This window comes from Brienomyrus brachyistius, chromosome 12 (genome assembly GCF_023856365.1).
Source record: "Brienomyrus brachyistius isolate T26 chromosome 12, BBRACH_0.4, whole genome shotgun sequence".
NCBI classification, from domain to species: domain Eukaryota; kingdom Metazoa; phylum Chordata; class Actinopteri; order Osteoglossiformes; family Mormyridae; genus Brienomyrus; species Brienomyrus brachyistius.
The window spans coordinates 22,467,099-22,524,198 of record NC_064544.1 but is presented as its reverse complement, the minus strand read 5'-3'; the positions used below and the strand labels follow the sequence as shown (position 1 = coordinate 22,524,198).

Genomic DNA, 57,100 nt, shown 5'->3' with positions numbered 1-57,100 from the left:
ATAAATATGAACAATAGATATAGATGTGAAGGCCTGTCAAATTATCACTAATACATGAATCAAGGAAGGGAGTCGCCAGTCTGGACCCCAGCTGACCACCATGATTTCCATGTTAGTCTGTGCTGGTTAGTGCTGGTCTGGCTGGTGGACCAGTATAGCTGGTCTATGCTGTTTTTTTCAGGAGGGACGTTGTGGGTCATATGAATAAAATATAAATAAAAGACTGTCCTGTTTTGATAGCGATCGCTCACCCCAAAACAAACATATCACAAAACAACTTGTTCATCCTCCATTATTTTGGGGTGGCCGTGTAGTTTTGAATAGTGTGTGAAATTCAACTTGTGAGCTTTTTACATCCCCCATGTTTATTTAGCATAAAGGTCTCTGTTTTGTTGTGTGGTGTGAAAGTGACACATGAAAGTGGCCCGCAGCTACAAAAGTACCCGGTCGAGTAACCAGGGATGTAATTTCACAGTTTTCTCATTTGGTTTCAAAACAGAAAAACAAAACATAAAGCCTAATTCTTTTCTTTACCGTTCTGATTTTAAAATAACACAAAAAAATGCCAATTTTTTTATTTTTACAATTTGATTTTGAAATGGAAATTCAAAGAATGTATGATACACCAATTATTCCATTGCTCTCCCCCTCACCTCCTCACACCCGGATGGAAAGGAGAGCTGTGTCAGAATGATGTTCATTGGCTTCAATTCAGCATTCAACACAATCATCTACCCCCCCCCACCCCCACCCATGAAAGCTACATGCAAACAGCACTGAGGCAGACCCCTCCCACCCATCCCACGGACTGTTCATCCAATGTCACCTGGCAGAAGGTTCCGGAGCATCCGATCCATCACTGCTAGACACTGCTAGAGCTTCTTCCCCCAGGCAGTCAGACTTCTCACTACCCTGCTGTCTCAACGGCCTCCGTATTTAAAGGGAAGGAGGAAGAGCACAAGGGCCACAGATCTGCTACAGACGCAATAATTGGGGAAGATGGTGGCGCAGGAGGTAGTGCTATCGTTTGGCAACTGGAGGGTTGCAGGTCGGAACCGTAGTTCCTCCTGACCCCATAAAAGTGTCCTTGAGCAAGACACTGAACCCCAAATTGCTCCGGGTGAGCAGGTTGGCGCCTTGTACGGCAGCCTTCGCCACCGGTGTATGAATAGGTGTGTGGATGGGTGAATGTGAGGCATAAGATGTAAAGTGCTTTGAGTACTCGTAGGAGTAGAAAAGCACTATATAAATGCAGTACATTTTCCATTTACAATTATGTATAATAATCTGAAGATGAAGATGGTCAGACACCAGCCAGAGGAGCAGATGCATCTTAGGCATCTACCAGTTCCAGCTCGGCATCTTGGAGTCTCTCAAACAAGCCCAGCTGTCTTTTTATTCTAAGAAAAAACATAAAGTTATTACAACAGAGTTCAGAGGCCTGACTATCGCATTTTAAGTAAAATAATGCTGTTTTTATGTGCATATTACTGATGCCCAATATCACCATAAATTTAGCCAATTCCAGCAATTACATAAAGTAACAGAATTAATAAATGACGGTTCCCATACGCTTTAATAGTAACACATGGTGACACTCATCTGTAACATTTTTGTACAGTAACTGCTCAGTGGGTAACACTGACACCTCACACCCCCCGGCTTGGGCTCTGTGTTGTTTACATGGTGACTCAGTGGGTAACACTGGCACCTCACACCCCCCGGCTTGGGCTCTGTGTTGTTTACATGGTGACTCAGTGGGTAACACTGGCACCTCACACCCCCCGGCTTGGGCTCTGTGTAGTTTACATGGTGACTCAGTGGGTAACACTGGCACCTCACACCCCCCGGCTTGGGCTCTGTGTAGTTTACATGGTGACTCAGTGGGTAACACTGGCACCTCACACCCCCCGGCTTGGGCTCTGTGTAGTTTACATGGTGACTCAGTGGGTAACACTGACACCTCACACCCCCCGGCTTGGGCTCTGTGTAGTTTGCATGGTTACTCAGTGGGTAACACTGACACCTCACACCCCCCGGCTTGGGCTCTGTGTAGTTTACATGGTGACTCAGTGGGTAACACTGACACCTCACACCCCCCGGCTTGGGCTCAGTGTAGTTTGCATGGTTACTCAGTGGGTAACACTGACACCTCACACCCCCCGGCTTGGGCTCTGTGTAGTTTACATGGTGACTCAGTGGGTAACACTGACACCTCACACCCACCGGCTTGGGCTCTGTGTAGTTTACATGGTGACTCAGTGGGTAACACTGATACCTCACACCCCCCGGCTTGGGCTCTGTGTAGTTTACATGGTGACTCAGTGGGTAACACTGGCACCTCACACCCCCCGGCTTGGGCTCGGTGTAGTTTGCATGGTGACTCAGTGGGTAACACTGGCACCTCACACCTCCCGGCTTGGGCTCTGTGTAGTTTACATGGTGACTCAGTGAGTAACACTGACACCTCACACCCCCCGGCTTGGGCTCTGTGTGGTTTACATGGTGACTCAGTGGGTAACACTGACACCTCACACCCCCTGGCTTGGGCTCTGTGTGATTTACATGGTGACTCAGTGGGTAACACTGACACCTCACACCCCCCGGCTTGGGCTCTGTGTGGTTTACATGGTGACTCAGTGGGTAACACTGACACCTCACACCTCCCGGCTTGGGCTCTGTGTAGTTTACATGGTGACTCAGTGGGTAACACTGACACCTCACACCCCCCGGCTTGGGCTCTGTGTGGTTTACATGGTGACTCAGTGGGTAACACTGACACCTCACACCCACCGGCTTGGGCTCTGTGTAGTTTACATGGTGACTCAGTGGGTAACACTGACTCCTCACACCTCCCGGCTTGGGCTCTGTGTAGTTTACATGGTGACTCAGTGAGTAACACTGACACCTCACACCCCCCGGCTTGGGCTCTGTGTAGTTTACATGGTGACTCAGTGAGTAACACTGACACCTCACACCTCCCGGCTTGGGCTCTTTGTAGTTTACATGGTGACTCAGTGAGTAACACTGACACCTCACACCCCCCGGCTTGGGCTCTGTGTAGTTTACATGGTGACTCAGTGAGTAACACTGACACCTCACACCTCCCGGCTTGGGCTCTGTGTAGTTTACATGGTGACTCAGTGGGTAACACTGACACCTCACACCCCCCGGCTTGGGCTCTGTGTGGTTTACATGGTGACTCAGTGGGTAACACTGGCACCTCACACCCCCCGACTTGGGCTCTGTGTAGTTTGCATGGTGACTCAGTGGGTAACACTGACACCTCACACCTCCCGGCTTGGGCTCTGTGTAGTTTACATGGTGACTCAGTGGGTAACACTGACACCTCACACCTCCCGGCTTGGGCTCTGTGTAGTTTACATGGTGACTCAGTGGGTAACACTGACACCTCACACCTCCCGGCTTGGGCTCTGTGTAGTTTGCATGGTGACTCAATGGGTAACACTGGTACCTCACACCTCCTGACTTGGGCTCTGTGTAGTTTACTTGCTCTCCCCATGTTTCCCCAGATACTCCATTTTTCTCCCAGTCCCAAAACATAAGGTTAGGCCAACTGGCATCTAGAAATGTCCCATCGTATGTGAATGTGTGTGTTCTCTGCGATGGACTGGCATCCTGCCCAGGGTGTGCCATGTGCTTCCTTTAACAGGTGTCAGGCTCACCAATGCATCAATGGATCAGCATCAATAGATGTATGAATTCTTTTGTACATTCATATCACTTTATCAGAAAAAATTACTTGCACATATACTATGTAGAAAAAAAGTCTACTTACTTTTCATTTTTGGCCATCCCTATAATTAAAAAGATTCAATTAACAGTGTTGGAGCTCAAAATACTAAGACAATAGGAGCTTTTTGTACCTGCCAGCTTGTAAGTAATGAGCGATGATACTGTGTAATGAGAACTAATGATTATGTGCATTTTTATAATTAGTATTTAATAATGATTAATGACCATTAAGGTTTTCTGTATTACACAGACACATGGGTTGCATCACTAAGGATGTGTTAATATTATCTCCCTTCCTTAGTCAGGGTCCCCATTTCAGTCTCAGTGCCCCCTGCTGGCCAGGAGGCCATTACAATCCTACAGCACTGAAACAGCATCATAAAGAACCAAAAAGCTCAAAACAATTATAGCAAAAATGTCTGTAATGAAATGTTACATCATGAGCCACATTATATAGTGAATAAATAACATTAAGTTGTTACAGATGTAATATTCATCCAGACAGAGAAGCCTCTTCCCCGGTAGACATAGCAGCATGAAGTGCTCCACTAAAAGCCCCAGGAAACCCTTCCTCCTCACAGCCATCAGACTCTATAACTCCTCCCAACCTTCCTCTTCCACAAAATAAGCTGTTTCCCTCCCTCCCTGCCCCTCCATTTGCTGTCTATTGGTATGTGTTCTTACATGCTTCTAAGTTGTGCAATAACTGGCCAGTTGCCACTAATTTGTGCAGTCTTGCTGATTGTGAAATACTGTGACACAATGTGCAATATCATCATGTTATAATCCTAGGTGAGAGACTACCTCAGGTTTATTTGATACCTGTTTTGTCTTTTATATTTTAGATTTAATTTAATTCTGTAACTTCTGTTTATGATATTACGTTTCCTTCCCACTATATAGTGTTCAATGTGTATAATAGTGTCTGTCTGTTCAGTTGTAGCAATTTCCTTATGGAATCAATAAAGATTTTTATGATTCTGATTCTGATTAAGTGCTGAGTATGGAAAAGCTGCAGTACCAGCATGCTGGAAAAGTCCCAGTACACATATTCAACATTTATGGGAAGTTATTCATGTATCTGTTATACTTACAGTATGCTGACATCTCTATAACAAAGCAGCCAAAGAGGAAGACAGACCCAGATATCAGGACAATCAGCCGAAGATCAAGTGGCTGTTTTCCTGTGTCTGAAATGACATGATCACAAAAATCACTGAGGGCTGAGATCAGTGAATGAGCAGTAAGTGACAGATATTAAACCACGGGAATCCATATATTTCCTGAATGGTTTGTACGATTTATCTGTATGGTTAAGTTTACAGTAAAAGTAAAATTGCAGGAAAAACATCTCAAAGTTCTAGTGTATTTACCTGCTTTGATTTTTAATGCTACAGCCAGGGCAACAGAATTCAGGAGAGGGAGACCAAAAGTCCCTGAGAAATATATATATTTACGGGGTTCGGCTGAAAGGTACAAAGAACACGCATTAGTTATACAGCTACTGACTACTATACTATGATAAAGTATTTGCCCCAACTCCCACTATGTTTGCTTATCCATAACACTTAATTGCTACCCTCACTGTGGATACTCTTCTCCACAGAATTGTTTAAATTCAGCCATGTTGGAGGGTTTTCAGGTATAAACTGCCCATTTAAGGTCCTGCCATAATACTGTATGTCAAAGGGATTCCAGTAAGGACTTTGACTAGGCCACTCCAAAACCTTAATGTATTTTTTTGGTCAGCCATTCAGAGGTGGACTTGCTTTTATGCTTTGGATTATTGTCTTGTTTCATGAACCAGTTGCACATGAGCTTCAGGATCACAGAGTGATGGACGTTCTCCTTCAGTACTTTCTGAAGGCCGAGCAGCAGCAAAGCCTCCCCACAGCATCACTCTGTCATCATGTCTGACTGTGGCCATGATGTTCTGTGTGTGGAAGCTGTGTTAGCTTCACGCCAGATGTAGCAGGACCCATGTCTTCCAAATAGCTCCACTTTTGATTCATCAGCCCACAGAACATTCTCCCAAAAGTGTTGGGGGTAATCAAGGTGTTTTTAGTGAATATTAGATGAGTCTTCATGTTCTTCTTATTTAGCTGTAGTTTCTGCCTTGCATCTCTCCCATAGACACCTTAATTGCACAGTGTCTTTCTAATCATGGAATCTGACGTTAACTGATCTGAGAGAGACCTGTTGTACCTTAAATCTTCGTCTGGGGTCTGTTGTACCTTCCCTGATGAGGTTTCTATGCACCCGTGGAGTAACTCTGCTAGTCCTTCTGGACAGATTTGCCATGTTTCCAAGTTTTTTCTATCTGCAGATGACGGCTCTGACAGTGACTCACTGGAGTCGAAGGGCTTAAGGGAGTGTTTTGTATGTCTTTCCTGACTGATGTATTTCAATAACTTTCTTTTTCAAAGCCTGGAGGAAGTTTTGATCATAGAGTCAACCTTACTGCCGTGTTTCTATTTAAGTGTTGTGCAAGCTCAAAGGGGCTGGTAGCAATCAAACATGGATGTGTTTTGTTCAATTTAATCCATTATCAGTAACAGTTGGTTCCTTGGTTGATTGAGCGACTAAGAAGGTAAATACTTTGTCACATAGGTGAAATGCATGTTGGGGATTTTTTTTCCTTCAATGAATGGTCATTTAAAATCAGTGTGTTGTGTTTATGTAGGTTTTCCTTAGTATTATGCTAAATTTGCTTGGGGATCAGAAACTATTAAGTGTTATAAACAAGAAAAAGCAGAGGGAATCAAGATCAGAATACTTAGTCAAGGCACTTTTGCATACCTTCGAACAGCTGTACATCTGTCATTGGATGCTCTCATTAATGCAAACATTTTTAATGCTCTGTTTATAAAATATATAATCACAATATTAAATCACAAAATTAAAAAATAAAACAAATTTGTACCAAGAAAATCTTGCCGAATCCAGAATCGAAAGAGAAATGTGACACTCAGGATGTAGATGAACACAAGCTCGCAGATTTTTACAGGTCGTCCTGTGGTCAGAATTAGTTGCAGTTAATTGCAGCTTTTAATACAACAAAGGTTATTAATTAAATAAACAGCTTCCTGTTCCTCTAAAATCAGTAAATACGTCTCTGAAGACACGCAGAACAAATTAAATATCAAAACCGCTCCATCACGGGAAGTGTCCTTTTTACAGCTCACATAGAATGTATTACTATCTGTTTCGTATTGATTAACATATATCAAAATACATGCCTTTATTAGTAAGGAGTAATTCAAGGATGACTTGATACTAGGAGTTACATTGCATTATTGTTTACTACACTAAAAAAATCAAGTTTATAAAATTCTACAAATATTTTACAGGTTTCAAAACATTTTACAATTCACTACTGTTAAGAGGTTTCCTTACCTTTGTCATTTTCTAGAATCACATTTAGATACAGGCAGCATAATATTAGGTGAAGCATAAAGAAAATCCCCAAAAGGACTTTCTGAGCAAAATCTGAAAACAAATAAAACATGTAAAACAACAGATTAAATAAACAGATTATAAAATAGGCCTACATTAAATATATTGTCTACATTTACGTTTTGCTATTATACACTATATTTCCGAAAGTATTTGGAGCAACTGCTGCTTTAATACTGCACTGCTAAACATACTCTGAAATACTGCCCTACAATAAATGGTGTCCATCCTTTGTCATCAAAAATATGATCGAGGAATATTGATGCATGTTCTAGCTATTTGCAATGGAAAGTTTAGCTCTGCCTGTGTATTTTGTGCAATATGGAGGAACTGGGACAGTTTGGTTTGTTGAAGAGCCTGAGCGAAACTGAAAATAAAATTAACAGAAAATAACGAGTGGGTCGGAGCACTCATAAATCCATGAATGAAATAATGAATTACTTTAGTGTTGGATCTCTCATGCACACACACATACACACACGCACACTCAAGGCAACTCAAATAACAAGGCAAAGGAAGGCCAGAATTCCAACTTGTATGGCTCAGAGATTTAGAACCCTTTAGATTTAGAATAACCTGGCCTTGAATTAAGGGCCTGAGCTTACAGCAATAATAAGTTGTAAGTTGTAAGACAAAGAGGCCACACTATTGACCGTTAAATGTCAGGGGGGTTAATAATTTTGGCCTTGTCATTTTTTAATTTTCTTGTTAAAATTCAGCACATCAATAGAATATCTTAATCAAACTTTGTGGAGATTTTGTCTTTGCTATTTTAAGAGCAATACAAGTGTCACGCTCGATCGCGGGCAGAGCGGCGATCGTGCGGGCGAGCAGGCAGAAACGGGCAAACACGCCGTAATCAGGGCAAACAAGGGGTTTATTCCGAAAGACGGGGCAGGGAACAGAAGACGCCAACTAACATCAATGACAGACACGGGTTAGTACAAATCAGGCACTTAAATACATGAAACAAGGCAGCAGGAAACAAGACACGACTGGGCACGATCAGGAAATCACACGTGGGTAATTAGGGGGCGTGGCACACACGAGGAGCGGACGGAGCGGGCGTCACAGAACCCCCCCCCAAAGGCGCGCTACACCGGGCGCGCCCAGGAAGGGGGCGACGAACGGGACGAGGGAGAACAGGACCTGAAAGACAAGAGCAAAAATCAATGGGGAACCGGGAACAAGACAGACAGGCAAAACTGACACAGAGGCAGGAGCCAGGACAGGACACTACACAAGACAGGAAAGGCCGACAGACAGACCAGGAAGGGAGAAACAGCGGGAACAGGAGGAACAAAAGGAGCGGGAGTGACGGGAGGGAACGACGGGAAACCAGGAACAGAGCGGGGCGGAACAAAGGGACCAGGAACAGAGGACGGCGGGACAAAGGCAGGAGGAGGAACAAAGACAGGCGGGACAGGGACAGGAAAGAAGGGAGAGAAGGAGGAGGAAGGAAGGGGAGCCCGAGGGAGCCCCAGCGGGCGACGGGAGGCAGCCGGAGGGGCCGCAGGCGGCCGGGAGGCCGGAGCCGGAGGGGACCTCGGAGGGGCCGAGGAGGCAGGGCGAGGGACCCGCGGAGGGGCCAGGGAGGAAGCAGGAGGGAGCACCGGGGAAGGGGACGAGGGAGCAGGAGGGGCCCACGGCGAAGGTCCGGAGGAGGGGGGAGCCGCAGCAGGCGGCGACGTCCGGTGGAGGGCCGGAGGTAGGGGCCCCGCAGGCAACCGAGGAGCCGCCGTCGGGGAGCCCGCAGGCGACCGACCAGGCACCGGAGGGGGGAGCGAGGCAGGGTGACGAGGCATCGGAGGGGGACCCGTAGGCGACAGCCGACCCGGAGGGCCAGGACCTGCAGGCGCCAACCGAGCCAGAGCGCAGGCGAGGGAGGGCGAGCCAGGGGGCAGGGCGGGAGGGACCCCAGTCCGACGTCTGTGTCCCCTCCCTCTGCGGGACACAGACATACCGACCCCCGGTCGGGGTCGATGTCGCCGGGGTGAGGGTGAAGGAGTCACAGGAGCGGGGCCAGGGACAGGAGCGGGGCCAGGGACAGGAACCGGGTCAGCAGGCGGAGGGGGCGCCTCGGGAGCTGCTGCAGCGCGGTCAGGGGGCGCCTCGGGAGCTGCTGCAGCGCGGTCAGGGGGCGCCTCGGGAGCTGCTGCAGCGCGGTCAGGGGGCGCCTCGGGAGCTGCTGCAGCGCGGTCAGGGGGCGCCTCGGGAGCTGCTGCAGCGCGGTCAGGGGGCGCCGGGTCAGGAACAGGAGCGCGGTCAGGAACAGGAGCTGGCTGCAGTGGGGGCGCCTGCCCGGGAGCTGCAGCAGGCGGCTGCAGAGGGGGCGCCTCTGCAGGAACAGGAGCGCGGTCAGGAACAGGAGCTGACTGCAGTGGGGGCGCCTGCCCGGGAGCTGCAGCAGGCGGCTGCAGTGGGGGCGCCTGCCCGGGAACTGCAGCAGGCGGCTGCAGAGGGGGCGCCTGCCCGGGAACTGCAGCAGGCGGCTGCAGAGGGGGCGCCTGCCCGGGAGCTGCAGCAGGCGGCTGCAGAGGGGGCGCCTCTGCAGGAACAGGAGCACGGTCAGGAACAGGAGCTGGCTGCAGTGGGGGCGCCTGCCCGGGAGCTGCAGCAGGTGGCTGCAGTGGGGGCGCCTGCCCGGGAGCTGCAGCAGGCGGCTGCAGAGGGGGCGCCTCTGCAGGAACAGGAGCACGGTCAGGAACAGGAGCTGGCTGCAGTGGGGGCGCCTGCCCGGGAGCTGCAGCAGGTGGCTGCAGTGGGGGCGCCTGCCCGGGAGCTGCAGCAGGCGGTTGCAGAGGGGGCGCCTCTGCAGGAACAGGAGCACGGTCAGGAACAGGAGCTGGCTGCAGTGGGGGCGCCTGCCCGGGAGCTGCAGCAGGTGGCTGCAGTGGGGGCACCTGCCCGGGAGCTGCAGCAGGCGGCTGCAGAGGGGGCGCCTCTGCAGGAACAGGAGCGCGGTCAGGAACAGGAGCTGGCTGCAGTGGGGGCGCCTGCCCGGGAGCTGCAGCAGGTGGCTGCAGTGGGGGCGCCTGCCCTGGAGCTGCAGCAGGTGGCTGCAGTGGGGGCGCCTGCCCTGGAGCTGCAGCAGGTGGCTGCAGTGGGGGCGCCTGCCCTGGAGCTGCAGCAGGTGGCTGCAGTGGGGGCGCCTGCCCTGGAGCTGCAGCAGGCGAAGGCGGCTGCGCAGGCAGCGAAGGCCGCACGGGATAGGGATCCGCGGGCGAAGGCGGCTGCGCAGGCAGCGGCGACCGCACGGGAGCGGGGTCCGCCGGTAATGGCGGCTGCACGGGAGCGGGGTCCGCCGGTAATGGCGGCTGCACGGGAGCGGGGTCCGCGGGCGGCGGCGGCCGTTCCGACGGCGTAGCCGGGACCGGTGCTCTCCGGACAGGAAAGGCTGCCTGGGGAGACAGCCTAGCAGAGCTAGGGACCATCCGGGCGATTGGGGAGATATCCCGATCCTCCTCCGGGAGGGCCGCCGGGATGAGGGCACATGCCCTTAAGGCGATCGTCGGGGCGATCGCCGGTTCCTTCCGTCTCCTCCTCCGGCTCTTGATAGCGGCGGGAGGTGGAGCTACGTCCGCCAATGCGGACGGCGGAAGGACTGGTCCCCGCTCGCTGGGAGCGACGGAGCGCTTGGTCCGGAGCTGAGCTATCCGCAGGAGACCCTCGTGCAGCTCCTCGGCCAAGCGGGCTTCTAGGTCGAGGGCTAGCTGGCCGAGGGTCTTCTCACACCCGCGGACGAGGCTCCACGCTGGACGATCCTCAGTGATACCGGGTTGGGATCTCCAGTACGCTACCTGTTCTCCGAGGCGGAAGTACTCCTCCTCGGAGATGTATGCAGCCTTGTTGTGGTCTGTCATTCTGTCACACTGGATCGCGGGCAGAGCGGCGATCGTGCGGGCGAGCAGGCAGAAACGGGCAAACACGCCGTAATCAGGGCAAACAAGGGGTTTATTCCGAAAGACGGGGCAGGGAACAGAAGACGCCAACTAACATCAATGACAGACACGGGTTAGTACAAATCAGGCACTTAAATACATGAAACAAGGCAGCAGGAAACAAGACACGACTGGGCACGATCAGGAAATCACACGTGGGTAATTAGGGGGCGTGGCACACACGAGGAGCGGACGGAGCGGGCGTCACAACAAGTATTAACAGTTTTTTTTTGTTATGGTCATTTCCATGGAAATATTAAAGGTTTTGTGTGATTTCATTACGATGGCATTTTAAATTATGAATTTAATTTCATAATTTCATAAAATGAATTTAATTCAGACCATAAGATTTGTAAACCTCCAGATGGCATGTTTGCTATCAAACTGACGGATAAATTCTCATAAATCCGAATCTGATCATGGATCTTCACGTAGTTGCATGTATCTAAAGTTAAATACTTTTATTGAAATTAGGTATAAAGTTGCTTCATTATATGGTCGTAAATCCATTGGACTGATATAAAGGCCCCTAGACCAGGACTCCGGTCGGATGTTCCAGATCATTCCAGATCATTGGTCCAAATGTTGAATTCCCAATGATCAATATTCATGGACTTTAGACTTTAAAATCACACACCTCGGATTCCTCTGGGGCTGAAGCAGAACCAAAAGACTGAAGATACCTGCGTATAAACCAGCTGCAGAAAAGAAAGGGCGGAGAAGGAAGAAACCGCAAAGTACGCAGAGAGCTGCTCCAGACCCGAGCGCTCTCTGTCATCTCATCACCTCCACAACAAGCTTCCAAAGACTCCATCCGCAACCACGTAGACTCCTTTTCATCCATTTGCTAATCTCATATTTCATCCCTGCTCATTGATTTTATTGTCTAGTCCTGTTATTTTGTCTTTCTTTCATGTTAAGTGTAATGTATGTCGTGTGTTAGTTGTAGTGTTATGAATAAATGCCTGCCTTTTATACATTTTGAATCACCAGCTGAATGACTGGCTCATAATTGTCACTTCACTACTAAGTGCGAAATCACTACTAAGATTCTGAAGTTCCAAGCTTATCCTAAAGTATTGTGAGACTCTTTCTACGGCCGTGAATAGAGTTTTGTTATAGAGTTGCTACATCACTGGTGAGAGTTATGTTTGCGGGACAAACTTTTGAACCCAGGTCAGTAGTTATACTGTAATTAATGGATTCCATTTATATCCTGAAACAAAATCTTCCAGTAACTGAACATCCATCCATCCATTTTCCAAACCGTTTATCCTATTGGGTCACGGGGGGTCCGGAGCCTATCCCGGAAGCAATGGGCACGAGGCAGGAAACAACCCAGGATGGGGGGCCAGCCCATCGCAGGGCACACTCACACACCATTCACTCACACATGCACACCTATGGGGAATTTAGCGATTCCAATTAGCCTCAGCATGTTTTTGGACTGTGGGGGGAAACCGGAGTACCCGGAGAAAACCCCACGACGACATGGGGAGAACATGCAAACTCCACACACATGTGACACAGGCGGAGACTCGAACCCGGGTCCCAGAGGTGTGAGGCAACAGTGCTAACCACTGCACCACCATGCCGCCCCCCAGTAACTGAACAATTCAAGCATAATAATTTTTCCTACATTAGTTATGAAGGCTTTCTGGAAACGCATGCTAATAAGCAATCAAGCAATCTTTAGTACGCGATGACAAACTTAAAACATTTACAGAGCTACAGCTTCCCATGACCATCATATAAACATCCAAGAATACGTTGAGAAGCTTATTAACAGAGGTTCATATACACTATCGAAAACCTGGAATGCAGCCTTCAGATCTGACGACAAGGTTGCTCTCCACTCAGGAAGGGCTGATCTATCGTTCATCAAAAATATCAGAAAGACAAACAGCCAGGGAATCCAGGTCATAGGTTATAAAAGCTGGCTACAGATTGATGACTGTGACACTACACTTCTGAACAGGCTCAATGAAGTCTTTGCATGCTTTGAGGCACCAGAAATCACATTAGGGGTGAGACCTCCATGACTATCTCGGGACCTCATCTTTACTATCACCACAGCTGACATGCAGAAGACCCTGGCTAAGGTCAATCCAAGGGAAGTAGCATGACCTGGGAACATGTGCTTAGTAACTGTGCTGATAAACTGATAGATGTTTCAGCAAACATCTTTAATGTCTTCTTGAGCCAGGCCACAGTCCCTAAGTGCTTCAAAACCATTAGTCATTCCAGTAGCAAAGAAAACAGCTGCAACGTGCTTGAATGACTTCAGGCCTGTTGCCTTGATGCCAGTCATAATGAAATGCTGAGAATGGCTTGTTAATTGTCACTGCAAACCTTCCCATTTAATTGGATTCACTCCAGTTTGCTTATCATCCTAACTAGTTTATAGAAGAGGCCGTATCTTCCACACTCCATATAGTACTGCCTCCCTTGGACAATAAAAATACATATGTCAAAACGGACGGACCCTCCTCTTCAGTACTCCAGCATAGATCTTCCCAGGGAGACTGAGGAGTGTGATCTCCCTAAAGTTCCTCCGGTCCCCTTTCTTAAAGATTGGGACCACCAGCCCAGTCTGCCAATCCAAAGGCACTGTCCACGTAATGTTGAAGAAGCATGTCAGCCAAGACAGCTCAATAACATCAAGAGCGTTCAAGAACTCATTCACCCCTAGATCCCTACCACCAAGCAGTTGTTTCACTACTGACCTCAACCAGTCAATTCCTCTTCTGAGTCTTCCAGCTCTACTTCCTCTGAGGAAGGTGTATCAGTGGGATTTAGGAGATCGTCGAAACATTCCTTCCACTGCCTGACTATGTCCTCAGTTGAGGTCAGCAGCTCCCCAGGCCTGCCATAAAAAGCATTAGTGAAGCTCTGCTTCCCCTTCCTGAGTTGCCTGATGGTTTGCCAGAACCTTTGAGGCCGACTGAAAGTCCTTCTCCATAGCCTCACCAAACTCCTCCCACACTCGATTGTTTTCTTCAGCAACCGGCAGAGCCACATCCCACTTGGACTGCCAGTACCTGTCCTCTAATTGCACCTTGTTGGTTTTGGAGAATCCAAAGAAGTTCCATATTACCAAAATCGAACTCCTCCATGTTATTCATACCGCTATGCTGCCAGACAGGAATGTGTTGTATGTTAACAAAACACATTGTCTCATGTATTCTGAGATTTTTTTACACACAAACATATATACACAACTGCTCAATTTAAACAGGCATGATACTCTTCTGCTCTACGTGGGAGTTGCTCTGCTGCAACCACCCACAGGAAGTCTGCACGCACCATGTAGGGGATGGGGGAAAACCTTCGGTAGCCTCATCCCAGATGAGTCAAAACTGTCGGAGAGCTAATAGGGTGAAACCTGTTGGGGATCGAGGATGGCATGGTGCTGAGGTGTCGGCTCCCAGTTTGGCGCATCCGGATAGGCACGTGGAACGTCTGGTCTCTCCAGCAAGATGACCATCTTCTTCTGCTGTCAGGGGAGCTTCGTAAACTGTGCATTTTTGTGGCAGCACTCTCTGAAGTATGTAGACTGGAGATTGGCCAGATCCCAGTAGGTGGGTATACGTACTTTTGGTCTGGTCGGTCTGATGGCTGCCATACTCAGGGAGTAGCTGTTGCTGTAGCAGAATGGTTCCTCTCGATGGTGTCATGAGGTGAAAGGACATGGTTATTGCCTGGATTGCAGGAACTTCAGGGGGATAATATTGCTTTCAGTGCCGGGTAAGGCCCTTGGTAGAGTTATCCTTAACAGGATCCGTGATCACTTACTTGCCTGTCAGAGACTGGAGCAGATTGGTTTTACGCCTAAGAAGTTTACCATTGACCTTATCCTGGCAATGAGGGTTATCATCGAGCTCAACCGCAAATATTGGCATAGGTTCTTTGCAGCCTTGTCGATTTTCGTAAAGTGAATTGACTGAATTGATTGAGTTGGCCTGTGGGACATCCTGAGACTTCACCGGATCTCCCCAAAGTTGCTGGACATCATGGCTGGCTTGTACACTGGTACTGTGACTGCTGTGCAGATTGGAGAAAGCACCCCAGTTGACTCTGGGGTTCACCACAGGTGTGTTCTTGCTCCTACTCCGTTCAATGCTTATATGGACTGCGTCTTGGGCAGGGTTGTGGGGTCCAGTAGCTGTGGGGTGTCTGTTGGTGAAGATTTATTGATCTTGACTTTGCCAACGATGCTGTGATCTTAGCAGAGTCAATGGAGGGTCTGATCGGGGCTCTCGAGAGACTGAGCCAGGAGTTGGATTGTCTGGGATTGCAGGTGTCCTGGGTCCAGACCAAGATCCAGGCATTTAATGACTTCTTCGACATAGTCCTCAGTAGTGTGTCTGTTTGGGGGGAGAATGTCAACCTTGTTGAGAGATTTATCTACGTCGACCACAACATTTATGTCTCTGGTGACTCTTTCTATGAAGTCAACAAACGGATTGGATGAGCATGGGTGATGAGGTTGCTGGAAAATGGTGCGTTGCATGGTGTGTGTGGCATTCCCGATATCTTTGCAAGAGGACAAAGGTCCAAGGCTTTAGAGTCCTGTTGCTCCCTGTCTTGCTGTGAGATATGGACACTATCCAGTAAGCAGAGGCTAAGACTGGACTCCTTCGGTACTGTTTTTCTTTGCAGAAGTCTTAGGTACTGCTGGTTTGATTTTGTGTCGAATGAGCGGTTGTTAGAGGAGTCCCGAATGAGGCACATTACGTGCATTTGGAGTGACTGGACCAGGCCAAGGGGATGCTCACATAACACATGGCTGCGGCAGATGGATGGCCATTTCTGGAGGGTGGAACTAAAATGTGTGTCTTTCTGGGGAATTGCTGGCTGGGATCCTGAGGAGTTTCGCCGTGTGGTGGGTGCGGCAACCCACTGCTTCAACGCATGCTCCCCAACCTGACCTAACCTGAATATGATTTGTAATCATAATTTATAATCATTACAGTCTTACAGAATACAGCTTTAAGTCTCAAATGTTTTGTTTCAGGATCTGATAACCCTATGAGCATCTTGATCGGTACTGAAGGAAAGCCCCTGAGTGACAGCATAGCTGTTATTGTTATGATGGATGGACACTAAATGATGATGGACAATGGAGAGACAGACATTTCTTTGTCCATTGGTGTTTGGTTGCCTCTGTATCATGTCTACAACATTGCATATTCTTATCAGCTAAACAAAACAATTTTATTTTTTGAGGCGTTTATTTTGAAGCTTGACATACTCCAACAACATCCAAAAACCACTGCACCACCATGCCGCCTCCCACCCCTTGTATGTCTTAATGAAAATATTCAGTAAAAATTGGGGAGCAGGTTTGAAATTGTTCAAATTTATTGAACAAACAGATACTTTGTTGCTTGTGCTATACTTTGTGTAAAATCCAGACCTAATCCATTGGCCTGTATGACAGCAGTTTATACAACTACTGCTTCCAACACCACTGAAATTAGAGTTTTTTTTACTTAACTTGGAGACAAATAGAGGTTTGTAGACCTTTAGATAGTAACTTGTTTTTAGATAAGTATACATTTATTTTGCTATTAAAATGATTTTGCATGATGCCTTTTTGCATTGTAATATAGTATATAAAGGGAGGAAAACAGCATGAAAGCTAACAGTAAAACAGGTAATCAAACTGAATCCAGATCACTGTACATCATACTGTATATTATCATCACTTAAAGCTGAACTGTGCCGCACACACAGAACTCTAATATATCCACTCTGACATTATGCACTGTTTGTACTGCTGTCTAAACAGGGGGAATCACCGTCTGGACAGAAGGAAGGTATTTACTGATGGATCCTAGCACTACATAAATATTTGTCCGGACACCAGCTTTTCAGTCTAACCTGGTCATCTACTTACACCCAAAATTACATGCAATGTTTAAATTTGGCATTACCTTATGTTTATTGAATTTGGTTAGCGGAACACACAACAAACTGCTGTTTTGGTAAATCATGAAAGCCATAAGCACTGAAGTGGCGGTGAAGAAAGGGACAGCTCAGCAGCCATTTTTTAAAATAGGAGATATTGTGTACGAACAAGATAATGAGGCAGTAGTATGGTGGTACTTTTTGAAGTTTAAAGTCTGACATGTTTATTAAAAATAAGGATACCCTGAATTTGCACAGATTATTAAGTTTTGGGGGTCACGATACTGTCATGACCCGGCTCGTCGGCTCCTCGTGTGTGCCACGCCCCCTGATTACCCGCGTGTGCGTCCCTGATTGTCTCCAGCCTTGTCTGATTACTTTGCTTAGTCTTGTCCTGTTTTAAGTCCTGGTCTTGCCTGTTACCCTTGTCCGTCATTGTGGATGTTTGCTAGTCCCTGTCCGATGTTCCCTAGTCCCCGTTACTCCAATAAAACCCCGTTATTCCCCGTACCTGGTTTCCCTTGCCTGTTTCCCGCACGATCGCCGTCTCCAGTATTTCCGGATCGTGACAGAATGACGGACCCAAAGAAGAAGCAGAGAGAAAGGAAGAGGCTCCCTCAAGAGCCGATCTCTCTCGGCGCCTGCTCGCTCTCCAGGCTTTGGCTTCCGGCGGAGGACGAGAGGGAGGTACCTGCCCTACCTCCAGCCCGGGGGCCGACCACACGCGTCCCCGATCCTGCGTGGAAGTACTGGCTCTCAAGTGAGGACGAGGACGAGGAGCCCTTCCACTACCCGGAGCCAGAAGCCTTTTTTCCACCGTCCGTTTTTACGGACATCGCGCCGCCTCCCGCAACCGCCAGGCGCCTGCGAGGGAGACGGAGGAGAACGGCGATCGCCCGTACGGAGGACCTCCCTCCGTCATTGCCGGCGGACCCCGCTCCCGTGCGGCCGCCATTGCCGGCGGACCCCGCTCCCGTGCGGCCGCCATTGCCGGCGGACACCGCTCCCGTGCGGCCTCCATTGCCGGCGGACACCGTTCCAGTGCGGCCGCCATTGCCGGCGGACCCCGTTCCCGTGCGGCCGCCGCCGCCTGCGCAGCCGTCTTCGCTGCCGCCGCCACCCATGATCCTCGCTGACAGGTACTTCACCCTCCAAGGACTGTATTGGAGGGTGATGGGAGAACCGGCCCCACAGGGCCCTCCGGAGGGGGAAAAGCTCGCAGTGCAACTAGGGCAGGATTTCGCCTCTTTCACTCCAGAATCCCCGTATTCAGATCTGGAGAGGATGGCTGAAGACCTCCGGAGGCTGATCAAGCTCCGGAGAGCTCCGGAAGCGCCCCCTCCGCCTGCAGCTCCAGGGCAGGCGCCCCCACTGCAGCAGCCTGCAGCTCCAGGGCAGGCGCCCCCACTGCCTCCAGTTCCTGACCGTGCTCCAGTTCCTGCAGAGGCACCCCCTCTGCAGCCGCCTGCTGCAGCTCCCGGGCAGGCGCCCCCACTGCAGCCACCTGCTGCAGCTCCCGGGCAGGCGCCCCCCACTGCAGCCACCTGCTGCAGCTCCAGGGCAGGTGCCCCCACTGCAGCCACCTGCAGCTCCAGGGCAGGCGCCCCCTCTGCAGCCGCCTGCTGCAGCTCCCGGGCCGGCGCCCCCACTGCAGCTACCTCCAGTTCCTGACCGTGCTCCAGTTCCTGCAGAGGCACCCCCTCTGCAGCCGCCTGCTGCAGCTCCCGGGCAGGCGCCCCCTCTGCAGCCACCTGCTGCAGCTCCCGGGCCGGCGCCCCCACTGCAGCCACCTCCAGTTCCTGACCGCGCTCCAGTTCCTGACCGCGCTCCAGTTCCTGACCGTGCTCCAGTTCCTGCAGAGGCACCCCCTCTGCAGCCGCCTGCTGCAGCTCCCGGGCAGGCGCCCCCACTGCAGCCGCCTGCTGCAGCTCCAGGGCAGGTGCCCCCACTGCAGCCACCTGCAGCTCCAGGGCAGGCGCCCCCTCTGCAGCCGCCTGCTGCAGCTCCCGGGCCGGCGCCCCCACTGCAGCCACCTCCAGTTCCTGACCGCGCTCCAGTTCCTGACCGCGCTCCAGTTCCTGACCGCGCTCCAGTTCCTGACCGCGCTCCAGTTCCTGACAGTGCTCCAGTTCCTGCAGAGGCACCCCCTCTGCAGCCGCCTGCTGCAGCTCCCGGGCAGGCGCCCCCTCTGCAGCCACCTGCTGCAGCTCCCGGGCCGGCGCCCCCACTGCAGCCACCTCCAGTTCCTGACCGCGCTCCAGTTCCTGACCGCGCTCCAGTTCCTGACCGCGCTCCAGTTCCTGACCGCGCTCCAGTTCCTGACCGCGCTCCAGTTCCCGGGCAGGCGCCCCCCCCCGCGGCCTGACCGTGTTCCTGTCCCGGCGCCCCGGCGACCTGACCGTGTTCCTGTCCCGGCGCCCCGGCGACCTGACCGTGTTCCTGTCCCGGCGCCCCGGCGGCATGCAGCAGCTCCAGAGGCGCCCCCTCCGCCTGCAGCAGCTCCAGAGGCGCCCCCTCCGCCTGCAGCAGCTCCAGAGGCGCCCCCTCCGCCTGCAGCAGCTCCAGAGGCGCCCCCTCCGCCTGCAGCAGCTCCAGAGGCGCCCCCTCCGCCTGCAGCAGCTCCAGAGGCGCCCCCTCCGCCTGCAGCAGCTCCAGAGGCGCCCCCTCCGCCTGCAGCAGCTCCAGTCCCTGTCCTAGTCCCCGAGGTGGTCCTGGACAACTCCATCTTGGCTCCTCCCTCTTCGGAGGTGGAGGAGCTGGAATGGGACCCCTCGGGGACAGAACTCGTAACCCCTTGTCCTTCGCCCCGGCGAGATCGACCCCGAACTAGGGTCGGCTTGTCTGTGTCCCGCAGGGGAAGGGGACACAGACGCAGGGCTGGGGTCCCGCCCGCCCTGCCCCCTGGCTCGCCCTCCCTCGCCTGCGCTGGGGCTCGGTTGGCGCCTGCGGGTCCTGGCCCTCCGCGTCGGCTGTCGCCTGCAGGTCCCTCTCCGGTGCCTCGTCGCCCTGCCTCGCTCCCCTCTCTGGGTCCTGGTCGGTCGCCTGGGGGTTCCCCGACGGCGGCTCCTCGGTCGCCTGCGGGGCCCTTACCTCCGGCCCTTTCCCGGACGTCGCCGCCTGCTGCGGCTCCCCCCTCCTCCGGGCCTTCGCCCTGGCCCCTTCCTACTCCCTCGTCCCCTTCCCCGGTGCTCCCTCCTGCTCCCTCCCTGGCCCCTCCGCGGGTCCCTCGCCCTGTCTCCTCGGCCCCTCCGGGGTCCCCTCCGGCTCCGGCCTCCCGGCCGCCTGCGGCCCCTCCGGCTGCCTCCCGTCGCCCGCTGGGGCTCCCTCGGGCTCCCCTTGGTACCCCCTCCTTCTCGCCCTATGCCTCTGCCTTCGTACCTCATGTCTTTGCCCCGTCTGCTTTTGTTCCTCGCCCGTCTGTTCCGCCCTTTCCTGCTCCTCGTTTCCCGATGTTCCCTCCTTGCACTCCCGCTCCTAGTGTCCCGCCTGTCCCTCCTATCTCTCCCTTCCTGGTCTGTCTCTCCGCTTTCCCGGTCCTGTGTCGAGTCGTGTCTTACGTTCTGTCTCTCGCTATGTTTTGTGCCTCTGTCCTGTTTCCGGTCTCTCGTTAGTTTTGTTCTTTTCTCGGTCCCGGTTCCTGTGTCCCGTTCGTCGCCTCCTCCCTGGCGCGCCCGGTGAAGCGCGCCTTTGGGGGGGGGTTCTGTCATGACCCGGCTCGTCGGCTCCTCGTGTGTGCCACGCCCCCTGATTACCCGCGTGTGCGTCCCTGATTGTCTCCAGCCTTGTCTGATTACTTTGCTTAGTCTTGTCCTGTTTTAAGTCCTGGTCTTGCCTGTTACCCTTGTCCGTCATTGTGGATGTTTGCTAGTCCCTGTCCGATGTTCCCTAGTCCCCGTTACTCCAATAAAACCCCGTTATTCCCCGTACCTGGTTTCCCTTGCCTGTTTCCCGCACGATCGCCGTCTCCAGTATTTCCGGATCGTGACAGATACACCTCTCATAAATATTTTAGGCATACTACTGATGTGCTTACCAAATCGTGGGGGTAAGTAAACATCCATATTGTGCTGGAAAGCAAATGTTTGGACAATTTTTATGCCCATCATCTAAAGCCCTTTCAATTATTGTGATGCTCCACATAATCGCAATGTGATATAATGCAGCCCTAGACCTTTCCAAGGGTTCACTCAGGATGCCCGACTCTGTGACACCCCAGAAGTTATGGTGTATAATGTTGATTTATCATTCAGAGCTGTACTTTCCGACTGTTTTATATTGAGTCTGACTGAAATACTAAGATTTAGCAAAGGAATGCAAACAATAGGACATATTATAGGACAATTATGAGGAGACGAGGCCAAGAGGCAGCAGGATGATGAGGAGAAAGGCTGATGTGAGGCTGTAAGGCAGCTCAGGGGAGAGAAGTGAGGAGAAACGACACTTAGGAGAGGCTGCAGTCTCAGCCGCATGGGGAACATCTGGCTCATCATGGCGTCTCCAAAGAACCAGGAATAATACAGACGCTCCTCTATTTATGAACTTTCAGACATACGAACGAAGAGTCCAAATTGCGTTCTTTAGGCTCCCGTTTCCTGTCCGCAATATCAAAGTTTGTTCTGTGCGCCAATTACGCCTAGTAAGAATTCTGGCCGCTACTCTCGCCGCACGGCGGTGTAGCGTGCGTACTCCCAGCATCCCAGTTCTTTGTACTTGCGTATCAGTAAGATCTGCTCTCTTAAGATTAAAGTTTACATGTACAGACGATCCTCTACTTACTAACGAGATTTGTTCCAAACAGCCGTTCGTAATTTGAAATGTCCGTAAGTCGTTATTCAACATCATTTCAAGGGCACTCAAATCTACATGCATAAGTATTTGTCATGCCCTACTGGTGCTGATCCTCCAGTGTGCCACGCCTCCCTCGCTACCTCGTGTGGAATCTCCGTGTCATCAGCTGTTGTTTAGTCATGTTAATTAGTCTTGTGCATTTAAGTCCATGTAAGAGAATGTTTCCCGAGTCTGGTCATTCTGTCACACATTCGGCGCGGGGAAGGAGCCGGCGAAACACAGGGTTTATTTCGGGGAAACACACTCAGGAACATGAAAACTACCTCAAGACATTGATGACTAGATTGGGGAAACATACTCTCACACTGACTTAAATACACAAAACTAATTAACAGAACTAGAAACAGGATTCCATTCGAGGTAGCGAGGGGGACGTGGCTCACAGGAGGATCAGCACGAGCAGGGAATGACACATACAGTACTGTGCGTGCTTATGTATGTAGATATGAGTGCCCTTAAAATGATGCTGAATAACGGCATATGATTCAAATTATGAACGGCCATTCGGAACGTAACTCATTCATGAGTAGAGGAGCATCTGTACCAGAACAACATTTATTATGATAAACATTAATCAACCGAAGTGTTTATGCACAATGCAGGTCAATTTGTATGTAGGAGGAAAAGGGAATCTTGAAAATACTTAAATTTTGCTCAAAAATAATCATAAAATGTATTTTTAAATAAACATCATTGTAAGCATCATTTTTAACTACACATAAAATTGAACTTTGAGAATGGATTTTAATTGTACTCTGGTGACTCATGTAAGTTATCAGTGACAAACAGGCTGAAAATGGTTCAGTACAGAATTTCATGCTTACAGTAAAATCCCTCCAAGCGCGTTTCTTCACGATACAATAAATAATCCTTGATAATTATGCAGGCACACATTCCCAAAGCAGCTACTGCAATCGGAATTGAATACTCTGAAAAGAGAAAGATTACATTAGTCTGTGGTGTATAATTATCCATACTTGTATCACATTCTATCACTATTATGAATATAAATGTAACATCATAGACAGATAGATAGACTTTATTGCCATTTGTACAGGTATCTGACATATTTATAATTTACATTAAAATTAAGATGAGTGTAATGCCAAAAGAAATATATAACAAATTCCGCTGGAATATTTGTGCATAGCTCAAAGAGTTAGCTTTCAAGATAGAATAGAAAATATAAAATGTATAATAAAATATATAATAATTCCCTACTAAAAAACTCCTTTGGCTCACTTTATAATGGTGCAATTCACACATTCCCAGTCACGTACAAAATGTGTATTCTGTATTCAGCTCACATTATGTTTACAACAGTATTAGAGAATACAAAAACTTAATGAATGCTGAATACTTTTAAAACACATCTTCTTAAGCCTACATTAGTCTAATTCATAAAGCAGCAGAACTGTCCCTGCCTGAACATTATGCTTTCTTTCTGCCTGCATTACTTCCTTTCTTAATGTCTGTGCGGTGGCTTAACAATTAGAGCACGTTACTAAACAGGACAGCGATGTCTGGCTCCGTGCATTTGGCTTTTGGTAAGATTATCATTATAAATCCAACATAGTAAAAGATGGCAAAGGTTTCATTTGTGGAATGCCAGCTGCACTTACCAGCTTGAATAAAACCTGTCTGCATCAAGAGATTAAGAATAAGATAAACTTATTCCATGGGCAAATCCTTAGGCATAGAGCAGTAAATGGGACGAGCACAAATGGAATTACATGTAGTACAAAACGGACAAAGTGCAAAGACAGTGAAAAAAACCCTCAACCCTGACATTTACACAGACGAGTAACAATAACAAAAGAGAGACAGTGTCATAAACTAACTTTTCACCGTGAACACAGACGTGTTTTGATCCGTCCGTCCCCCTGCTGTCCAGACCTACACATAAGTCAAATTTAACCTCACCTCTCTGCAGTACTCAGCTCGCCAGACTGGTTCCACCGGTTCCTATCAGTGCATCAGCCTCTAGTTCCCTCCTTTCCCCTCTGCCTGTTTAAGCTCCAGCAACCCAGCAGTCCTCGTTTGAACCTTGAACCCCTGGCCTGTGTTTCCCTACCTGTGCTAGTCCTTGCTCTCTGTGTTTGCACCTGGTTCTGCTGTATCCGTTACTCTGTCTCTGCTGTTCCTCTCCCATACCCTGATGTTACCATATTAAACCCTGTTCTCATCCTTCCTCACCTCTGGATCTCTGCTTCCTTTTCTGCTCCCCCGCCCCCCCCCCCCCCCCCTACACCCGGTCGTGACACACTGAGCCTCCACACAGCAGAAGTTATTAAATGTATTAGAAACACCCACCTCCATTTACACACATAATAAGTATGAAAATGCAGGGAGACTCACCTAGTTTGAATGTGTTGCTAATCCAAGTAAAAAGTTGGGAATAGATAATAAGGAACAGCATGTTAAACAGTTTGTGATTATCTGTAAGGCAAACAGAGCAAATCAGACACCTTCATTCCCTCATCAGTCTATACAGATATAACATGATATTAAATAACAAAGTGTCCTTGGGCTTTTCTTCCCCTGAGATTAATCCTGCCGTCCCCAGGGCCCGGCTGCACTGTGAGGTCATGCACAGTAAGGCCCATGATCCGGAGGCAGCAGGGGCCAAAACACAGGCGAAGGAGTCTAATGCCCCTGCAACTGAGAGGATCCTTCGAAACACTGTGGCGTGATGAAGGTGAGGCCTGTGTGAACAAATAAATCCAGAAATATATACTTACACATGAAATCAAACATGATTACTAGAATGCCTCTAAGTTGTACTGGTCTTTCCATCCTTCTGGAGTGTATTACCCAAAGCACACCTAGACCAAATGAAATAAAGGAAAGAAGAGTTTCAGTCACCAAACACAAAGAAAAAACCAGATATGTTCAGTGGTCCTGTGTTTAAAACCCTGCAGAGCACAGAGTTCTGTGTTTAAAACCATGCAGAGCACAGAGTTCTGTGTTTAAAACCCTGCAGAGCACAGAGTTCTGTGTTTAAAACCCTGCACAGCACCGTCACCTGGGGGTTCTGAGCCTGAATCCTATATCGGACGCTGAGGGGCCCAAGCCCTTTTTCAAATGTGTTTGAAAAATGCAATTATTTACACATAATTGCATTAGAGAAATGTGTTTGAGGCTGACTAGTTTCATCTTCTGGATAAATTATACTTGCTTTATTTGTCTTTTGTGTTTTTTCCCCAGTTTATTTTGACTCCATGTGGCCTCTTTATTTTGGTGGTTTATCCCTTTTGGTTCATTTTTTTGTGTTCATAATGTCCACCGCATTGCTGTGACCCGCTGCCATAGATTGTCCCTCCTTTCCATCACCATGCTCTGTCATAACAGGCCTTCATTGCAATTTTAAACTACATATAAGCATGATTGAATTTTGAGAACTACACAGATTATAATGTACTCTAATGACTTAGTTTAGAGGGTGACTTCATAATAAAATAAATAATCTATATCTAATTCATTAAATGTGTCGATAAATAATGAAATATAAATTGAAATATGTTTTGCAATAATAAATTGAATGATTTATTGACAGATTGCTGTTTTCCTTCAATTCTCACAACAGCAGGTAGGCAGGCACTCAGAACTAGGGATGGGCACTCGTGGACTGGTTTTACAGTCAATAGAGCACTCTGGGGGTACCGGTAGCCTATGTGCAAGACGCGGGGCGGCCTGCGTGTGAGAGGCGGGGCACGGGGAGCCGGCGTGTGAGAGGCGGGGCACGGGGCGGCCTGCGTTTGAGAGGCGGGGCACGGGGCGGCCTGCGTGTGAGAGGCGGGGCACGGGGCGGCCTGCGTGTGAGAGGCGGGGCACGGGGCGGCCTGCGTGTGAGAGGCGGGGCACGGGGAGCCAGCGTGTGAGAGGCGGGGCACGGGGCCGCCTGCGTGTGGGAGGCGGGGCACGGGGCGGCCTGCGTGTGAGAGGCGGGGCACGGGGCGGCCTGCGTGTGAGAGTCGGGGCACGGGGCGGCCTGCGTGTGAGAGTCGGGGCACGGGGCGGCCTGCGTTTGAGAGGCGGGGCACGGGGAGCCGGCGTGTGAGAGGCGGGGCACGGGGCGGCCTGCGTGTGAGAGTCGGGGCACGGGGCGGCCTGCGTGTGAGAGTCGGGGCACGGGGCGGCCTGCGTTTGAGAGGCGGGGCACGGGGAGCCGGCGTGTGAGAGGCGGGGCACGGGGCGGCCTGCGTGTGAGAGTCGGGGCACGGGGCGGCCTGCGTTTGACAGGCGGGGCACGGGGAGCCGGCGTGTGAGAGGCGGGGCATGGGGCAGCCTGCGTGTGAGAGGCGGGGCACGGGGAGCCGGCGTGTGAGAGGCGGGGCACGGGGCGGCCTGCGTGTGAGAGGCGGGGCACGGGGCGGCCTGCGTTTGAGAGGCGGGGCACGGGGCGGCCTGCGTGTGAGAGTCGGGGCACGGGGCGGCCTGCGTGTGAGAGTCGGGGCACGGGGCGGCCTGCGTTTGAGAGGCGGGGCACGGGGAGCCGGCGTGTGAGAGGCGGGGCATGGGGCGGCCTGCGTGTGAGAGGCGGGGCATGGGGCGGCCTGCGTGTGAGAGGCGGGGCACGGGGCGGCCTGCGTGTGAGAGGCGGGGCACTGGGCGGCCTGCGTGTGAGAGGCGGGGCACTGGGCGGCCTGCGTTTGAGAGGCGGGGCACGGGGAACCGGCGTGTGAGAGGCGGGGCATGGGGCGGCCTGCGTGTGAGAGGCGGGGCACGGGGAGCCGGCGTGTGAGAGGCGGGGCACGGGGCGGCCTGCGTGTGGGAGGCGGGGCACGGGGCGGCCTGCGTGTGAGAGGCGGGGCACGGGGCGGCCTGCGTTTGAGAGGCGGGGCACGGGGCGGCCTGCGTGTGAGAGTCGGGGCACGGGGCGGCCTGCGTGTGAGAGTCGGGGCACGGGGCGGCCTGCGTTTGAGAGGCGGGGCACGGGGAGCCGGCGTGTGAGAGGCGGGGCACGGGGCGGCCTGCGTGTGAGAGTCGGGGCACGAGGCCGCCTGCGTGTGGGAGGCGGGGCACGAGGCGGCCTGCGTGTGAGAGGCGGGGCACGGGGCGGCCTGCGTGTGAGAGGCGGGGCACGGGGCGGCCTGCGTGTGAGAGTCGGGGCACGGGGCGGCCTGCGTGTGAGAGTCGGGGCACGGGGCGGCCTGCGTTTGAGAGGCGGGGCACGGGGCGGCCTGCGTTTGAGAGGCGGGGCACGGGGCGGCCTGCGTTTGAGAGGCGGGGCACGGGGCGGCCTGCGTGTGAGAGGCGGGGCACTGGGCGGCCTGCGTGTGAGAGGCGGGGCACTGGGCGGCCTGCGTTTGAGAGGCGGGGCACGGGGAACCGGCGTGTGAGAGGCGGGGCACGGGGCGGCCTGCGTGTGAGAGGCGGGGCACGGGCCGCCTGCGTGAGAGGCGGGGCACGGGGCGGCCTTCGTGTGAAGGGTGGAGGAATGGGGCCGCCTGCGTGTGAGAGGCGGGGCAGAGGGCAGCGTACATGTTACTTGATGATAATTGCCTGTGTGTAAGGGGGGGGGGGGGGGTGTAAGATTCACACCTGGCTTGCAGGTAAAGGAGGGCTTGAACATCAGCAGTGCTTGGACCTTGAGGACCATGATTTGAATAGACCTGGCATTCTATTCCCTGCTTGTGTAGCTTGCATTAAGTGACATTAGCATTATAGCTAAACAGTCATGCTGGCCACTGTAAGGATTAAATGCTGACTCAGACGTTGAAGCAAAGTTGAGGGCTGTTTTACTTGTTAGTCTTTATCAACTCTTTCTTACATTGTTTCTGTGGTTACAAACATTCTTTCACGTTCTTGTGAAACTAAATACACAAAAATGCCTCAATGTCGAATAAACCCTTAATAGTGTAACAGTTGCTTAATTGTACATACTCAGCCACATTACACATATCAAATAAGGTTTGGATAATCATCCATAAATTTTCTCAAATATAAAACAATATCACAAATATACATTAATCCTTAATCGTTAACAAGAGACATATGAATATAACTTACAAAGGTTTTCCAAGTCTCAACACAGGTTGATGCAAAGGATCAGACAGTGTGCCTTGCTGTGTGAAAACTTCCAACAAACTGTCCTGTCTGAACTATAACCTTACCCATGTGATTACAAATAACCAACAGGAGGTAACATTACAATATACCAAACTGGCTGCAGATTTTTTAGGCAGCCACTAGGGGGCACCTAATGCAATTATCATCAAGTAACACAACACCTGGCCTAGATCATAGTTTATCTGCTGTTGCCACAGGTATGTTATACATGCTAACAGCATGGAGTCTACATATGGAGTTAATCAAAATATAGGAATATTTATTAATGATTAAAAGTAACCACTAGCCAGCACATCATTATAGGAGTGTTTATAAATTCAATCTGAAATGGTCAAAGCATCATCTGTTGTTCAGAAATTCACGATTTCAGATCACAGATTTAGTGATTTGAACAAACTTAGGTTACCACACAGTAAAATTACTGTCAAATAAAGTTCTGCATTCAGTCTGAACATTGTTTAATGCATTTGTTTTACATTTCCATCATCACAAAATCAGTCTATAATGGTGAATTTCTCAAAACATTGTGGTTTCTTTTGCTGTACCAGCTAAATTTAGCCATCCCTCAATCCGAATGCTTAGCCTTCTGGCCTGCTAGCTAGTCGTGACCTGTAATAGCATAGCATCCTATTTAACATTATTGAAGGAGAGCCCTGGGAATATCACGACAATGAGCTGAAAGCTTTTAACGCCACAGGTTACATTCGTTATATCCAGGTCAAGATGCAGAGAAACAATTTCAGCACTGAAGACACTGAAGAAAATGACAGAAAACCCAAGTCCTGTCAAATTATAGAAACTAATCTAATTGTGAACCACAGAATTCTGGCATGCATAAAAGTACATCCCAATCTTAAAAGCAGATTAAAATTGGTTATGGAAGGTTAAATAAGGGTGTTTCAGTTGACTATTGCATCATAATACCCTAATTGTGTTTATATTAAATATGGAAAGCACACCTTTAAATATCTATGTCATTCAAAGGATTAAGTTTAACGTTTGTGTGTTTAATTCACTACAGTGTAGCAACTAAATACCTCAATACCGAATTCTGCTCCAGTGTTCTTGATGTTCCAAAGTCTAAATCAAAAATTTAAATAAATACATTAACCTGAAAACATACTTACCTGGGAATAAAATCATGAAGATTGGAAACACTAACAAAATGAAAAATGTTCCAAGTTGTTCTTTCCAAGCTGCAGCTGAGAATTTTGCCAGGAAAACACTGACCGCAACTAAAATAATGTAAGAGCAGAGTCAGTCACCATGGAATTCATGTCAGACAGAATACATACACAGATATCTTCACTGGTCCTGCACTGGTCTGTCACCTGGGGGTTCTGGTTTTGAATCCCTTATTTAACATTCTCGTATGAAAAGTACATCCCAGAGTGCTTGGGTTGGCCATTTCATCATACATCCCTAAATGTACATATCAAACGTGAAAACGCATTTTAACAATCCATTTTGTACATTTCTGAAATCCCAGTGACATTTTCCATCCATCATAACCCCTTCTCAAGTACAGTTCCATGGTGAGTCTTTCCCTAAAAAGCCCAGAGCAGGGTACACCGTGGTCGGGTGCCAGTCCATCACAGGGCACATCCAGTCACACACAACGGGCCATTTTAGACCCCATTTTACCTAAATGCATGTTTTTTTTGGAGGGGGGGGGGGAACCGGAGCACCTGCAGGCAGAGGCGTCATGCTGATAGAGACTGAAGGGGCTCAGGGCCGCTCAGGGTTTTAGATTTAGGCTCCAGATTGTTTAGCCTGTTTCACACTGAAGAGCAGAATTCATGCCACCTTGAACTGCAAATACGACTTCAGCATGTACGGGAAAACAATCGACGTGACATTTTGTTTTGCAGTGTGCAGCAGGCAGAAACCGTGCCATGTGGAAATGCAATGCAGAAGAAGCACTGCTTTTCAATGAATGTCATGACACAATGAACAGCAAAACCATCATTCCACTGCTATGCATCTTATTTAACTACCATCCAGAAAAACAATTAGAAAGGTTTACATTACACACAATTAAATGAAGAAATCCAAATCACACAGAATTGTACTGGCCTTCCTTGGTCTGCTGCATCGGCTCATTTTTGAAAAGTACATGCTGAAATGCAATAACTGTCCAATCACAGCTTTTTAGCAAGCTGGGGATGTGGCCGTGGAAACCGGGCTGGGACAGTCGCTTAAGATCTAATGGATGAGGTGACAGCCGCTATACGACAGGCTACGGCCACAACCGCTACAGCCCAGCTGTGTCCGGCTGCCTCACTTCAGAAAGTCTATTACAGAAATAATTAGGCAAGAAACATCCTCCCTGCTCCAGCAGGTAGAAACTGATGCTGTGAGCGAGGATTTTGTCACTTATAAAGTAGAGTGGCTCCTGGAACACTTGCAAAAGGATGAGCATGAGCCCCCCCCCCCCCCCCTTTATTTATGAGTATCTGTCAGACAAACAGAGAGACAAACAGATTGGACTCAAAACAAAGGAAAGACAAAAGCAGCAAAGATACAAAGCTTTGCTTAGTTTAGCACAGTCTGGAGTCGTGGAAATTAATCTCACTGCTGGTGTAGCAGGACATTCATGCAAGTGACAAATAAAAATCTGAATGTTCACCTCATTCATCGCACAAAGTGATACTAGCTGCTTGCAGAAAGGCACTAGGGACACATTTTGGTCCAGGTGTGTATGCAGTGTGTCATCATATCTTACTGATGCTGTGATTTCTCTATTGCAACTTTGTTCATGCGTTTGTTCTGTATTTGGTGATTTTCCCCGAATAAACCCCCTTTTCCCCGACTTCACGGTGTCTGTGCTGTTTCCCTGCCCAAAGCCAGAACAATTTCCATCTCAGCCAGCAGTGTTTGGATGATCTGTTTATACAAAATCTTGCACCGGAACGCGACTCTGTGCTCCTTCAATAATGAGTTATGCGTCTGCGGGAAACTTCACACCTCCTCACACAGCTACTTACCGAAAGTGTCTGTAACTACAACTACACCAATTTTTCTTCTTCTCCTTCTACCTCCTACTGTCAATTTCATTGCACATGTGCAACTGACGTGCACTGGTGTACAACATGTCCGCTGGACACCTCTCATGACTAAATTTACATCACTCACACTTTGCATGGACAGTACGTATGAATCGGCCCTTACAAACAGGATCAGGCGCCTAATTTTTTTATATGATAACAATATTAAAAGACAAGAGTGTTTTCTTGATTTAGTGCATGTAAAGGACACAGCTGGAGCTGCTCTTGCCAAATGTCTTAGCCAGACATTATAAACCAACAATATAAGAGGCAGGGCTACACTGGCTGCTTTACAGAGGTGTGCAAGCTGTCATAAAGGAGAACAATGAGGAGGCCTGATTAGTGCTGTTCTTTGCTCAGAGACTGACCCTTGTTGTTTTGGACATCTGCAACAAAAATATATCAAGACTGACAACAGCCATGAAGCCTAGTAGGATGGCTGAACTAATGTTAAAAGAAGCTGAGGCAGAGAGGTTACAGTCAGCTGGCCTGGGGAAAGTGAGGAATGCCTTTTGGAGGCTTGATAACTGCTGTTAAGGTCAGCAGCCTTTAGTAACAGTTAGCGGTGTAGTTTTGGTGTACTTGTCAGAGAAAAGAAACTGAATTTGACCAAAACAGGACAGGGACAGGACAGTAATATATTAATTTACAGTAGATTTAATCAGGAGATTGGAGAAAATGTCAGAAGATACAGTATTTCACAGTTTGACTTAAAATACTGTATCTTCAGCTGTTTAAAGATATAAATTTACCATCAACAACCATGGTCACCAAAGTTGTTGTCATGGAAACATGGCAAGGTAAAGGCGGGAAAAGGAAGGTGACACTCTATTTTATGGCTCCATAAAACTAAAAAGTTTATTACAGATAAAACACTGGGAACACTACAAGCAAAACACACCACAAGGGATAAAAACTAAACAGGGGAATGATGTAACAAACAGAACAAAAAATGATCTACAAGGGGAAACTGGAAACACAGAGAACAAGCAGCGAAGCAAACCAAGCACACAGCTAATCAGAATAAGCAACATCACAGGCACAAGTACTTAAATACAGAGGGCAAACAAGATAATGCAGGACAGGTGGGAACAATCAACAACAATTGGCACAAGAAAATGGGCAACAGGAAGAATGAATAGTAATTAAATGCAGAAGATAGAGAGCTAAAGAAAACATTAACAGGGAATTAAACACTAGGAACAGAACACAAGGATAATTAAACAGAACAAGACAAGAAAACTAATAAAAAAGAAACACTAGGGAACAATATCTAATGAACACAAAATGTGACTGGCTTGAACACATGACTAACAGGTTAGTAGCTGCAGGCTCAGTCCATAGCACCACACAGCAATCTATGGAGCAAGGGAAACACGCAAAGGACTTGGGCACAGGGAGAACAGAATGGCCAGCGACCCCTGCTGGCCAAATGGGGTGGAGACATGAAAGGTTGGAGCAGATGAGTGCAGCTGTATGATATGTAGTGTTACAATCTAATTGCTACAAACAGGCTTACATTACAGATGAACCACATTTGGGATGTGTGATTATGTTTTGGGAAATGTTCTGCTCATCAGGCATATTATGTAACTCAATCTGACTGTCCTAGCTCAGTCTGCAAGTGAATTTCATGTTTTGGCAATTATACATTTTGCATATGAAGCTGTGAACTCTCAAAAAAATAAGGTGCATGACGCCCCTGCATGGAGGGAACCAGTGCAAACACGGGGAGAACATGCTAACAGCACATATGGGAACTTATACAGACTTACTGATGGATGAAGCCAAGACGAACAGAAATATAACTCCAGTTATTCCTGCTATGTAGGCAAGTATTTTCTCATATTTTTCTTTGGGATATATTCTCCAAACCACCATGTCAACGACTGAAAATGGGGGTGAGAATAGAGTCAGTCACCATAATAAAATTTAAGTCAGAACAGATAACAAGGAGGATAAAAAAACAATAAAATCTGCAGACATAAATGGGGTATTAAAAGGTAACAAAGGATGCCTGGGGGGCAGGGGCGCTCTAATGCACAGGCTTACAGTATCACAACACTGATCGTTGCCACCCACCCAAAAATACAGCTTTGAAGAAAATAGCAATTAATGTGCCTGTGCTTGGGGAGATGTTACAGTATATCACAAATTGTGTAACACATTAATATGCATCCACCCATCCTGCACAGGGTCACAGGGGGCCTGGAGCCCATGCCAAGCAGCACAGGGCAGAGGTACACCTTGGAGGGGAGGCCATACACACAGTCGCATGCTATGGGCTATTTACAGACACCAGTTAACTTGAGAGTGAGGCTTTGGGCTTCTGGAGGAAACTGAAGTAACTGATAGAAACCCACATGACATGGGGAGAACATGCAGACTGTATACAGACACAAAGGAGGGGGGCTCAAACCCACAAGATATGGGGAGCACATGCAAACTGTATACAGACACAGAGGAGGGGGGCTCAAACCCACAAGACATGGGGAGCACATGCAGACTGTATACAGACACAGACGAGGGGGGCTCAAACCCACAAAATATGGGGAGCACATGCAGACTGTATAGAGACACAGAGGAGGGGGACTCAAACCTACAAGACATGAGGAGCACATGCAGACTCACACTCACACCTCTGGGACCCAGGTTCAAGTCTGCCCCTGGGTTACATGTGTGCGGAGTTTGCATGTTCTCCCCATGTCGTCGTAGGGTCCAAAAATCCAAAAACATGCTGAGGCTAATTGCAGTTGCTAAATTGCCCGTAGGTGTGCATGTGTGAGTGAATGGTGTGTGAGTGTGCCCTGCGATGGGCTGGCCCCCCATGCTGGGTTATTCCCTGCCTCGTGCCCGTAGCTTCCAGGATAGGCTCCAGACCCCCTGTGAGCCAGTAGGATTAGCGGTTTGGAAAATGGATGGATGGATGAAACTATGTAACTCAAAACACATTTTTGTGTTTAAATACAAAGCAAAAAAGAAATTTGTAACTCCAATATTCCAGAAATCCATTTATAAACATACTCACTTCGGAATATAAGAAAAAGGACAAACATAAATATCATTCCACTAAAAAATCCTCCAAATGTTGCTTTCTCAGCTGGAAATGGGGAATATTTTGCTGAAAACTCAATGAAAGAACCTGAAATGATGTAAAAATAGTGAGTCACTATGCAATTAATGTCAGACACAGGAAAACATACAGAGCTGTGGAGCAGCTACTTCATGCTACTTTTCCTCTGCTTATTATTATTTTAAATAAACCTCAATACTTAGCTATTTAAAACCGTCCCCTTTCAGACAGCTGGGCACTGGAGCAGTTCAGGTTAAGCAGCTGTCTAAAGGTAAACAGGCCGAGTTTCACCCAGGACCTGGGCTGGGAAACTTCAGGTTACATACAGGTCCTTGTCTTACCCACCATGCTAAGACCCATCCCTCTTAACTGGGTCACTGTATGGGGGAATAACCTGGGGATTCAGGTGGGAATCAAGTTCTGATTTAGGGGTATTTTACAACCAGAGTGACAAAATCACAAGAAACTCTGTACAGTAATGTACAGAAAATGAGCAGCATGTGCTAAAACACTGAAGTATGTTTGCCATCTTCAAAGATGCACCACAGTGTGTTTAATGTTTTACCAGAAGATGCTACTTTATCCTGTGTTACTTTAATGATTCATATCTATTAATTACACTTAAACTTACCTGTTAGGGCACCCACCAGAATGATGGGAAATGCAGTTCTCAAGGTGATGCATATAATTAATTGCCCTGTATCTGCAAAATGAAAAGAAGAGTTAATTTTAAAATGAAATAAAAATGGAATAATTTAATAGATGTTGCATTCAGCCCATCACACATCACAACAGCTACGTCTAATTATAGGAAAAATATGTAGCAATGTCAGACCATTAATGACCATTCATTCAATGAGAACAAATTACATTCAAATTCATCATCCCTGATCATGAGCTGTTAGTTTATAATTTTACACACATAAGCCGCAGAAGACTAAGAGAATAAGATCCTTATTCAAAGTAAAAGCCTCTGTGACCCACATTACAGTGTAAGAGCTGGACAGTACACTGATAAAACTGTAATACCAAATACCATGTCATATATACCAAACCCAGCAGCGCACTCGTCAGGGTTCATTATTTCACTAAATCACTCCAACACAGACCTATTCTGCCCTTCCTTTCTTGTTTGAATTCTGTTTCTTTGATTTTCACTTGAATCTTTTTTGCTTCAGTTGCTGCTAAAGACAAGTCTAGTCTGTTAATTTGTACCTGATGTAAAATGAAGCTTGAAATATGTTTACATTTTTGAGAATGTAATTATTATTTTCCTCATTTATTATATATCACTGACCCACAACTCATACACAATTAATCAGAATATTAATTTTATGACCCGATCCACAGAATAAACACGGTGCCTGTAGATATGCAATCCACGCATCACTAGTCACCAAACCGGCATGCTCCAGGCATACGGCCATTCCTGAAAGGTCTTCTTTCTGAAATTATGTATTTTAACTGTTCTTCACAAGAATGGTGAACTGCAGGTTAGAAACAGCACTAAAGATGATTTTTGCTTCAACACACAGAGAAATGAGGCAGAACTGGTCCATTCGCCTTGAGTTCTCCTCCTTTGGGATCCAAACCTCCACTGGTCAGGAATACTCTTCTCTTCTCCAGACGACTCAGAGAAGCTTCAGGAAGAATTTCAGCCAATTCTTATACCCTTTGTATGGGTGCCACTCGGGCCTGGTCTGTCTCCTCCTGTGAACAGGCCATCTTGCTGCTATGCTTTTGCTCTAACAGTTCTTTCATGAACTTGAAGGGCTTGGTGATGAATGCAGTGCTTTCAGGCTCTTACACAGCGTCATCCACAATGCCACTCTGCCCAGCAGAGGACCCTGATCTTCTTGTGTAGGATGTACATCAGCTGAGCCAAACCTCTGCGCTCCTCTTCTTTTGCCTGTTTGCTTTGGGACCTGAGGGTCTCCATCTCCTGCCTGATAATATGGATCTTCACTGCTCTTTGGTTCTTCACATACAGTATGGTCCTTTGGAAGTTCTAGGCTGCTCCTCTCCAAATCGCTCTCACGCAATGCTGAGAATGATTGATGTCTAATACTGGTTAATTCTAAAATCCAGTTTTTTTTTCAGCATTTCTTTGCAAACACTTGTTTTTCTAAACAGTGACAACCGCATGTAATATTAAATGTCGGAAAAAGGACAGAAAATATGTAAACATACCTTTAAATAAGTTCCGATATGGAGCCATATTAATCAACACCAGGATATACAGCAGATTGACGGCAGTACCAGTAACAGCCTCTCCTTTGGATCCTGGGCAACAGTGAACATTATGTTATATTTATTTAGCCGAGTCAGAAAATACCTGAAGTAATTGATTGTTAAAGTCTTTACTCAAAGGCCCAGGGGTGAAATCACTCTGTCTGTCATACCCCACATCCCTTCTATCTGGTCCTCTCTGTTGTGTGGTTCTAACAAGCCACACCTGTTACTTGTTTAATCTTGCCCCTCGTCTGCTCTGTTGTCTTGATCTCCTCAGTCCAGTCATTGATGTTGCTGCCTACATGTGCTTCCCAGTATGACCTGTGCTCTCGCCTGATCCTCTCAACCCTGTTTTGATCACTCATGGTCTGGTTTCTTTTTGCCTTGCCTGTAATTTCATTTAATAAAACCCACTTTGGTTTTCCCCACGCCTGCCTTCGCCTCCATCTTTGCCCGTGACGTGATACTGTCGAATTTGGGATTTGAATAAGTGACCCTTCAATCACAGACAAACTGCCCTAACCTGCCGAGCTGTACACCGTGCTGGGGAGTTGCAGAACTCTCTACTCTGATGAACTCTGTGTGGCCCGAGAAATAACACTCAGAAACACAAACACTCTTTTTGGGTCTAATTTATTCCATAGATCTAATTGAATAGATGTTTTTGTTGGAAGATAAGAAGATTTACGTAAACAGTTTCACTTTACAATCTTCCCTTACAGGTGATTCTCAAACGGGGAAAATAAAACTCCACACTCGGGTGGGACTGGCACAGTGTAAAAGCAAAATTAAATACACAAAACCACTTGAGGCTAATCTCATATAAACGAGTATGCAGTAATAAAAGGGAAAATGGCAGTGGCACACAGCTAAACTTTAAGGCGTGGTCAGTAAACCGCTCTGAAACACCGCTCTCTGGTACTTTGGGAAACTCTCGCACCACTCGGAAAACTGTCCGCAGCCCAGCTCATACAGCTCAAAATGGCGCTTCCAGACAGTGGCTTTTCGCGCTCTCCTTTAGGCGATGATGTCATCATCTTACTTAAAGGCGCAAACACCTATTCCTCATCGTTCCCAGATGCAGTTTAACTGCTTATGGTCACAATCCGTAGATCACCCGGTTACATCTGCATTGGATTTTATGTTACCTGTCACTTCATTACTGACTGCTAACTTCTAAAATTCTATTAGTCACCAGTAGCCCCTGCTATTTTAAATAGTAACTATATTTTTCACCATAGTGTGTTTACTGCTCTCCCTGTTCTTGGAGAAAAGCAGGTCCCTATTTTGAGCAAACACAAAATAATTATCAATAAATTAATCTTTTAGGAAATACAAATCAAACTATAAATAACTATCAGTTAATTTATGATGGATACTTATTCATCTTAAAATTGAATCACCACAGTATTAATTACAAATATTAGGTATCAGCCTCAAATTACAGAGTGACTCATTTACATAATTAATCCCCAGCAGGTTGCTGTTTATGCTGCTGCTGTTTATTTCTTACTGCCTGCACAACAAAAACAATCAAATCTGTCTCTTTGTAAAAAGCTTCTTTAAACCATATTCAATGGGCTCACCTTCGGTTACACCCCACAGGATGAAGGCTGCAGAAACCATGATTGGTGGGACTGTGACATGTGAGCAGTGACTCAGCAGAGCCTGTTTGCTTTTATCTGTAGAGAGAAAGTACTGTAGAATCAGATTTAACCACATGCTGCTTAAAATTAGATGATGGTTCAGGCAAAGTTTAATGATCTACAGCCATCCTCAGATGGTCATTCTGCTGCATGCTCACCTACAGACACCCAGGACGGACTGTCAGTCTCTATAGATGCAGCTCCTGCATTATTTTTAGTATAATTTCAGTGAGGACATCAGCTTTGGTTCATTGTTTCGGTTTAGTATGTTATTTACATTACAGGTATGGTCGAATATGTTAATTACATCACAGTTAAGCCCTGCAATGGACAGGCACCCTGTGTAACAGGGGCGGTCCTAGGCTGTTTGGTGCCCAGGGCGAACACTCCCTCCACCCCTACACACACACGTACATTAACATATTTTATTGTAAAAACAGAACCATACTGAATTTAACCAGATAACACGATTTCACTCTGCACAACACACACTGATATGAAATAATTGTCATCTAAATCAGCACCTTTCTTGCCTTCCTTGATGCAAAGTCATCAATAATGTCATCATATGAAATCTGGTCAGCAATTGCATGATTGATTCTGATGTTGGCAAGGCCAGTGAGGCGTTACTGAGACATAGTAGACCTCAGATATGTCTTCACAAGTTTCAGCTTCTTTAGGGCATCACTCAATGGCTCATCAGAAGTGTCGCTTTGTAGATCTCAGTCTTTTCTGTTGCAAAACAGCCTCTACATTCATGTCCTCACACATATCCTTGGCTGACATTTGTGCAGATGCAAAGCCTGTTGCCCTGTAGTTGCGGAGACCTCTCCCTGTCTTTTTGTGGAGATTGACTGCTATATCCACATTCATGTTGGGATACTGCATGAGCTTGCTCACATGGTGGGTTTGGTTCAGGATGTCATACCACACCGCTGTACAAATGCTGAATCTGTATGATCCCACCTCCTCAGACAAAGACTGGGCCTCAGTCGTTATGACTGAGTCTTTGGTTTGGTCTCTCACCTCAATGAAAGCCTCTCTCACTGCAGATGCTTGGTACCTCAGGGGCTCAACCCTGTTGATCTTACTTTCCCACCTTGTTTCAGACCACATCTTCAGTGTAATGTTAGCATGTGTTTTCAGGATGGCCCATCTCTGAGTGCAGGCTGAAAACAAATTGTAAAGTTTTTGCAAAATCCCAAAGTAACTCGTGGCATCAATAGATCCCTGTGCAGCATCAGCCACAACCAAATTCAGTGTATGAGCTCCACGGGGAACAAAGAGAGATTCAGTTCCAGGAGCCTGGCTTGAACGGCCCTGTTTGTTCCCCTCATGTTGGCCCCATTGTCATATGACTGACCTCTGCAGTCCTCAAAGGGATTTTTCAGCTCTTCCAACCGGTTTAAAATCATCTATGCGAAATGTTTCCCTGTGGATTCGTCAGCTTCCAAAAAACCCATAAAATACTAGCTAACATGGGGCTTCTCTTGTAATGATACAATGCGAATCACAACTGACAGCTGTTCAGTGTGGCTAATATCTGGAGTAAAATCTAGAATTATGGAGAAAAGCTTTGCCAGCTTGATATCATCAACCATTGTTGAAGTGATCTTGCTACTCAACAAATCAATGAGTTCGTTTTGTATACGGTGACCGAGCTGGTGTGCCTGCAAGTGCCTTTCTGGACACGGTCAATGTGCTCGTGCATTATGGGATCAAACCTTGCCATGAGTTCAAGTTCTTTTAGAAAACTGCCATTTGATACAGAAAACAATGTTTGCGTGTGTCCCCTTAGTTGTAAATTTCTGATTGCGAGAGACTGAATGATAGCAATGAGACGAGTAAGCGCCGCTCTCCATCTTATTTTCTCAGCCTGCAGAACTGCCATCTCTTGTTTGTTAATTGTTTCCCCTTTTTAATGCTCACTACCAGGTCTTTCCATGCTTTCATGGAGTTATGGTGTTCAGGACTATTGTCACGTGAGGTGAGAAGAGAACTGGCATGCTTCCAATCTGTCAGTCCAGAACTTGTTAAATTGATGTGTCTTTTAGAAAACAGCTTGCAGCAGAAGCAAAAAAGGCTGTTGTTATTCTCAGAATATACTAGCCAGCTTCTAGGCATCTTTTCACCGCTAACTAGTGTTTTTTTAAAATACTGCTGGTGGCAACTTCTTCCATCACCCTCATTTCTAGGGAAAACAAAGTCAGGTGCTACCTTACTTGGTCCTTTGCAAACCAGCTGTATTCGAATGCTGTCAGTGACATCTGAAGGCCAGTCAACAGGGTCTGTAGTCAGGGGCTTATCCTCAGGGGGTTTAGTTCCAGACATTTTTTGAGCATACATTTGCATTAGTATACACAAGTAATTTGGAATACACAGCATAGTGGCGGAACAGTCTTTGCAAAATATTAGGCGACACACACACTCAGGCTACGCACAATCACACCTGAAGTGGCCGCAATTGGGTCTTCATCCTTGGGATCAGACATTTGTGGAGACACATATGTGGCTGAGGAGGTGGATGGCTCCTCATCTTGGGCGGTGGCAGTGGCAGAGGGTGCTCCAAAATGTTTCAGTGCCCCTGAATAGAAACCCAATATAAAACTCTGATACATGCATGCATCATTTTCATAATTAAAACAAACATATAATTTTGCCCAATTTATCAAATATTCAAAATTATATGTATAACAAACATTTTATTGAATATGCTATCACAACATCAGTGTTTGAAGTAGTACATTATTCTGTAATAACATTAAGATAATTTTCCTAAATAATGTAGCCTAATATTGTAAGGAATTTTTTTTGCTAAGTCAGCTAGACTACAACAGAATACTATTGTCCGGTTTTAGCGTAACACAGTATGCAAACGGCTAACAAACCATAATAATTCATCATACATGGAGAATAGGAGACAAATCAACAATACACCTCTTCCAATTAATGGCTAATTAATATTATGCTGAACACGTGTCATGACCGGCTCGTCCGATCCTCATGTGTGCCACGCCCCCCTGATTATTCACGTGTGCTTCTCTGATTGTACCCAGCTGTACCCTGTTGTTTTGCCATGTCTTGTCTATTTCAGTCCACGTCTTGCCCCGGTTTTTCGTCCGTCATTGATGTTAGATGTCTGTATCATTGATCTGTCCTGCCCGTAGTCTTCTTCCCCGAATAAATCCCCAGTTCTCCCCATATTCCGCCTGCCTGCCTCTTCCTTGTCTGATCCTTCTAGCCCGCCTGCCCGTACGCTTACCTGTACCCTGACAACACGGTCCCAAAGATTCAATAAGCCACATCAGTGTCTACTGCCTGTCTACTGTTTACTATCATAGCCAAGTGGCTAACAAACATAAACAGAAGTTTTCCTTATCCATCCATCCATCCATCCATTTTCCAAACCGCTTATCCTATTGGGTCGCGGGGGCCCGGAGCCTATCCCGGAAGCAATGGGCACGAGGCAGGGAACAACCCAGGATGGGGGGCCAGCCCATCGCAGGGCACACTCACACACCATTCACTCACACATGCACTCCTATGGGCAATTTAGCAACTCCAATTAGCCTCAGCATGTTTTTGGACTGTGGGGGGAAACCGGAGTACCCGGAGGAAACCCCACGACGACATGGGGAGAACATGCAAACTCCACACACATGTGACCCAGGCGGAGACTCGAACCCGCCCCCGTTTTCCTTATCCCTACTACTTTATTTTATCTTGTTTCAGGATACATGTCATGCATAATACCGGGCATTATCCAATGATGCTCGTTTCTCATCCTCTTCTTTTCTAAACTGAGCACCTGATGGCTTTGACCTTTTCTTGTCCATCTTCCATCTGTGTTAATTTTACACTCCAGTATCAACACCCATCCCCCAACCTTAGTGCGCGGATTCTGTTTGAATAGGGTTTTTTTTCGATTTCGCACAACCCAGGAAAAATTAATTGTGACATAATGGGCTTGGACTGACAATATCATGAATGAAATGTGCTTTATTTGAAAGGGGGCCCTGAGGGCCCTCGTGCTCACTTCCCGCATATATGGGTGTGATAGAATTTAGAAAACGGTGCAAATTATAAGTCTATATCATAATGTCTGGCTTTTGTGTTTGTTTTTATTTTGGTTTATTTTGCAAGCTGGTTATTAGATGCCGCTCCAGCCAGCCAGGGAATCCCCCGCTGCTCCGCCCCTCCCCTCTGCTCCCGGAGGAGGGCGCCCTCGCTCCCCGCGAATGGAGGGGGCCCTCGCTCCCCGCGAATGGAGGGGGCCCTCGCTCCCGCGAATGGAGGGGGCCCTCGCTCCCCGCGAATGGAGGGGGCCCTCGCTCCCGCGAATGGAGGAGGCGCTCGCTCCCCGCGAATGGAGGGGGCCCTCGCTCCCCGCGAATGGAGGGGGCCCTCGCTCCCCGCGAATGGAGGGGGCGCTCGCTCCCCGCGAATGGAGGAGGCCCTCGCTCCCCGCGAATGGAGGGGGCCCTCGCTCCCGCGAATGGAGGAGGCCCTCGCTCCCCGCGAATGGAGGGTGCCCTCGCTCCCCGCGAATGGAGGGTGCCCTCGCTCCCCGCGAATGGAGGGGGCCCTCACTCCCGCGAATAGAGGGTGCCCTCGCTCCCCGCGAATGGAGGGTGCCCTCGCTCCCCGCGAATGGAGGGGGCCCTCGCTCCCCGCGAATGGAGGGGGCCCTCGCTCCCCGCGAATGGAGGAGGCCCTCGCTCCCCGCGAATGGAGGGGGCCCTCGCTCCCCGCGAATGGAGGGGGCCCTCGCTCCCCGCGAATGGAGGGGGCCCTCGCTCCCCGCGAATGGAGGGGGCCCTCACTCCCGCGAATGGAGGAGGCCCTCGCTCCCCGCGAATGGAGGGGGCCCTCGCTTCCCGCGAATGGAGGGGGCCCTCGCTCCCCGCGAATGGAGGGGGCCCTCGCTCCCCGCGAATGGAGGAGGCCCTCGCTCCCCGCGAATGGAGGGGGCCCTCGCTCCCGCGAATGGAGGGGGCCCTCGCTCCCCGCGAATGGAGGGGGCCCTCGCTCCCCGCGAATGGAGGGCGCCCTCACTCCCCGCGAATGGAGGGGGCCCTCACTCCCCGCGAATGGAGGGGGCCCTCACTCCCCGCGAATGGAGGGGGCCCTCGCTCCCGCGAATGGAGGGGGCCCTCGCTCCCCGCGAATGGAGGGCGCCCTCACTCCCCGCGAATGGAGGGCGCCCTCACTCCCCGCGAATGGAGGGCGCCCTCGCTCCCCGCGAATGGAGGAGGCCCTCGCTCCCCGCGAATGGAGGGGGCCCTCGCTCCCCGCGAATGGAGGGGGCCCTCACTCCCGCGAATGGAGGGGGCCCTCACTCCCGCGAATGGAGGGGGCCCTCGCTCCCGCGAATGGAGGAGGCCCTCGCTCCCTGCGAATGGAGGGCGCCCTCACTCCCCGCAAATGGAGGAGGCCCTCACTCCCCGCAAATGGAGGGGGCCCTCACTCCCGCGAATGGAGGGGGCCCTCACTCCCGCGAATGGAGGGGGCCCTCACTCCCGCGAATGGAGGGGGCCCTCGCTCCCCGCGAATGGAGGAGGCCCTCGCTCCCCGCGAATGGAGGGGGCCCTCATTCCCGCGAATGGAGGGGGCCCTCATTCCCGCAAATGGAGGGCGCCCTCGCTCCCCGCGAATGGAGGGGGCCCTCATTCCCGCAAATGGAGGGTGCGTTTACTCCCCGCGAATGGGCAATAGAAAACCGGTCAGTGCCCATGCAGTCCCAAAAATGCGCTGGTTTGATGTTGGGGCAGCATGGGTGCACACAAAAAAAAAATAATAATTTTGTTGCCAATGCCCGTGATGCCGCCCCAACCCACGATGCTGCCCTGGGCAACGGCCCATGTCACCCATGTCAAAAACCACCACTAGTTGATACAGTCTTGCCTAATGCCCCACGTCTGCTGAGATGCCCTCTACAGGATAAGTGGGTTCATACATGGATCCACATACATTATGTCATCATAATTACTACAAATGACAGAGCAGATGCTACACTTACCTTCCCTTATTAAATGCCTGACAGATAAAGCACCAGTAAGTATGACTACAGGTGTGACAGCGATGCACAGCCCCAGGATCAGCCAATGCAGGGATGAATAACCTAAAATATTCAGAATAACATTCCATTATTCATTTTCTAAATATGCTGCTTGTATTGCTGCAGCATAATCAACACATCCACACCATTTAGATTAGTAAGTGGAACAGAAAGTTATGATTAAATCTTTGTCCATGGGTGTGTGATTCCTAACTGTTTTTCAGCCTGAAAACATACAGATTTAATATATGAGATTTTTCATATTCCCAATTATCTTTTGGATATATTTACGCAACATGTAACAAGAGGCTGTTTAACCAGTCACACAATGTAATGTGCAGTTAAGAAAAATACTGTTTTATTACTGCATTTTTCCCAGTCACACTCTCATGATCTCTGTAGCTCCTAAGAGAATATTAATAATAAAACCATAATTACTCATTACAGTGCATCACTCTAATAAAATACCTGTTATGACAGAGCTTAAAACTGCACTAAAGGTGAAATATTCATTCATTTATTTAATGCATTTTCTGTCTTTAAAACTGAGCTAAATTTGACAATTTCTATTGTTAAACTGAGCAGATCAAACCCTATGGCATTTGCATAAAGGTCAGACTGCAGCAAAACCACTGACCCTCAGTGGAATGAAAATGTGATTTAATTGCCCAAAACTATGCTGAGATGCATATAAAAACCAGTCCTTCTAGTGACTCACCCAGTGCTGCTATCCTGGCAGTTGTACTGGCAGAATCAGTATCTGAGTGGACTTCACACCTGAACTCTCCTTTGTCTTCAGTCCTGACTTTCCTCAGTTTCATTGAGAAGTTTCCTTTGGGAATTTCCTCTGTGAAGAATTCAGCTCTTCCAGAGTATCTCCGATTCTGTGACTCTGGTCTGTTCTCTCCATCAGTGAACAGAAGCACCAATATCTCACTGTCATCGTCGGTCTTTATCCATTTCACCTGAAGCTCTGTCACATTAACATGGGTGTCCAGAGAGCAGCTGAGAGTCACATCCTCTCCAGCATGTGCATAGACAGGCTCATCTGCACCCGTCACCACCAGCCGCTCTGGAACAAGAAGAGGAAGATCATACAATCTGGCAATCTGTCATCTGTGTGTTTTCCCTTTCTACACTGAGATGAAACTCAGGTATGTGTGATTGTTTCCATTTCAACATACATAACTTTTTAAGACGTGACTTTTGACATACATGACTCAGAAGAATTAAGTGATATGCCAAGTCCCAAAAACCTGAAAAGTGTAGTTTGGTTGTTTGGATTTACTCAGCAGTAGCATTTATTAGGAAAATCAAAATATCATATACCACAGAATCATGTACTGTATGAACAGTGTGACAGTATGAAAAATGATATACCGTCCAATCCTAGTTACTGTAGATGTAGTCTAAACTGAAAGAAGTATTTGATTGTATGATGTCATTGGTTAAGTTTTAAGTTATTTTGTGCAGCTAAACCTGTACCAGCTGCACAAATGTCTATTGCCATTATTTTGTTTTTGATTTAAACACCTTTTTGTTGTTGCTGCAGGCATTTCTGTCATGAAAATAACAAAAATGTGTTTATTATATATTATTTCCTCCTTGTAATTTTTCAGGCTAACGCTGCATGTCATGCCCCGATCGTCCTCTCCTTCTGTGTGACACACCCCCTTGTTAACCCCGTGTGGATTGCCCATGTTTACCAGCTGTTTCTGATTGTTGTCATTAGTCCAATGTATTTAGTCTGCCTTTCCATTTGTTTCCGGAGTCCGGTCATTGTATTGTCAGTCTGCGTTGCCTTTCATTAAAACCCTGTGTTTTCTTGATTCCTGGTGTCCTTCTCTTTCGTCTGCGCTTGGTGCACTGTACAACACGACAGAATGACCGGACTCTGAAAACAAACGCCTCGTCTCATGGAGGTAGAATACCTCAAGCTGACGAGAAGGTGATTTACTGGCTCCAGCAGCCTGAGGTGAGGGAAGATCCAGCTGCCAGAGCTCTGGCTTTCCGTTCAAGGGAGATTCTGGAGGAGATCTGCCAGTCGGAAGACTCGCACGGAGCAGATGAGGTATAGCTGAATCTGGCGCGACTAAGAGGTGGGACCGCAGAAGCAATGATACAGCAGGTGTATCTGGACTGTGGGTTGCCTGTCCAGGCAGCCCGAACTCCTCGTCGCCCCTGCTGCATCTGCTCTATGAAAGAAGTGGAAGCGTTGAACCCCTACTGGGATCTCCCACTTCTCCAGAGACGCCTGACGTCTTCGCAGACGCCCAATTTCTTCACGGACGCCGCCCTCCTCGAGCTGGCGCCCAACGCCTGCGCAGCTTCGTCGCTTTCCCAACAAGTATGCCTGCCTGTTGCTTCGCCTACGCTCGGAAACCACCTGCCTGTTGCTTCACCTGCACCCGGAACCCATCTGCCAGTTTCTTTGTCTGTGCTTCGCCCCTCTGCCTGCAGCTTTGCCTCTGCCTGCAGTTTTGCCTTTGCCTGCAGCGGCACCAGCGGCCGAGGATCATCTGCCCGCTGCAGCACCTGCACCAGAGACCCGAAAATTCTTTGCTCTCCGAGGTATATAAGAACATAAGAACATAAGAACTATACAAACGAGAGGAGGCCATTCGGCCCATCAAGCTCGCTTGGGGAGAACTAAACTAATAGCTCAGAGTCGTTAAAATCTTATCTAGCTCTGATTTAAAGGAACCCAAGGATTCAGCTTGAACTACATTATCAGGAAGGCTATTCCATACTCTGACTACACGCTGCGTAAAGAAGTGCTTCCTTAAATCCAGCTTGAAATGTTCTCCCGCTAATTTCCACCTATGGCCACGAGTTCGTGTATTTAAACTAATGCTGAAGTAACTATTTGGTTGAACAGCATCCAAACCTGTTAGAATCTTATATACCTGGATCATGTCCCCCCTCAATCTCCTTTGCTTGAGACTGAACAGATTTAGCTCAAGTAACCGTTCCTCGTATGACATTCCTCTAAGACCAGGAATCATTTTTGTGGCCCTACGCTGCACCTTTTCTAAGGCCACAATGTCCTTTTTAAGATATGGTGACCAAACCTGCACACAATATTCTAGGTGAGGTCCACCAAGGAATTGTATAATCTTAGCATTACCTCCCTTGACTTAAACTCCACACACCTGGAGATATACCCCAACATCCTATTGGCCTTTTTTATTGCTTCCCCACACTGGCGAGAATGGGACATGGAAGCATCAACATACACACCAAGGTCTTTCTCATGATCAGCTACCTTTATTTCAGTGACACCCATGAAATACCTGTACTTTATATTTCTGCTCCCTAGATGGAGTACCTTACATTTATCGACGTTAAATTTCATCTGCCAGGTATCGGCCCAGTCACTAATTAAATCAAGATCCCGCTGTAGCTGCTGAGCCACTAATTCAGTATCTGCTACACCACCCACCTTGGTGTCATCTGCAAATTTCACCAGTTTACTGTATATATTGGTATCCATATCATTTATGTAAATTAGGAACAATAGTGGTCCTAAAATCGAACCCTGCGGTACCCCACTATGAACGCAAGCCCACTGTGACATTGTGCCTCTTATAACTACTCGCTGTTTCCTATCTGTTAACCAGTTATCAATCCAGGTCGCTACGGTACCTAAAATACCAGTCGCTTTGAGTTTAAGTAGGAGCCTCTTGTGGGGGACAACATCAAAAGCCTTTTGGAAATCTAAGTAGATGACATCATAGGCCTTCTTATCATCAACTTCCTGAGTAGCTTCCTCAAAAAACTCCAACAGATTTGTTAAACAGGATCTACCTCTTCTAAATCCATGCTGGCTATCCCGCAAAATGTTATTGGAGTCCAGGTAATCTATCATTTTCTCTTTGATTATAGCCTCCATAACTTTACCAGTTATACAAGTTAGACTGATTGGCCTATAGTTAGACAAATTACTTCTATCCCCTTTTTTGAAAATAGGCGTTATGAAGGCGTGCTTCCAATCAGAAGGTACCACACCTTCAGATAAGGATTTTTGAAACAGTAAAGTTAAGGGTCGGCAAATAATATCCCTCATCTCTTTTAACACTATAGGTAAGATGCCATCAGGGCCCTGTGATTTATTTACAGGTGATGGGGGCATGTGGCAGGTGATGGGGGATTCGACGTTGCGAGACTCTCCAGAGACTGCCCTGCTCTGTCAACGGCTGCAAGGGGAGTTTACAGCAACTTCCCCACCTGGTGAAATAAGGAAGATGGCGGAGAGCCTGAGGAAGCTGCTCCGTTTTAGGACAAGGCAGGCTTCCCCCAAGGTGCAACCCCCAGCCACAGCCGCCTCCCCTGAGGTGCATGCTCCACTGCTCCCCATGGTTTCTGCACCAGCAGTTCCTCCTCCCCTGCCCCCAGAGGTTCCTGTGCCGGCGGTGGATGCTCCACCCTCCGTAGTTCCTGTGCCGGTGGCCACTACTTCGCCCCCTGTGGTTCAAGTTCCTGCTTCGCCCACCCGTGGTTCCTGTGTTTCCTGCTTCGCCCCCCGTGGTTCCTGCCCTGTTCCCCATGACACCAGGTCCTGCTCTGTTCCCCATGGCTCCAGACCTAGTGGCTTTGGCTGTGCCCCCGAAGGTCCCTGCGCTGTCCATTCTGGCTGCGCCACCATTGCCCAAGGTTCCTGTGCCGCCACCGGCCAAGGTTCCTGCAGCGCCACTGCCTCCTGTAGCACCATCGCCCAAGGTTCCTGCAGTGCTGCCACCTCCTGTAGTGCCCTCGCCTAAGGTTCCTGCAGCACCACCACCTCCTGTAGCGCCCTTGCCCAAGGTTCCTGCAGCGCCACCTGTAGCACCCTTGCCCAAGGTTCCTGCAGTGCCGCAACTTCCTGTACATTTACATTTACAGCATTTGGCAGACACCCTTAGCCAGAGCGACTTACATAAGTGCTTTATGACTCTGCAATGAATTTTTCCGATACTAGCTCAATAAGGACCCAGGCATCTACCTGAATACTCTGTTGGGAAAATGCAAAAATTATTATTATTATTTTTTTTTTTTTAAGGAAAAGAGCTCAGAGTAAGACACCAGAAGTACTACTTCAGGTATTTCTGAAAAAGGAATGTTTTCAGTTGTCGCTTGAAGACATTCAAGGATTCAACTGTTCGGACATCAAGGGGGAGTTCATTCCACCAACTAGGTGCCAGGACAGAGAAGAGCTGAGATGTGTGTCTTCCTTGTGCCTTGAGGGGTGGTGGGACCAGTCCTGGAGGATCGGAGAGATCGTGGTGCAGTGCGGGATGTAATGAGGTCTTTTAGGCAGGATGGTGCCAGACCATTTTTGGCTTTGTATGCGAGCATCAGTGTTTTGTATGCGAGCATCAGCCCCAGTGTCCCTGGTCCCCGACCCGCAGGTTTCAATCCCTCTGGAAGCCCCAAATGGCCTGTCTACCGCTTCACCCTCCTTGTTGGAGCTGGAGGAGTAGCTGGAGTGGGACTCCTTGGGGATTGCACTGACTGTCCCAGTGGACCCCTCCCATGGTTCACCTCATCTCTCAGTCTCCCGGAAAGGGAGCGGACACCGGCGCCAGGGTGGACACCCTGGCTCGCCTTCTCTTCCCTAGGGACCAGCTTGACGGGTCTCCCCAGCTTCACCTGTGGCGCCTTGTCAGCCAGCTACGGCCCGGCCTTTGGCACTTCCTCGACAGCCTGTGGCTTCCCCATCGGTCGCCTGTGTTTGGGCTGGCTGTGGCTGCACCTCCGCCTGCCATGGCTATGGTTCCCTCCTCCCCTCCGTCACTGTCCCCTTCATCTCCCTCCTCGCCATCTCCTCTAGCCCCTTTGCCTTCCTCCTCGTCACTTTTTGCTTCCCCTTTGGCTGCAGTTCTGGCCTCGCAGTCGCCTGCTGCTCTGGCAGTCCCCGCGCTATACCCACCGAGGGTCCCAAAGATCCCTGTTGCCCCTTGCCCTTGGTTTCCTTGCCCCTTTCCTTCACTCCCCGTCCTGCTCCACCATCGTTCCCTTCTGGTCCCTTTGTGCCCTCTGTGTTTCCCCTTCGTCCTTCAGTACCTTCTGGTTCCTTTGTGCCCCCTGTGTTTCCTTCCCGTCCCTCTGTATCTTCATTCCCTGATGGTCCCTCTGTGTTTCCTCCTTGTCCCTCTGTGCCTTGGTACCCTTCTGGTCCCTGTGTGCCTCCTGTGGGTCTGCCCTCCGTTGTCCGCTTTAGTGTTCCCCGGTCCTGTGTTTCCGTCTTTGGTGTCTTTGTCTGCGTTCCCCGTGGTTTGTAGCTTATTGTTTGAGTTGTCCTCCTTGTGCCAGTTCTGTGTGTCTGTGTTGTTCCCCGTGGTGCATTAATGTTTTTTGCTTTTGTTTCATCAGGTTTCACCGTGTCCTTGGTCTCATCTCCTAGTTAAATGCGCTATATAAATAAAATTGAATTGAATTCCCTGATTGTCCACTCCTTCCGTGTGCCATGCCCCCTCGTTAACCCCGAGTGGATTCCCCGTGTTTACCAGCTGTTTCTCATTGTTGTCATTAGTACAATATATTTAGTCTGTGTTTCCGTTTAATCCGGTCATTGCATTGTCAGTCTCCACTGCCTTTCATTAAAACCCCGTGTTTTCCTGATTCCTGGTGTCCTGCTGTTTCGTCTGCACTCGGTGTGCTGTACAACACGACACTGCAGCTTTCATCTTCCACGGTCTGTTGCACACAACTGGCATCATCTTCTGCATGATTATGGGCTGGGTCTGCACTAGGGATGTGAATCTCCATCACTGAGGTAATGCCACACATATCTCATTGCATTGGCAATGATCTGATATATTAATGATACATATGAAACAATTACTATTGCAATACAATATGATTCACCCCAATTGTGATACAGTGCAACTTCACATGATAGGATGCAGTGCATCACTGGCCACACCTCCAACTCATGCAAGACCTGGCCTAGAGACTTATGGAGAATTGGCCACTGACAGGAGCGGAGAACAGGAGATGAGAGAGTGTGATGTCCTGTCAGGGAAGCATGACCCAAAAAGCAGACTGTGGTGTGTGCAAACCTTCACAGGGCACGTTATTAAACAGGGGTCTGGGAGCAGCGACAGGTAATAATGACTGAACCGGAGAACTTGAGACAGTTGTGGAGCACTTAGAGACAGAACTGACGAAGAGGCAGAAAAGAGCTAGCTGTGAATGGGTAACATGAGGGTAGGAAAGGGAGGCAAGAGAAATCTTTGGTTACATTTTCTAATTAATAAAGAAGTAGGGCCTCTACTAATAATTATATATTAATGTAAACCTGGCTGTGCACTGCATCCTGCTCGATAACTCCAGTGGACAGGGCAGGCCAGGCCCGGGACCCTCCCATTGTGGCACACTGCATTGTGTTTTGGTATGTTGGTCATGTGATGTGATGTGGCATGGTGAGGGAGGTGCAGGCCCAGGTGCAGCATAGCAGCAGTAACCGTCTGACTTCAGTTGATCTGACCCAATGGGGAGTGCAGTATGATGGGAGAGGTAGGTTATGGTGACTACAGCCTGGAGATGAATATGACTTAATTAACAACAAAATAAAACTAAAGAGTAGCTTATAGGTCTAAATCTTAAAAAATTTTTACTTAAAAAAGCAAAAAAAAAAACTTTGCACTGTGATACAGAATCTACTTTGCTTTAAACATATGGACGAACTGCAAATATTTCCATTCAGAAACGGACACAAAGGAGAGTTTGCTTCTTCGTGCAACAGCTTACAAACGCTAGCAGGTATGCGATAAAAGACGTGCCCTCCCGTGGTCCGGAAGCATAATGATCTACAAAAGCATTAATAACACAAGTTGCTCCCAAATCAGAAATTAATAAAAGGCCTACCCTGTGTTATCGTACTGTAAAAATTATTTTTGTTTTTCATTCGTCTCTTCCAAAAGCACCTTTGCATTTAAATAATTAAGTTGTGCCCCCTCCACCCCCAAACTCTCTCCTACGGCCTTTATATCCATCATATTCAAATTTTATCAAATGATAAATCTGTTTTATTATTAAAATTCAAATACCTTTGTAAAAGGACTCCTACTCCACCTTCATCAACATAATGATCAACTCAAATAATAACAGAACGTCTTATGTCTTAAGTCATAAAACAGAAAGGTTCACTTGCCTACTTCCCGTATTTCCACCCGTGTTTCATGGTTCTCCTGCTCTGTATAAACCACACACTTGTACTCTCCTGCATCTGCAGTCCTCACACCCTCAAGCAGCAGAGAGAAGTTGCCTTTGGGGATTTCCTGAGAGAAGAGGTGCGCTCTGCCCCTGTATGCCTCCCCCTGTGATTCAGGTCTGCTTTGACCGTCCTGGAATAGATACACGATGGTGTCTGAATCAGTCCTTCTCCAGTCCACCTCCAGCTCCTCCAAAGGCAGGGGTCTGTCCACAAAGCAGGGCAGCAGAACAGCTCCTCCCAGCCGGGCTGTTAGAGGACCAGCAGAGCCGTGTAGCAGGAAACCTGCCACAGGGATAAGATATAAACTCTTGGTAAGGATACTTAAGGGTGCTCTATGACAGGTACATACATAAGCCCTTTATGACAGCTGACATATCTTAACAAAAGCATAAAGGTTCGTTCCAACTTTTGTAGTTGTCGTATATGCTGACATTGGCAACTCCTGTGTGAAGTTGACATATCAGCTGTGTCAACTGTCATAGGTTTATTCTGACATAAATTTGTGTTATGACACTTTTTTCATTCAAGTGACATAAAAGGTTATGAGTCACTCTACATTTCGGTGTTTCAGAGTGACATAAAATGACATAATATGTCCTGTAAAGCCAGCTGTAAAACAGAAGGTGAGTACTTTTTAAAGGTGTGTTACACATGGATACCATGAATAGTAGCATAATATCAATGTCTCAGGAACTACTAAGGAACAATTAGGAGCAAGGAACAAGTAATGAATAACACAAGTGAAAATGCTGATGTCATGTTTGTTCATCATCAGTGAAGCATAACATCTTTCATCTCAAGTAGCAACAGTATTTATTCATGATTTGTACTTCAGTAGTAACAGAGCTAAGTATTTGCGTTACAAATAGTGTTACTGATATAAACATATCTTTATGACAACAACGCATTAAATAAGTGCAATACATCCATTACAACACACACATTACATTAACTAGTGCACTCCAAACAAGAACTCAATTGCATTTCTTAAACATTACGATATAAGTTAGCAGACACATGAAACTTCTTCAAAATGTACGTACCATCAGAGTTAATTACAAACTTGAACAAGACCAGAATAATGCTGAGACTTTTGATCTGTGTCTCCATCTAAGTGCTGATTAACGTTTTTCTAACTCAAAGAACCATTTCCAGAAGACGAACAGCATTCGACGCATGCTTTGATTAATGCAGCTACATCTCTGCACCTAATGTCACCTTTCTAGCCATACTTTCAGTTTACATGCTTATAGCTGAAACACACCCAACACACCTGACCTCCTACAATGGGTGGATTACATGTTTGATTTTGTTCCCTGATGGAATGCAAGTAGTGAAATACCAGTTAAGCAACTGATTGTTATCTTGAATAAATACTTTGAATGGCCTTCAGAGATTTAGTCTATGAAAAAGAGAATGAGCAACGGATGTCTTTGTTCAAGTTTAACACAAATATCCGTGGAAATCTCAGTATTCTTATTTAAATAAACACATACACATTCAGTTACATTTAGAAAACATGCTACAGATACAATGTGTAACACGTTATACAAAACCAGGACTTTAAAACTAAAGTGTAATATGTATTAAAATCACCGAACTGACACTATTTTTTTATTCAATGAAACCACTGAAGTGCTCATCTAGTTTAATAAATCTGTGCACCGTTACCTTCATGAATCTTCTATACATGCTTGCAGCCACGGGTGCGGATTTATTTTTCTAAATCACTATATTATTGCCCCCAAAAATATTTTAACTAAAAATATTTAAAATATTTTAACTAAAGAGTGAGAAGTATTATAATACACATACAGCCACAATGTCAAGCTCGCATACACAGATCTAGCATAAATGTGTCTTGTCTATAGTGCGTCAATTGTTACAATCTGATCGCCATGGAATGCAGGCCAGTCTTCACTCTGCAACAACTTTACCTGTTTGCTGCTTCACTGAGGTACAGTGCATACTTTTTTTGCAAATAGTAAGACATTTTAATGAAAGAGAAGACAGCTGTTTTAAAAGTGAAAGAAATTCTCTTTACTGATAGCCAGCACTGGTCGGACTAGCAGCTGTCACGGGATACGGTCGGGCGAAGCGGGCAGAGCGAGCAGGATACGGGAAAACGGGGGTTTATAAGGAGCAATCCGGGGCAGGGAATACAGGACGGCAACAGACATCAATGACGGAAACTGGACTCGGGTAAGACACGGACTGATATACACAGGACTGAGCAAATGAACTAGATACAGCTGGGTACAATCGGGAGAAAACACGTGGGTAGGCAGGGGGCGTGGCACACAGGAGGAGCCGACGAGCAGGGCATGACAGCAGCAGCACAGACATTGAAGAGAACAAATAACATTATAATCACGTTCACAGTTGCATGCTAACAAAACACACACATTACATGGTAAACATGACACAGTTACGATATTTACAATGCAAATACAGGGCTACAGTACAGGGCTAGAGTCCGGTCTATTGTCTTGGAGTAATGGGCTTGAAAAATATTCTTAGTGGTCTACGAGACTCAGCGTTAAAGTGATGTGATTGGCTAATGAATAAGCATAACCAAGACGCCGTTTGTTGTGCTTTAATTTTACACATCGTTCTGAATCCAGAACTCCAAATAATGGAAAAATTGATTTGTCTCTCAGCTCGTGTATGTGTAAGTAAAAAAAAAAATAGATTATGCAAGTAACACCGCAAACTCCATGTTAAAAATTTAAAATAATGTGTGCAGCCGTACCAGTCTTTTAGTTATGGTAGGGCGGTCAGTGATATTACTGTTCAGTCGAAATATTTGCTGGAGTTATGTCTTTAATTTCCCCGCGACCCAGTATGATAAGCGGTTTGGAAAATGGGTGGATGGATGTCTTTAATTTATTTAAAACCATTAAAAATTAAGTGCTTGATGACAATCTGAATAATTTAAGGCGTAACACTATGGGCCGTATGCGGGACTTTATGAAACGGTGCAGGCACTTTTTAAGAAAATACAGCCCTTGACTTGGAAGGGTATGTCAGACATGTCTTTGGGATGTAACTGCTAAATTATGTTTTTGGGACATACCTGCTAAATGATCGGTTTTATGGCAATCTGTGCCGATCCGTGTCACTGTATAACAACACAATGTGGGTTATACATAATTTACAAAACAGGCTAAGTAACGCTTTGTAAGGGGTGCCATCTAATGTAAAGTAACACTCAATTTGAACTAGTGGCAAAACAGAAAAGGCACGTTAGAGATTGTTGATACCGTCACGATTCTGCGGGCTCCAGTTCTTATGCTCTGTGCACAGCCGCACATCATGGTGGGGAGAGTTGTACACTTAATGCTTGGCATGTGCAGTAATTTCAATAGAGCCTTAAAGACCCGTATTTTTCAGGGATGGTTGTCAACGAGTTGCAAGTCATGTTGGAAGTCAATTTAAGTTGTTTGACCTGTATAGTAAATTATATACACAGTCGCCCCTCGTTTATCGTGGTTAATCAGTTCCAGACTCTATCGTGATAAGTGAATTTCCGCGAAGGAGGATTCATTTATAAATCGAATATTTTCATAGTTAGAGCATAGAAAACCTGTTTATGACCTTCTAAATATGGTTTTTAACATGATTATACATGAGATAACAGCCGTTAATCACCATTACTGTTATGATTGCTGGACACGGAATCAGGATTGAAAGGTTTATTTGGAATCACTCCAAATGCAGGACACAGGAACATGTAACATCAAAACACCAATGACAGGCCTGGGTTTACAGCCTCTGACGTGACTTAAATACACCAGAGAAATCAAACTGACAGAAAACAGCTGATCACCATCGGGATTGCACACGTGGTTAATAAGGGGGCGTGGCGCACAAAAAGATCATATAGGCAGGTCATGACAATTACACTCGTATTACCCAATATATTAGACAGAATAAGAGAAAATAAGACATATTAGATGTTACTAATATCATATTATTATTATATTGCTCTTCCACTTCCACCTTGTCTGCCCCCCATCTGTGCAGGCATCCATGTAATAACGTGCTTGCAGTGGGATCACATGTAATTTATTTTGGAATTTACCCAGAAACAACAAATGCTATTTTCTGATTGGCTGATATGTGGCTACTAACTCCGTATAACTTTGGACAGTTATGAAGTCAGTGGAAAACTCCACTCCATATGCCTGCGCCACATCCATTAATTCCATATAACGGGCACCTTGGTGGGGGTTATCCCTTACTTTTTAGCGTGAGAAAAACAAGGTGTGGTGTGTGAGCATGTTCTGGTTGAAAAGCGTGCGTCTCACAGTCAATGCGTGATATAGATTGAGGGAAATTATTCACTCCCATATAGAAAAAGCAAATAGCTGGAAAAAGAAAGATGCTGTCAATGATTGTAACAATTCACGAGTGACATTGTTTATGTAGTAAGTATTTATAAAGCATGGACCAAAGTTCATGAGTAACGGTAATGAATCATTAGGACACTGTCTTGGGCCCTAATATTAAGGTTTGTTTGCTAGGGCTTGTTTGTACTGCATTCCCCAACACTTGGGCAGGCCTGGGCGAAGTGTGGCTGTCCCATCTAAGGAGGTCGGGCTGGTGACTCGTGTTGGGAAATGAAGCTGCTCCTTTTCAACACTCTGTCAGGCAGGTTTATCAAAGCAGAAACAAGATAATGAATTCTTCCGGTGTTACGGGAGTGAGGCATGGTGCAGGCAGAAAGAGAAGGTGATGAGCCACTGTCGCACTGTGAGACACGAGATTTATCACAAAACTAAAACATTGGGTAAAAGTACCCACTTTACTTCTCTTCACTGCACTTTAGTTCTCTTCTCTTTAGTTTCAAACTGCTGGT

General features: G+C 47.8%; 1 protein-coding gene across 1 annotated transcript; it reads right to left on the bottom strand.

Moving 5' to 3' along the window:
- Nucleotides 1-810: 810 nt before the first annotated feature.
- Nucleotides 811-53,456, bottom strand: LOC125705064 (uncharacterized). Its single transcript, XM_048971394.1, has 26 exons — nt 53,283-53,456; nt 52,177-52,521; nt 44,761-45,114; nt 44,004-44,105; nt 37,925-38,020; nt 36,297-36,389; nt 34,738-34,809; nt 34,062-34,175; nt 32,809-32,922; nt 29,114-29,221; nt 24,656-24,739; nt 24,273-24,353; nt 22,739-22,843; nt 7,153-7,245; nt 6,680-6,769; nt 5,130-5,222; nt 4,851-4,946; nt 3,476-3,818; nt 3,098-3,223; nt 2,657-2,782; nt 2,405-2,530; nt 2,279-2,341; nt 2,153-2,215; nt 2,027-2,089; nt 1,775-1,963; nt 811-1,711 (listed from the first exon to the last, which is right to left on the bottom strand). The coding sequence occupies exons 1-18, from the start codon at nt 53,347-53,349 to the stop codon at nt 3,796-3,798; spliced, it is 2,130 nt and encodes a 709-aa protein (XP_048827351.1). The 5' UTR covers nt 53,350-53,456; the 3' UTR covers nt 811-1,711; nt 1,775-1,963; nt 2,027-2,089; nt 2,153-2,215; nt 2,279-2,341; nt 2,405-2,530; nt 2,657-2,782; nt 3,098-3,223; nt 3,476-3,795.
- Between the last annotated feature and the right edge of the window lie 3,644 nt (nt 53,457-57,100).

What these genes read in the sequence shown, in the direction of transcription:
- LOC125705064 (XM_048971394.1), bottom strand. Translation starts at nt 53,349, where the DNA reads ATGGAGACACAGATCAAAAGTCTCAGCATTATTCTGGTCTTGTTCAAG. An exon ending in CCTTTTTCTTATATTCCGAA is followed by an intron (nt 32,923 to 34,061) that starts GTGAGTATGTTT and finishes CCCCATTTTCAG; the next exon opens with TCGTTGACATGGTGGTTTGG. An exon ending in GATTCGGCAAGATTTTCTTG is followed by an intron (nt 5,223 to 6,679) that starts GTACAAATTTGT and finishes TGTACCTTTCAG; the next exon opens with CCGAACCCCGTAAATATATA.